Source organism: Chelon labrosus, assembly GCF_963514085.1.
Source record: "Chelon labrosus genome assembly, chromosome: 9".
Classification (NCBI taxonomy): Eukaryota; Metazoa; Chordata; class Actinopteri; order Mugiliformes; family Mugilidae; genus Chelon; species Chelon labrosus.
The window spans coordinates 14,154,620-14,225,768 of record NC_140359.1 but is presented as its reverse complement, the minus strand read 5'-3'; the positions used below and the strand labels follow the sequence as shown (position 1 = coordinate 14,225,768).

Here is a 71,149-nt window from a genome sequence, read left to right as displayed (position 1 = left end):
GTCATCAGTTTCTTCAGTGGCAAGCTCAGAAACAGTGTCACCTGGCTTTTCCTCTGTCCTTTCCTCGACTGTTGGAGACAAAGACATCAGTAGTCAGTCTTCAACAGCACAATCGATTTCTTCCATCAGCACATCGACTATGGAACCCAGAACAACAACACTTTTCATTTCTACTGAGACAGAGAGCTCTGGAGACCAAACTGTGGACTTTACTCTCGATTCATTGATTGCATCAACCACTGTCTCTTCACACACCGGAAAAGAGACTACAGCCATGACCATGTCACAGGAAACTGAAACAGGGGACACCTCAAAGACGGCTGTGACCACAGCCTCGTCACTTTACAGTACTGAGAAACCAACATCAGTGTCAGCTGAACCACAAGAGACTGTTACCACGAGTAAGTCAGAAGATGCTTCGGTAACTCCTCAAGAAAGTTCCAGTTTCCAAACAACAGAGGAAGAGAGCTCAGGTGAACCTACAACTGATATCTCCAGTAAACATCCAACAGTTTCTACAGCTTCCTCATTATTCAGCACAGAGACACCGACACCACGTCCAGATCAGGAACGAGACAGTGCTCACACAGATCAGACAGAGATGTCCTCTGTTACTGCTGTTACGGAAAAGACAGACAAATCTCCTGTCACGACTCCAGTAGATGAAGAGACTTCAGGTGGCCAAACCCCAGACATGTTTACCCCAACGTCTTCTGTCAGTCTCACATCTTCATCTCTGTACAGTACTGAGGCACCAACAACAGTGTCATCAGGAACAACTGGAAGCCTTGAAACAGATGAGACAAAACTACCATCAGTCACAGATGAGTCATCAGTTTCTTCAGTGGCAAGCTCAGAAACAGTGTCACCTGGCTTTTCCTCTGTCCTTTCCTCGACTGTTGGAGACAAAGACATCAGTAGTCAGTCTTCAACAGCACAATCGATTTCTTCCATCAGCACATCGACTATGGAACCCAGAACAACAACACTTTTCATTTCTACTGAGACAGAGAGCTCTGGAGACCAAACTGTGGACTTTACTCTCGATTCATTGATTGCATCAACCACTGTCTCTTCACACACCGGAAAAGAGACTAATGCCATGACCATGTCACAGGAAACTGAAACAGGGGACACCTCAAAGACGGCTGTGACCACAGCCTCGTCACTTTACAGTACTGAGAAACCAACATCAGTGTCAGCTGAACCACAAGAGACTGTCACCACAAGTAAGTCAGAAGATGCTTCGGTAACTCCTCAAGAAAGTTCCAGTTTCCAAACAACAGAGGAAGAGAGCTCAGGTGAACCTACAACTGATATCTCCAGTAAACATCCAACAGTTTCTACAGCTTCCTCATTATTCAGCACAGAGACACCGACACCACGTCCAGATCAGGAACGAGACAGTGCTCACACAGATCAGACAGAGATGTCCTCTGTTACTGCTGTTACGGAAAAGACAGACAAATCTCCTGTCACGACTCCAGTAAATGAAGAGACTTCAGGTGGCCAAACCCCAGACATGTTTACCCCAACGTCTTCTGTCAGTCTCACATCTTCATCTCTGTACAGTACTGAGGCACCAACAACAGTGTCATCTGGAACAACTGGAAGCCTTGAAACAGATGAGACAAAACTACCATCAGTCACAGATGAGTCATCAGTTTCTTCAGTGGCAAGCTCAGAAACAGTGTCACCTCGCTTTTCCTCTGTCCTTTCCTCGACTGTTGGAGACAAAGACATCAGTAGTCAGTCTTCAACAGCACAATCGAGTTCTTCCATAAGCACATCGACTATGGAACCCAGAACAACAACACTTTTCATTTCTACTGAGACAGAGAGCTCTGGAGACCAAACTGTGGACTTTACTCTCGATTCATTGATTGCATCAACCACTGTCTCTTCACACACCGGAAAAGAGACTGCAGCCATGACCGTGTCACAGGAAACTGAAACAGGGGACACCTCAAAGACGGCTGTGACCACAGCCTCATCACTTTACAGTACTGAGAAACCAACATCAGTGTCAGCTGAACCACAAGAGACTGTTACCACGAGTAAGTCAGAAGATGCTTCGGTAACTCCTCAAGAAAGTTCCAGTTTCCAAACAACAGAGGAAGAGAGCTCAGGTGAACCTACAACTGATATCTCCAGTAAACATCCAACAGTTTCTACAGCTTCCTCATTATTCAGCACAGAGACACCGACACCACGTCCAGATCAGGAACGAGACAGTGCTCACACAGATCAGACAGAGATGTCCTCTGTTACTGCTGTTACGGAAAAGACAGACAAATCTCCTGTCACGACTCCAGTAGATGAAGAGACTTCAGGTGGCCAAACCCCAGACATGTTTACCCCAACGTCTTCTGTCAAATCTTCATCTCTGTACAGTACTGAGGCACCAACAACAGTGTCATCAGGAACAACTGGAAGCCTTGAAACAGATGAGACAAAACTACCATCAGTCACAGATGAGTCATCAGTTTCTTCAGTGGCAAGCTCAGAAACAGTGTCACCTCGCTTTTCCTCTGTCCTTTCCTCGACTGTTGGAGACAAAGACATCAGTAGTCAGTCTTCAACAGCACAATCGATTTCTTCCATCAGCACATCGACTATGGAACCCAGAACAACAACACTTTTCATTTCTACTGAGACAGAGAGCTCTGGAGACCAAACTGTGGACTTTACTCTCGATTCATTGATTGCATCAACCACTGTCTCTTCACACACCGGAAAAGAGACTAATGCCATGACCATGTCACAGGAAACTGAAACAGGGGACACCTCAAAGACGGCTGTGACCACAGCCTCGTCACTTTACAGTACTGAGAAACCAACATCAGTGTCAGCTGAACCACAAGAGACTGTCACCACAAGTAAGTCAGAAGATGCTTCGGTAACTCCTCAAGAAAGTTCCAGTTTCCAAACAACAGAGGAAGAGAGCTCAGGTGAACCTACAACTGATATCTCCAGTAAACATCCAACAGTTTCTACAGCTTCCTCATTATTCAGCACAGAGACACCGACACCACGTCCAGATCAGGAACGAGACAGTGCTCACACAGATCAGACAGAGATGTCCTCTGTTACTGCTGTTACGGAAAAGACAGACAAATCTCCTGTCACGACTCCAGTAAATGAAGAGACTTCAGGTGGCCAAACCCCAGACATGTTTACCCCAACGTCTTCTGTCAGTCTCACATCTTCATCTCTGTACAGTACTGAGGCACCAACAACAGTGTCATCTGGAACAACTGGAAGCCTTGAAACAGATGAGACAAAACTACCATCAGTCACAGATGAGTCATCAGTTTCTTCAGTGGCAAGCTCAGAAACAGTGTCACCTCGCTTTTCCTCTGTCCTTTCCTCGACTGTTGGAGACAAAGACATCAGTAGTCAGTCTTCAACAGCAGAATCGAGTTCTTCCATAAGCACATCGACTATGGAACCCAGAACAACAACACTTTTCATTTCTACTGAGACAGAGAGCTCTGGAGACCAAACTGTGGACTTTACTCTCGATTCATTGATTGCATCAACCACTGTCTCTTCACACACCGGAAAAGAGACTGCAGCCATGACCGTGTCACAGGAAACTGAAACAGGGGACACCTCAAAGACGGCTGTGACCACAGCCTCGTCACTTTACAGTACTGAGAAACCAACATCAGTGTCAGCTGAACCACAAGAGACTGTTACCACGAGTAAGTCAGAAGATGCTTCGGTAACTCCTCAAGAAAGTTCCAGTTTCCAAACAACAGAGGAAGAGAGCTCAGGTGAACCTACAACTGATATCTCCAGTAAACATCCAACAGTTTCTACAGCTTCCTCATTATTCAGCACAGAGACACCGACACCACGTCCAGATCAGGAACGAGACAGTGCTCACACAGATCAGACAGAGATGTCCTCTGTTACTGCTGTTACGGAAAAGACAGACAAATCTCCTGTCACGACTCCAGTAGATGAAGAGACTTCAGGTGGCCAAACCCCAGACATGTTTACCCCAACGTCTTCTGTCAAATCTTCATCTCTGTACAGTACTGAGGCACCAACAACAGTGTCATCAGGAACAACTGGAAGCCTTGAAACAGATGAGACAAAACTACCATCAGTCACAGATGAGTCATCAGTTTCTTCAGTGGCAAGCTCAGAAACAGTGTCACCTGGCTTTTCCTCTGTCCTTTCCTCGACTGTTGGAGACAAAGACATCAGTAGTCAGTCTTCAACAGCACAATCGATTTCTTCCATCAGCACATCGACTATGGAACCCAGAACAACAACACTTTTCATTTCTACTGAGACAGAGAGCTCTGGAGACCAAACTGTGGACTTTACTCTCGATTCATTGATTGCATCAACCACTGTCTCTTCACACACCGGAAAAGAGACTGCAGCCATGACCATGTCACAGGAAACTGAAACAGGGGACACCTCAAAGACGGCTGTGACCACAGCCTCGTCACTTTACAGTACTGAGAAACCAACATCAGTGTCAGCTGAACCACAAGAGACTGTCACCACAAGTAAGTCAGAAGATGCTTCGGTAACTCCTCAAGAAAGTTCCAGTTTCCAAACAACAGAGGAAGAGAGCTCAGGTGAACCTACAACTGATATCTCCAGTAAACATCCAACAGTTTCTACAGCTTCCTCATTATTCAGCACAGAGACACCGACACCACGTCCAGATCAGGAACGAGACAGTGCTCACACAGATCAGACAGAGATGTCCTCTGTTACTGCTGTTACGGAAAAGACAGACAAATCTCCTGTCACGACTCCAGTAAATGAAGAGACTTCAGGTGGCCAAACCCCAGACATGTTTACCCCAACGTCTTCTGTCAGTCTCACATCTTCATCTCGGTACAGTACTGAGGCACCAACAACAGTGTCATCTGGAACAACTGGAAGCCTTGAAACAGATGAGACAAAACTACCATCAGTCACAGATGAGTCATCAGTTTCTTCAGTGGCAAGCTCAGAAACAGTGTCACCTGGCTTTTCCTCTGTCCTTTCCTCGACTGTTGGAGACAAAGACATCAGTAGTCAGTCTTCAACAGCAGAATCGAGTTCTTCCATAAGCACATCGCCTATGGGACCCAGAACAACAACACTTTTCATTTCTACTGAGACAGAGAGCTCTGGAGACCAAACTGTGGACTTTACTCTCGATTCACTGATTGCATCAACCACTATCTCTTCACACACCGGAAAGGAGACTAATGCCATGACCATGTCACAGGAAACTGAAACAGGGGACACCTCAAAGACGGCTGTGACCACAGCCTCGTCACTTTACAGTACTGAGAAACCAACATCAGTGTCAGCTGAACCACAAGAGACTGTCACCACAAGTAAGTCAGAAGATGCGTCGGTAACTCCTCAAGAAAGTTCCAGTTTCCAAACAACAGAGGAAGAGAGCTCAGGTGAACCTACAACTGATATCTCCAGTAAACATCCAACAGTTTCTACAGCTTCCTCATTATTCAGCACAGAGACACCGACACCACGTCCAGATCAGGAACGAGACAGTGCTCACACAGATCAGACAGAGATGTCCTCTGTTACTGCTGTTACGGAAAAGACAGACAAATCTCCTGTCACGACTCCAGTAGATGAAGAGACTTCAGGTGGCCAAACCCCAGACATGTTTACCCCAACGTCTTCTGTCAAATCTTCATCTCTGTACAGTACTGAGGCACCAACAACAGTGTCATCAGGAACAACTGGAAGCCTTGAAACAGATGAGACAAAACTACCATCAGTCACAGATGAGTCATCAGTTTCTTCAGTGGCAAGCTCAGAAACAGTGTCACCTCGCTTTTCCTCTGTCCTTTCCTCGACTGTTGGAGACAAAGACATCAGTAGTCAGTCTTCAACAGCACAATCGATTTCTTCCATCAGCACATCGACTATGGAACCCAGAACAACAACACTTTTCATTTCTACTGAGACAGAGAGCTCTGGAGACCAAACTGTGGACTTTACTCTCGATTCATTGATTGCATCAACCACTGTCTCTTCACACACCGGAAAAGAGACTGCAGCCATGACCATGTCACAGGAAACTGAAACAGGGGACACCTCAAAGACGGCTGTGACCACAGCCTCGTCACTTTACAGTACTGAGAAACCAACATCAGTGTCAGCTGAACCACAAGAGACTGTCACCACAAGTAAGTCAGAAGATGCTTCGGTAACTCCTCAAGAAAGTTCCAGTTTCCAAACAACAGAGGAAGAGAGCTCAGGTGAACCTACAACTGATATCTCCAGTAAACATCCAACAGTTTCTACAGCTTCCTCATTATTCAGCACAGAGACACCGACACCACGTCCAGATCAGGAACGAGACAGTGCTCACACAGATCAAACAGAGATGTCCTCTGTTACTGCTGTTACGGAAAAGACAGACAAATCTCCTGTCACGACTCCAGTAAATGAAGAGACTTCAGGTGGCCAAACCCCAGACATGTTTACCCCAACGTCTTCTGTCAGTCTCACATCTTCATCTCGGTACAGTACTGAGGCACCAACAACAGTGTCATCTGGAACAACTGGAAGCCTTGAAACAGATGAGACAAAACTACCATCAGTCACAGATGAGTCATCAGTTTCTTCAGTGGCAAGCTCAGAAACAGTGTCACCTGGCTTTTCCTCTGTCCTTTCCTCGACTGTTGGAGACAAAGACGTCAGTAGTCAGTCTTCAACAGCAGAATCGAGTTCTTCCATAAGCACATCGCCTATGGGACCCAGAACAACAACACTTTTCATTTCTACTGAGACAGAGAGCTCTGGAGACCAAACTGTGGACTTTACTCTCGATTCATTGATTGCATCAACCACTGTCTCTTCACACACCGGAAAGGAGACTAATGCCATGACCATGTCACAGGAAACTGAAACAGGGGACACCTCAAAGACGGCTGTGACCACAGCCTCGTCACTTTACAGTACTGAGAAACCAACATCAGTGTCAGCTGAACCACAAGAGACTGTCACCACAAGTAAGTCAGAAGATGCGTCGGTAACTCCTCAAGAAAGTTCCAGTTTCCAAACAACAGAGGAAGAGAGCTCAGGTGAACCTACAACTGATATCTCCAGTAAACATCCAACAGTTTCTACAGCTTCCTCATTATTCAGCACAGAGACACCGACACCACGTCCAGATCAGGAACGAGACAGTGCTCACACAGATCAGACAGAGATGTCCTCTGTTACTGCTGTTACGGAAAAGACAGACAAATCTCCTGTCACGACTCCAGTAGATGAAGAGACTTCAGGTGGCCAAACCCCAGACATGTTTACCCCAACGTCTTCTGTCAGTCTCACATCTTCATCTCTGTACAGTACTGAGGCACCAACAACAGTGTCATCTGGAACAACTGGAAGCCTTGAAACAGATGAGACAAAACTACCATCAGTCACAGATGAGTCATCAGTTTCTTCAGTGGCAAGCTCAGAAACAGTGTCACCTCGCTTGTCCTCTGTCCTTTCCTCGACTGTTGGAGACAAAGACATCAGTAGTCAGTCTTCAACAGCAGAATCAAGTTCTTCCATAAGCACATCGACTATGGAACCCAGAACAACAACACTTTTCATTTCTACTGAGACAGAGAGCTCTGGAGACCAAACTGTGGACTTTACTCTCGATTCATTGATTGCATCAACCACTGTCTCTTCACACACCGGAAAAGAGACTGCAGCCATGACCATGTCACAGGAAACTGAAACAGGGGACACCTCAAAGACGGCTGTGACCACAGCCTCGTCACTTTACAGTACTGAGAAACCAACATCAGTGTCAGCTGAACCACAAGAGACTGTCACCACAAGTAAGTCAGAAGATGCTTCGGTAACTCCTCAAGAAAGTTCCAGTTTCCAAACAACAGAGGAAGAGAGCTCAGGTGAACCTACAACTGATATCTCCAGTAAACATCCAACAGTTTCTACAGCTTCCTCATTATTCAGCACAGAGACACCGACACCACGTCCAGATCAGGAACGAGACAGTGCTTACACAGATCAGACAGAGATGTCCTCTGTTACTGCTGTTACGGAAAAGACAGACAAATCTCCTGTCACGACTCCAGTAGATGAAGAGACTTCAGGTGGCCAAACCCCAGACATGTTTACCCCAACGTCTTCTGTCACATCTTCATCTCTGTACAGTACTGAGGCACCAACAACAGTGTCATCAGGAACAACTGGAAGCCTTGAAACAGATGAGACAAAACTACCATCAGTCACAGATGAGTCATCAGTTTCTTCAGTGGCAAGCTCAGAAACAGTGTCACCTGGCTTTTCCTCTGTCCTTTCCTCGACTGTTGGAGACAAAGACATCAGTAGTCAGTCTTCAACAGCAGAATCGATTTCTTCCATCAGCACATCGGCTATGGAACCCAGAACAACAACACTTTTCATTTCTACTGAGACAGAGAGCTCTGGAGACCAAACTGTGGACTTTACTCTCGATTCATTGATTGCATCAACCACTGTCTCTTCACACACCGGAAAAGAGACTACAGCCATGACCATGTCACAGGAAACTGAAACAGGGGACACCTCAAAGACGGCTGTGACCACAGCCTCGTCACTTTACAGTACTGAGAAACCAACATCAGTGTCAGCTGAACCACAAGAGACTGTCACCACAAGTAAGTCAGAAGATGCTTCGGTAACTCCTCAAGAAAGTTCCAGTTTCCAAACAACAGAGGAAGAGAGCTCAGGTGAACCTACAACTGATATCTCCAGTAAACATCCAACAGTTTCTACAGCTTCCTCATTATTCAGCACAGAGACACCGACACCACGTCCAGATCAGGAACGAGACAGTGCTCACACAGATCAGACAGAGATGTCCTCTGTTACTGCTGTTACGGAAAAGACAGACAAATCTCCTGTCACGACTCCAGTAGATGAAGAGACTTCAGGTGGCCAAACCCCAGACATGTTTACCCCAACGTCTTCTGTCAGTCTCACATCTTCATCTCTGTACAGTACTGAGGCACCAACAACAGTGTCATCTGGAACAACTGGAAGCCTTGAAACAGATGAGACAAAACTACCATCAGTCACAGATGAGTCATCAGTTTCTTCAGTGGCAAGCTCAGAAACAGTGTCACCTGGCTTTTCCTCTGTCCTTTCCTCGACTGTTGGAGACAAAGACATCAGTAGTCAGTCTTCAACAGCAGAATCGAGTTCTTCCATAAGCACATCGCCTATGGGACCCAGAACAACAACACTTTTCATTTCTACTGAGACAGAGAGCTCTGGAGACCAAACTGTGGACTTTACTCTCGATTCATTGATTGCATCAACCACTGTCTCTTCACACACCGGAAAAGAGACTACAGCCATGACCATGTCACAGGAAACTGAAACAGGGGACACCTCAAAGACGGCTGTGACCACAGCCTCGTCACTTTACAGTACTGAGAAACCAACATCAGTGTCAGCTGAACCACAAGAGACTGTCACCACAAGTAAGTCAGAAGATGCTTCGGTAACTCCTCAAGAAAGTTCCAGTTTCCAAACAACAGAGGAAGAGAGCTCAGGTGAACCTACAACTGATATCTCCAGTAAACATCCAACAGTTTCTACAGCTTCCTCATTATTCAGCACAGAGACACCGACACCACGTCCAGATCAGGAACGAGACAGTGCTCACACAGATCAGACAGAGATGTCCTCTGTTACTGCTGTTACGGAAAAGACAGACAAATCTCCTGTCACGACTCCAGTAGATGAAGAGACTTCAGGTGGCCAAACCCCAGACATGTTTACCCCAACGTCTTCTGTCAGTCTCACATCTTCATCTCTGTACAGTACTGAGGCACCAACAACAGTGTCATCTGGAACAACTGGAAGCCTTGAAACAGATGAGACAAAACTACCATCAGTCACAGATGAGTCATCAGTTTCTTCAGTGGCAAGCTCAGAAACAGTGTCACCTGGCTTTTCCTCTGTCCTTTCCTCGACTGTTGGAGACAAAGACATCAGTAGTCAGTCTTCAACAGCAGAATCGAGTTCTTCCATAAGCACATCGCCTATGGGACCCAGAACAACAACACTTTTCATTTCTACTGAGACAGAGAGCTCTGGAGACCAAACTGTGGACTTTACTCTCGATTCATTGATTGCATCAACCACTGTCTCTTCACACACCGGAAAAGAGACTACAGCCATGACCATGTCACAGGAAACTGAAACAGGGGACACCTCAAAGACGGCTGTGACCACAGCCTCGTCACTTTACAGTACTGAGAAACCAACATCAGTGTCAGCTGAACCACAAGAGACTGTCACCACAAGTAAGTCAGAAGATGCTTCGGTAACTCCTCAAGAAAGTTCCAGTTTCCAAACAACAGAGGAAGAGAGCTCAGGTGAACCTACAACTGATATCTCCAGTAAACATCCAACAGTTTCTACAGCTTCCTCATTATTCAGCACAGAGACACCGACACCACGTCCAGATCAGGAACGAGACAGTGCTCAAACAGATCAGACAGAGATGTCCTCTGTTACTGCTGTTACGGAAAAGACAGACAAATCTCCTGTCACGACTCCAGTTGATGAAGAGACTTCAGGTGGCCAAACCCCAGACATGTTTACCCCAACGTCTTCTGTCAGTCTCACATCTTCATTTCTGTACAGTACTGAGGCACCAACAACAGTGTCATCTGGAACAACTGGAAGCCTCGAAACAGATGAGACAAAACTACCATCAGTCACAGATGAGTCATCAGTTTCTTCAGTGGCAAGCTCAGAAACAGTGTCACCTCGCTTTTCCTCTGTCCTTTCCTCGACTGTTGGAGACAAAGACATCAGTAGTCAGTCTTCAACAGCAGAATCGAGTTCTTCGATAAGCACATCGACTATGGAACCCAGAACAACAACACTTTTCATTTCTACTGAGACAGAGAGCTCTGGAGACCAAACTGTGGACTTTACTCTCGATTCATTGATTGCATCAACCACTGTCTCTTCACACACCGGAAAAGAGACTACAGCCATGACCATGTCACAGGAAACTGAAACAGGGGACACCTCAAAGACGGCTGTGACCACAGCCTCGTCACTTTACAGTACTGAGAAACCAACATCAGTGTCAGCTGAAACACAAGAGACTGTTACCACAAGTAAGTCAGAAGATGCTTCGGTAACTCCTCAAGAAAGTTCCAGTTTCCAAACAACAGAGGAAGAGAGCTCAGGTGAACCTACAACTGATATCTCCAGTAAACATCCAACAGTTTCTACAGCTTCCTCATTATTCAGCACAGAGACACCGACACCACGTCCAGATCAGGAACGAGACAGTGCTCACACAGATCAGACAGAGATGTCCTCTGTTACTGCTGTTACGGAAAAGACAGACAAATCTCCTGTCACGACTCCAGTAGATGAAGAGACTTCAGGTGGCCAAACCCCAGACATGTTTACCCCAACGTCTTCTGTCAGTCTCACATCTTCATCTCTGTACAGTACTGAGGCACCAACAACAGTGTCATCAGGAACAACTGGAAGCCTTGAAACAGATGAGACAAAACTACCATCAGTCACAGATGAGTCATCAGTTTCTTCAGTGGCAAGCTCAGAAACAGTGTCACCTGGCTTTTCCTCTGTCCTTTCCTCGACTGTTGGAGACAAAGACATCAGTAGTCAGTCTTCAACAGCACAATCGATTTCTTCCATCAGCACATCGACTATGGAACCCAGAACAACAACACTTTTCATTTCTACTGAGACAGAGAGCTCTGGAGACCAAACTGTGGACTTTACTCTCGATTCATTGATTGCATCAACCACTGTCTCTTCACACACCGGAAAAGAGACTACAGCCATGACCATGTCACAGGAAACTGAAACAGGGGACACCTCAAAGACGGCTGTGACCACAGCCTCGTCACTTTACAGTACTGAGAAACCAACATCAGTGTCAGCTGAACCACAAGAGACTGTTACCACAAGTAAGTCAGAAGATGCTTCGGTAACTCCTCAAGAAAGTTCCAGTTTCCAAACAACAGAGGAAGAGAGCTCAGGTGAACCTACAACTGATATCTCCAGTAAACATCCAACAGTTTCTACAGCTTCCTCATTATTCAGCACAGAGACACCGACACCACGTCCAGATCAGGAACGAGACAGTGCTCACACAGATCAGACAGAGATGTCCTCTGTTACTGCTGTTACGGAAAAGACAGACAAATCTCCTGTCACGACTCCAGTAGATGAAGAGACTTCAGGTGGCCAAACCCCAGACATGTTTACCCCAACGTCTTCTGTCAGTCTCACATCTTCATCTCTGTACAGTACTGAGGCACCAACAACAGTGTCATCAGGAACAACTGGAAGCCTTGAAACAGATGAGACAAAACTACCATCAGTCACAGATGAGTCATCAGTTTCTTCAGTGGCAAGCTCAGAAACAGTGTCACCTGGCTTTTCCTCTGTCCTTTCCTCGACTGTTGGAGACAAAGACATCAGTAGTCAGTCTTCAACAGCACAATCGATTTCTTCCATCAGCACATCGACTATGGAACCCAGAACAACAACACTTTTCATTTCTACTGAGACAGAGAGCTCTGGAGACCAAACTGTGGACTTTACTCTCGATTCATTGATTGCATCAACCACTGTCTCTTCACACACCGGAAAAGAGACTACAGCCATGACCATGTCACAGGAAACTGAAACAGGGGACACCTCAAAGACGGCTGTGACCACAGCCTCGTCACTTTACAGTACTGAGAAACCAACATCAGTGTCAGCTGAACCACAAGAGACTGTTACCACAAGTAAGTCAGAAGATGCTTCGGTAACTCCTCAAGAAAGTTCCAGTTTCCAAACAACAGAGGAAGAGAGCTCAGGTGAACCTACAACTGATATCTCCAGTAAACATCCAACAGTTTCTACAGCTTCCTCATTATTCAGCACAGAGACACCGACACCACGTCCAGATCAGGAACGAGACAGTGCTCACACAGATCAAACAGAGATGTCCTCTGTTACTGCTGTTACGGAAAAGACAGACAAATCTCCTGTCACGACTCCAGTTGATGAAGAGACTTCAGGTGGCCAAACCCCAGACATGTTTACCCCAACGTCTTCTGTCAGTCTCACATCTTCATCTCTGTACAGTACTGAGGCACCAACAACAGTGTCATCAGGAACAACTGGAAGCCTTGAAACAGATGAGACAAAACTACCATCAGTCACAGATGAGTCATCAGTTTCTTCAGTGGCAAGCTCAGAAACAGTGTCACCTGGCTTTTCCTCTGTCCTTTCCTCGACTGTTGGAGACAAAGACATCAGTAGTCAGTCTTCAACAGCACAATCGATTTCTTCCATCAGCACATCGACTATGGAACCCAGAACAACAACACTTTTCATTTCTACTGAGACAGAGAGCTCTGGAGACCAAACTGTGGACTTTACTCTCGATTCATGGATTGCATCAACCACTGTCTCTTCACACACGGGAAAAGAGACTACAGCCATGACCATGTCACAGGAAACTGAAACAGGGGACACCTCAAAAACGGCTGTGACCACAGCCTCGTCACTTTACAGTACTGAGAAACCAACATCAGTGTCAGCTGAACCACAAGAGACTGTTACCACAAGTAAGTCAGAAGATGCTTCGGTAACTCCTCAAGAAAGTTCCAGTTTCCAAACAACAGAGGAAGAGAGCTCAGGTGAACCTACAACTGATATCTCCAGTAAACATCCAACAGTTTCTACAGCTTCCTCATTATTCAGCACAGAGACACCGACACCACGTCCAGATCAGGAACGAGACAGTGCTCACACAGATCAGACAGAGATGTCCTCTGTTACTGCTGTTACGGAAAAGACAGACAAATCTCCTGTCACGACTCCAGTAGATGAAGAGACTTCAGGTGGCCAAACCCCAGACATGTTTACCCCAACGTCTTCTGTCAGTCTCACATCTTCATCTCTGTACAGTACTGAGGCACCAACAACAGTGTCATCAGGAACAACTGGAAGCCTTGAAACAGATGAGACAAAACTACCATCAGTCACAGATGAGTCATCAGTTTCTTCAGTGGCAAGCTCAGAAACAGTGTCACCTGGCTTTTCCTCTGTCCTTTCCTCGACTGTTGGAGACAAAGACATCAGTAGTCAGTCTTCAACAGCACAATCGATTTCTTCCATCAGCACATCGACTATGGAACCCAGAACAACAACACTTTTCATTTCTACTGAGACAGAGAGCTCTGGAGACCAAACTGTGGACTTTACTCTCGATTCATTGATTGCATCAACCACTGTCTCTTCACACACCGGAAAAGAGACTACAGCCATGACCATGTCACAGGAAACTGAAACAGGGGACACCTCAAAGACGGCTGTGACCACAGCCTCGTCACTTTACAGTACTGAGAAACCAACATCAGTGTCAGCTGAACCACAAGAGACTGTCACCACAAGTAAGTCAGAAGATGCTTCGGTAACTCCTCAAGAAAGTTCCAGTTTCCAAACAACAGAGGAAGAGAGCTCAGGTGAACCTACAACTGATATCTCCAGTAAACATCCAACAGTTTCTACAGCTTCCTCATTATTCAGCACAGAGACACCGACACCACGTCCAGATCAGGAACGAGACAGTGCTCACACAGATCAGACAGAGATGTCCTCTGTTACTGCTGTTACGGAAAAGACAGACAAATCTCCTGTCACGACTCCAGTAGATGAAGAGACTTCAGGTGGCCAAACCCCAGACATGTTTACCCCAACGTCTTCTGTCAGTCTCACATCTTCATCTCTGTACAGTACTGAGGCACCAACAACAGTGTCATCAGGAACAACTGGAAGCCTTGAAACAGATGAGACAAAACTACCATCAGTCACAGATGAGTCATCAGTTTCTTCAGTGGCAAGCTCAGAAACAGTGTCACCTGGCTTTTCCTCTGTCCTTTCCTCGACTGTTGGAGACAAAGACATCAGTAGTCAGTCTTCAACAGCACAATCGATTTCTTCCATCAGCACATCGACTATGGAACCCAGAACAACAACACTTTTCATTTCTACTGAGACAGAGAGCTCTGGAGACCAAACTGTGGACTTTACTCTCGATTCATTGATTGCATCAACCACTGTCTCTTCACACACCGGAAAAGAGACTACAGCCATGACCATGTCACAGGAAACTGAAACAGGGGACACCTCAAAGACGGCTGTGACCACAGCCTCGTCACTTTACAGTACTGAGAAACCAACATCAGTGTCAGCTGAACCACAAGAGACTGTTACCACAAGTAAGTCAGAAGATGCTTCGGTAACTCCTCAAGAAAGTTCCAGTTTCCAAACAACAGAGGAAGAGAGCTCAGGTGAACCTACAACTGATATCTCCAGTAAACATCCAACAGTTTCTACAGCTTCCTCATTATTCAGCACAGAGACACCGACACCACGTCCAGATCAGGAACGAGACAGTGCTCACACAGATCAAACAGAGATGTCCTCTGTTACTGCTGTTACGGAAAAGACAGACAAATCTCCTGTCACGACTCCAGTTGATGAAGAGACTTCAGGTGGCCAAACCCCAGACATGTTTACCCCAACGTCTTCTGTCAGTCTCACATCTTCATCTCTGTACAGTACTGAGGCACCAACAACAGTGTCATCAGGAACAACTGGAAGCCTTGAAACAGATGAGACAAAACTACCATCAGTCACAGATGAGTCATCAGTTTCTTCAGTGGCAAGCTCAGAAACAGTGTCACCTGGCTTTTCCTCTGTCCTTTCCTCGACTGTTGGAGACAAAGACATCAGTAGTCAGTCTTCAACAGCACAATCGATTTCTTCCATCAGCACATCGACTATGGAACCCAGAACAACAACACTTTTCATTTCTACTGAGACAGAGAGCTCTGGAGACCAAACTGTGGACTTTACTCTCGATTCATGGATTGCATCAACCACTGTCTCTTCACACACGGGAAAAGAGACTACAGCCATGACCATGTCACAGGAAACTGAAACAGGGGACACCTCAAAAACGGCTGTGACCACAGCCTCGTCACTTTACAGTACTGAGAAACCAACATCAGTGTCAGCTGAACCACAAGAGACTGTTACCACAAGTAAGTCAGAAGATGCTTCGGTAACTCCTCAAGAAAGTTCCAGTTTCCAAACAACAGAGGAAGAGAGCTCAGGTGAACCTACAACTGATATCTCCAGTAAACATCCAACAGTTTCTACAGCTTCCTCATTATTCAGCACAGAGACACCGACACCACGTCCAGATCAGGAACGAGACAGTGCTCAAACAGATCAGACAGAGATGTCCTCTGTTACTGCTGTTACGGAAAAGACAGACAAATCTCCTGTCACGACTCCAGTAGATGAAGAGACTTCAGGTGGCCAAACCCCAGACATGTTTACCCCAACGTCTTCTGTCAGTCTCACATCTTCATCTCTGTACAGTACTGAGGCACCAACAACAGTGTCATCAGGAACAACTGGAAGCCTTGAAACAGATGAGACAAAACTACCATCAGTCACAGATGAGTCATCAGTTTCTTCAGTGGCAAGCTCAGAAACAGTGTCACCTGGCTTTTCCTCTGTCCTTTCCTCGACTGTTGGAGACAAAGACATCAGTAGTCAGTCTTCAACAGCACAATCGATTTCTTCCATCAGCACATCGACTATGGAACCCAGAACAACAACACTTTTCATTTCTACTGAGACAGAGAGCTCTGGAGACCAAACTGTGGACTTTACTCTCGATTCATTGATTGCATCAACCACTGTCTCTTCACACACCCGAAAAGAGACTACAGCCATGACCATGTCACAGGAAACTGAAACAGGGGACACCTCAAAGACGGCTGTGACCACAGCCTCGTCACTTTACAGTACTGAGAAACCAACATCAGTGTCAGCTGAACCACAAGAGACTGTCACCACAAGTAAGTCAGAAGATGCTTCGGTAACTCCTCAAGAAAGTTCCAGTTTCCAAACAACAGAGGAAGAGAGCTCAGGTGAACCTACAACTGATATCTCCAGTAAACATCCAACAGTTTCTACAGCTTCCTCATTATTCAGCACAGAGACACCGACACCACGTCCAGATCAGGAACGAGACAGTGCTCACACAGATCAAACAGAGATGTCCTCTGTTACTGCTGTTACGGAAAAGACAGACAAATCTCCTGTCACGACTCCAGTTGATGAAGAGACTTCAGGTGGCCAAACCCCAGACATGTTTACCCCAACGTCTTCTGTCAGTCTCACATCTTCATCTCTGTACAGTACTGAGGCACCAACAACAGTGTCATCAGGAACAACTGGAAGCCTTGAAACAGATGAGACAAAACTACCATCAGTCACAGATGAGTCATCAGTTTCTTCAGTGGCAAGCTCAGAAACAGTGTCACCTGGCTTTTCCTCTGTCCTTTCCTCGACTGTTGGAGACAAAGACATCAGTAGTCAGTCTTCAACAGCACAATCGATTTCTTCCATCAGCACATCGACTATGGAACCCAGAACAACAACACTTTTCATTTCTACTGAGACAGAGAGCTCTGGAGACCAAACTGTGGACTTTACTCTCGATTCATGGATTGCATCAACCACTGTCTCTTCACACACGGGAAAAGAGACTACAGCCATGACCATGTCACAGGAAACTGAAACAGGGGACACCTCAAAAACGGCTGTGACCACAGCCTCGTCACTTTACAGTACTGAGAAACCAACATCAGTGTCAGCTGAACCACAAGAGACTGTTACCACAAGTAAGTCAGAAGATGCTTCGGTAACTCCTCAAGAAAGTTCCAGTTTCCAAACAACAGAGGAAGAGAGCTCAGGTGAACCTACAACTGATATCTCCAGTAAACATCCAGCAGTTTCTACAGCTTCCTCATTATTCAGCACAGAGACACCGACACCACGTCCAGATCAGGAACGAGACAGTGCTCACACAGATCAGACAGAGATGTCCTCTGTTACTGCTGTTACGGAAAAGACAGACAAATCTCCTGTCACGACTCCAGTAGATGAAGAGACTTCAGGTGGCCAAACCCCAGACATGTTTACCCCAACGTCTTCTGTCAGTCTCACATCTTCATCTCTGTACAGTACTGAGGCACCAACAACAGTGTCATCTGGAACAACTGGAAGCCTCGAAACAGATGAGACAAAACTATCATCAGTCACAGATGGGCCGTCTCAATTTAGCACAGAAAAACCTTCAATTACCACAACATCATATAAAGCTATGTCTGAACAAAGCATATCAACAAGTATTGTGACTATAGTTACAGAAGGCTCAGTTTCACTGTCATCGTCTGTGTTTTCATCTTCTATCTCAGATTTTTCCAGTGCCATATCATCTGTTCAACCAAGTGAGGATTTTGATCAGAGCGTGTCAACAAAATCTGCATATGTTGAATCTTTTGCATCCACACTAACAGCAGTTGGAGACCATGACACAATTACAGTCCCCTCTTCTACAATAAGTGAAAGTTCAGGAGATGAGGTTACCAACATTACAAGTGGTGGAATAGTTTACACGACAGGAACCCTGCTGTCCACCACTCTTCACCCGCTGTCATCTACGGAGTTGCTCACTGATGGCTCCAGTGAGACCACAATGCCAGGAACCATCACTACCATACCTCTGCAGTCAACATCAATTACACAACTTCCTGAACAGTTACTAAGCACGGAAAAAACATCAGCCATCCCATTCATTGATGAACTTGAAACTACTTCTGCAATCACTTCGACAGGAAATGACAGCTCAACTGGAAAAACAACAGAAATTTTAACAGAGGAATCATCTGCCATGTCTTTGTTGCCAACTACAGACCAAACCCTGGACCCTAGCAGCCACTTTGCAGCAGTGATTGGAACTTCACAGGAAATGGCTTCAATATCTCCAAGTTCCACAGGGCCATCCATTCCTATAATTACTGACACTGAGTTTATTGAACAAAGCCCCGATTTCACCATCAAAGAGGCAGAGAAGACATCAGTTACTATCTCTTCAGTATTTAGCACAGAAAAACCAGAAGTAACGACAACATCATTTGCTGGAACCAATGACAGCTCAGATTCTACTGTCATTACAGCTTCTCCTCTGTACATTTCTGAGATATCAACTTCACCTGACATAGAAAAAAGTGCTGTAACTCTTAAAACAGACACAATGGTCACGGCTGCTGAAAGAAGTCAAAGTCCGGATGTGGGTGCTCCTTCCACTGATATCACAACATCCTCTGTATCCAGCACAGAGAAACCATCTGTGTACAGTACTGAAATGCCTTCATCAGTCTTTGCTAGCACAATGCCTGAAGAGGGTTTAGGGGACCAAACCCCCGACATGCTTACTCAGACCTCTTCTGTGGCGTTTTCTTCTGTTGTCAGTGCTGAGTCCTCAGTGGAACCACTGGACGATGTGGACTACAGCTCCAAGTTTGTCGAATCCTTGCCTGTAATCATAAAAACCACTGTCAAGCCTCCTAGTGCTGCCACATCACAGCCCAGTGTTGAATCATCAACCCAGTCCTCATCTGCCTACATTACCGGGGATTCTGCCACAATTCAGGAAGTCTCATCATCTGTGTCGGTGTCAGAAAGTGGTGATTTTACTGAAGTAGAGTACTCTAGATATGATGCATCTGCATACACTGATAAAACTCCTCTAGAAACACAAACAGCCCCTGAGCGATCCTCTGTGGAATTGAATCGAGCAACAACTACATTTAGACCATCACTCACATCTGCATTTGTTGAGAAAGAAAGTTCAAGTTACAAAGCATTTACAACTACCACACAAAGTCCCCTTACACTTGTGACCTCCCAACCCATGGCAATTCCCAGTGTCGCTGTGTTTACTACAAAGGAAAGCCCTGCTTACATTGACACAGAGAGCTCTAGTGGCTTACCAGAAGATGAAGATTCTGGGTCAACTCAGGATGGATCTGGTGCAGAGGTACCCACTGAGACCACCACAAAAGCCCAGGATAAATTTAATGGGTCTGCATTTACAGATGAGAATGAAACAGATGAAACTGAGAGCAAATCTGACACGTTCAGCGTTGTGTCGTCGACTCACTCCAGTACACAACTTTCCAAAGATTTCATGTCATCAACACAATCTCCACACATGATCAGCACTGAGATCTACATTAGTGGGCAGGGAAGTGGATCCATCACAGATGATTCTGCTGATTCTGAGAGTTCAGGTGCTGACATGAATGGGTCAACTACATTTATATCAGTCACACGTCTTCCTGTTATGTCCAGTACCACAGCACCTACAAAAGCAATGCAATTCAGCACAGACAAACCTAAAACAACAACATTAGTGCGTGAAAGTGGGACATCTGATATTCCAGAATCTACTACAAAATCAACGGCACCTTCTTCCCTCTACAGCACTGAAAAGCCATACGTAACAACAGCCTATACCCATTCAGCTAATACACCTCTGTTGACAACTGATAACACAGCATCAGACCCCGGTGTCACTGTGACTGAGAGAAGGAGTTTAAGTGACCAAACTAGTGAAATGTTAAGCTCAAAGCCAACAGTGATGGAGAGTGTCACCTTTTTGGAAGCAACAGGTGAAACGAATACCCTTGTTTCAGTCGCATCAACCCGTGATGCCCGAGTTTTCTTAGTGAGTGAAATTACTCTAGCTACAGAAAGCCCTGTCACTTCTGAATCAACAGAGCATCTTTTTTCAAGTAGTGGGAAAGCTGATGATATGTTGCATTCCTCTTACACAACTATGTCCTCCCACACAACTGAAGTTTCAGTTAGTGATCAGACTATTGGTGACTTATCCCCAGTAAGCGCCATCAGTGAGCCTAAGCAAGATGAATTAATGCCGATGTCCACCCCAATTCCTAGCATTGTTTATCATAGCATTACTGACCAGCAGGTTGAAATCATTACTCCCAGTAGCAGCCAAGTCAAGACTGACCTAACTGAACAGACACCTACCATGGTCCTGCATGTCTCTAAACCATTAGCAGGCACTTCCATCATATTCACGGAGAATACAAAAGATGAAGATAATCTGTTCTCTGCAGTAACAGACAATATGAGGGAAGGCAGCCCCATTCCAGAGCTTATTAACAAAGATAATACAATCATTGACGCAGATAATATCTCTATAGTTCCGGCTTCTTCATTTTATCCAAAAATCCAGACAGAGGAAGCTGGAGGCATCACTGCAATTGCAATGATTCAAAAAATGGAGGTAACAGAAGAAGTAGAAGGTTCAGGGACTGTTAGTGGCACCCTCTTTACTCCTACACCAGTAACTGTACATGCAACCTCAGCCAGACAATCTTCTGAATCTTCACTGCCCACTTCAAAATCATCATCTGTGGAAGGTGTTTTTACAGTGGAAACATCCAGTGAAGAGGAATCATCACCCCAGGCCATCGCAGCTACTACTGAGTTCACAAAGTCAAACTCTGAAGAAATAAATGATTTAGCTACACCACATTCATTACCCATTGATGTCTTTTCTAACACTGATAATGTCAATGTGATTTCCACCTCCTCCTCCTCTTTGGCTATTCAGACCTTACCTGAAAACCCAGACACTAGTGCTGTCACTCATGTGTCCTTGGTTGCAACAACTGCAGCATCCTTTGTGGATGAACTGACGGCATCAGCATTGACAGGGTCTTCACTGTTTAGTACTGAGAAGCCAACTGTCACGTCCTCTCCAGATGAACAAATGTTGTCTGTGATAACAGTGGCATCTTACTCCCAGACTGATAAATTGTCGGTTTCAAGCAGCACAGATATTGCTGGTGTGCAAGGCTCTGGGGTTTCCGATACCACAGTTGTACCATCAAAGAAAGTGACATCGGAGAGTGAAAAGACTTTAAATATGCCAGATTTCATTATGTTCAGCACAGAGAAACCCAGCACAGACCCTCACAAGGAAAGTAAAACCACAGGAAGCCAAATAACCACAAACGGAGCAAAAGAATCATTTTTTTCTACCACTGTACCACACGAACAGCTCATCTCTGTATCTTCAAAAGAGCCCACTTCCTCTCTACAAAGTACACCAGAGCCCAATGTCAGGGTTCAGTTTGACACCACTTTTGTCCCAAAACCAGAAACAACACAACCAGAGTTGTCCTTCCAACAGCTGAGATCTGAGATCATGTTCACTCATCTACCCGACATTGACTCCTCTGAGAAAACTGTTTTGGCCACAACTAGTCCAATGCTACCAAGTAAAGAGACAAGTGAGGGCACTGACTCTAGTGCTAACACTCCCCAGATGGAAGTTACAGACACATCACTGGAAATTCAAACAGCTGAAGCACCAAGGCGAGCATCGTTAACTGAAGAAGTTTCAACTGATGCTGAAGGAATTTCAGCCAAAGACAGTGGTGCTCAGGAAGCATCTACTTTTACTGGGACAGATGCAGAGCTGTTAGTTGAATCTACAACTCTAAAACTGGTAACTGACAGATTTACTAAACTAGCTGCTGAGACGACATCTTCTACATTGTCCAGCTCAGTGGAATCATCTGCTGAGAGTCTGAGTGAACAAACTCCAGAGGAAACATCTTCACTTTCAGTGCAAACAACAAAGACTCCATCCCCAACTGTGTCTATTAGCACCGAGACTGCAAGAGTGGCTTCTACTTCTGATGTTTCTGATCAAAAAGAGACATCATCCAAAATGATAACAGAAAGTGACGAGACACAAGATGCAGGCCTAACAAGCACACATAGGCCCACTACCCCAATACCAGCTGAACTTATTTCCCTTGAACAGACGACAAATGTCCTCTCAGCATCAACACCATCACAGCCTGATGTCACAGTCCAATTTCAAACAACTGTTTTTCCTGCACAGCTATTGACAGCTTCCCAGGAGTCAGTTAAACAAGTTAAGTCAGATATTACGCTAACACAGACACATATTAATTTTTCATCTCAGGATGTGTCACCTACGACAACTCACCCCATTTTTGCAAATCTTGAAACAAGCCAGACTACGGAATCAACACCTTTGCCTGCTTTGCTGGATAGATCTGCTGAATCTGGGACAGTTGAACCTCCCTTCAGTGCAGCATCAATCTCTAGTTCTGAGAGCGGTTCAGAAAGCAGCTCAGAAGAAAGCATGGTCACAGAAAGCACTGTTAATCTGGATGATGATAAGGTTGAGAGCATCACCTCTGAACTTCCATCTGCCATGCCTTCCATCCTTAGCACTGGAGCTGCAAGTGGGTCTGTCACTTCTGAGAGTTTGTTAAGTTCGGATAGCGAAGTGATGACTACAAAGGTACCAAAGATTGACAGTATGAAACAACAACCTCTGTCCCCAGATGATATCCAGGTGATATTCAAGGAACATACAACTGAAGCTTCAACTACTCAGTCAGTTGTTAGCGTTGATGGCACCTCTGGGAAAGAAGAAGATGCAACAGATGTCTCTTCTCACACTGAAGTAGACACAAATACCCAGTCGGAATCCACAGCAGTGTCACCAACCCAAGCGCCAAGCCAGCCTGTTGCACCTGCAACCACCACATCAACATTTAATTATGAATATGAGGACTTTACTGCACCTCAATCATTTGTAGGAGGACCACCAATAAAGGCAGAAGAAATGTCTACCAAGCCCAATACAAGACTTGATTTGGGGCACACCGTTGTTGGCGAGACTGTAGAAATTCCTGGTATGTTTCTACAAATGCCTTTACTGAACTGAATTACTGCAAAATGTTTAAGCTCAGATGGATTTTTTTGCTTATCTTTTATTTTGCTCTCTTAACAGGAATTAACTCATGTACGGAGAACATTTGTCAGAATGGAGGATCTTGCTACAAGACTGGCAGCGTCCATACATGTAGCTGTACCCCAGGGTACACTGGTGATCAGTGCGAAAGAGGTAGGATATTTGTCTTTCACAAAAGATTCATTAAATCATGACTAAAGTTATTTAATGTTGACGCGTCATCCCCATTTCCTGTTACTTATATATTTTTCTGTTCCTATGAAGATATTGATGAGTGTCAGTCAAATCCTTGCCGCAATGGAGGTACATGTGTTGATGGGCTGGCTTCATTTACATGTGTGTGCCTTCCAAGCTACACTGGGCTGTACTGTGAGGAAGGTAGGTTAATGGTTTCTCTCCCTAACTTCCTTCTCAGCGTTCTGTTTCATTCAGTGGTATTGGAATCAATTCCATTCATCTATCTCGACAGATTATTCATTATATGAGACACTTTAGCACAATGCCCTATTTCATTTGATATTGTATTTAGACACTTGATGTAATCACTCCCCTGAGTCTCATATTAGTCACTCATATTGTAGACACATCACAGAAATATAATCAAACTATCTGCATATAACTGAACATCGTGTTAGGTTTCTCTCAGGCATTTGCTGAGTCATAAACACCATCTTTATGTCATCATCACGATCGCATTTTCCGGTCTCTTTTCATTGTTGCCTGAAGGTCCATCATATCTGGTAGTACTTGGAATACTTTAAGCTTCCACTAGTTTTAGACTGTTGTCGGCCCTCCCTATTTCAGACATTCAATTCTTAGTGTCAAGTGAGAGTCACTGGAGGTAAGCAAGTCAGTCGATTGAGATTTCCATCTAGGACAACAGAATCAGAGCACATATAATACTGAAGTTCCCAATAACTTGATGGGTAACCAAGCATATGTAGTGTGCACAAGGCATCTCTGGAATACAGAACAGTATTTGTCTATTTTCTTTAGCTTCCCAGTTACATGCTTCTTACAATATGGGTTGAACCCAGGGTATCATACGCCTTGACTTATTTCTCGTGACCAGTGTCCACACCCTCATTTTTTTCAGGATCACTCATCAGTGAATCCCACCCAGATTGTGTACTCAGAGACAGCTGCTGTCTGAAAGTTTGCCAAAACAAAGGGAGAAAAACCCAGAGAGGGACAACCCAGCACAAATTTTACTACATGTTTTTGTCTGTCTGTCTTTTTAGGCTAAATTGAGTTGTAGACAGAGGTACAAACAGGCAGCATTCTCATTTTTTGTATGCGACAGTAAATTTAGACACAAACTATCTGTGGGGTAACTATATGGGTGGTATCAAGGTACTAAGGCTATTCAACTGAAATTATACGAATGCCCATTTTACACCTCAGTTTGACCTGTTTACTGACTGGTTAGCCCCATGATTGTAATTTCTAATCATAAAAAGTTTGCAAATATGAATGCTCAGATAATAATCACAAATATGGCATACAGTATTAGTCAAACCATACACTAGTAAGTGGTATTTAATCTGATTCCTTCTTCTTACATTCTTATAGTGCAAGTGATAGAGTCTATATGAACTAATCCATCATATTGTTCCTCTCTCATCTTATTTAGGATCAGTTGTCAGAGATAATAACAGGCCTGAAGGGTTGTTGAGTACTGTAACCTCAGCAGATTAAAATGGCAGTATGTATGCTAAAGTGGTACTTAAATTGGTTTTGGAGATGTGTTTGTTTCCTATATAACTCATTCCCTTTCACTCATTCCCTCTTTTCTATTAGACACAGAAACATGTGACTATGGCTGGCATAAGTTTCAGGGGCACTGCTACAGGTACTTCCCCCAGAGGAGAAACTGGGACACAGCGGAGAGAGAGTGTCGCATGCAGAGGGCTCATCTCGCCAGCATCCTGTCCGATGAGGAGCAACTGTTTGTCAACCGTAAGTTAAAGTTAGACATGATGAAAAAATGTACAGGAACATGCCCAGATCCTATGTTATGAACCTATTGCTCTTGATAAGACTGAATCACTGTTAAAAGACAATGAAAAATGCCATCTCTATTGCTGTCTTTCTCTACAAGGCTTGTTGCTGACTACTCATATGTATATATCTGTACAGCTCTATTTTTATTTTATTTTTATTTTATTCTTATAGTGCTTATTTTATTGTTTTTATATTGCACAATTTAAGCCTGGACCTACCGCCCAAAGTTTCGTTATGTTCTCACATAACGACAATAAAGCATTCTTGATTCTTGATTCAACTAAACAGTCCTTAAAAGGACATATGGCAAAAGCTTAATCTGTTGTGTGTCACTCTGCCCTGCGTGGCAGGTCTTGGACAGGACTACCAGTGGATCGGCCTGAATGATAAGATGTTTGACAACGACTTCCGCTGGACTGATGGCAGCCCTATGGTAAGATTACTTGCTTTCTCTCAAATTTGTCTCAACAAACATGGCACAGTGACAGTGTAAATATTTGGTAGTGATGCAGAAAACAGATACCATCAGCTAGGGAGAGCCGCTGTTTTCAGGGAGCTGTGGTCACTTTCTCATGACGTAGTTTCCCCAGCCTGATAGTGCTACACCCCTGTGACTACTCAAATGATAAAAAAATAAAATGGTGTAGAACATGCTGTAAGGCAGCACTGTATCCTTCTAGTGACCATGGAAGAAGAAGGAAGACAAATGCACACTCTTTGTAAATGCTTTGTTCATAAAACACATATGCCTGTTACTGTAGTGGCTGTAGCTGCTTAAGATCCTGTCCACTAGACAGAAAAGTGGCTAATTACTATGTGCATCCATGTTGTACAGACTGATGTCCACACTTCAAAGATTATCCTCCAGGACCAGAGATAGGGAGGAAGCATAAAGACAGCCTGGAGGATAAAAGATAAGCACAGGCCTCCTGTGGAGAGCCCTGCTCAGCTGAGAGATTGAGGGGTGATGTGGGTGTGAGTGACGCTGTGTAGATGGGAGTTCGGCAGGCGTAGACAGGTATGGTCCTTCTCCATCCCCCACACTCATGGGAAGGCCTAGCCAGCAGGCAGCCACCCGGGGGAAGGGCCACCAAACAGGCAGACACACAGATGGACAGCACCTGTGCTCAGCTGCAGACAGAGAAAAATAAAAGAAACTGGCAGCCCAGGGGGTCTGGGTGGGTGGTCACCTCGAGTGGATTTAAATGTAATAAATACGGCTGCCTTTAAACAATAGTGAACTATTTACAGAAAATAAGAATGAAGAAAATAGATTAATATAATGGATGGACAGTTAACACACAAGCTGAAATATATTTGTGCGTGTGAGTTTAGGTGGGTGATCAAAGTTTGTTTGATTATTTGGAAGAGGATGCGGGCCTGCTGAGCAGTTGATGGGTTACCCATTTGTTAACGTGAAGGAAGCAGAGCAGGAAGTCAGTGTATGTTTGTCAACCATAATGACAGAGTAGCAGAGCCTCGAGGCATGATCGGAGGAGTGAGGGGGTCACAGCTTTGAAGAAACTGTTTGAACCTGGGGTGCGCTGAAAGACTGCAGGTAGCATCAGCTTGAATGCCCCACAGCACCACAGCTGTGTGTATACTGTAAATGTGTAAATCTACATCTGTGTGTGTGTGTACGGTTTAGTAGTCGTACCTGTAGTCACAGATGTAATTCTAGACATGCAAACTGCGTGGTGAAATGTGATCACAAACACACAGTTGTCTGTTATCACAAAGCCCTTCAGTCTTAAACACACAGTCCTTGAATCATGGATACCAATCACGCTGTTAGTTTGTAGAGATTTGTAGCTCAGTAATGTATCTGACTATACCCTAAACATGTTTTATAAAGCAGTTTTAGAAACATTTTTTTCTGTGCCTGGTGTTAGTCATGCAGAGTCTGAAAGTGGCTGCCAGACGAGTTCAAGTTTCTGACTACTAGAAAGATACCTTTACTCCCTCTTGTGGACTTTATTTAAAATGACAGCAATGAGAGACTGCTGCCCAAACAGCACACTATCTCGGTTTTGGGGGGGTTACTTTTGTAGAGCAGTGCCCGCCTTACCTCACTGCTGTCTTCTCTGCTCCTGTTTCAGCAATATGAAAACTGGAGGCCCAACCAGCCTGACAGCTTCTTCTCTTCTGGCGAAGACTGTGTGGTGATGATATGGCACGAGGATGGCCAGTGGAACGATGTTCCTTGCAACTACCACCTCACCTTCACCTGCAAGAAGGGGACAGGTAAAAAAAAAAAAAAAAAAAAGACCAAATTAGCACAAACCACCTCTTAAGTTTGGGATGAGATCAGTTATTTTAAGGTGAAAATGCTAATCTTTTGTTACTATGTAAGCCAGGATTTTTTGGTTTGCGAACTACTTTTACAGTGACCATGTCAAAATTTGATCAGCCTTGATTAAAAATGCTATACATACATATTTTTACTAGGGGTGGGAACACGTTAAGCACAGAATCCGTGCTTAACCGCCAGAGCTGTTAGCGTTAGCAGTCCCGGTCCGAGTACGGACAAGACGTGTCGGCAACCCAAACATTTTTTTTTTTTATTTTTTTTTACCATTTAAAGTCAATACTGTTCTGAAAAAGGACTTAAGGTACTTACAGTGGCACTTTAACTTTAGGTATGTTCAGTTTTGGCCAGGGATATTTTCTTTCTTTTTCTACTGTTTTGAATTGAAATGCAATTAAATGTATTTTTTTTAAAAAAGAGCTTGAGTTTACAATATTCATGTCTGTGTCTATTATTTGATTCAGTCGTCCACTATAATCCATTTAAATTAGAAAGTGTTGCTTTTTGGGGCAAATATTGTTATACGATTAAAATGTGATTAATCGAGATTAATTAATCACAAAGCCTCTAATCAATTAATTATTTATTATTATTTTTTTTTTAAACGAGTCCCACCCCTAATTTTTACACCTTGCATAACTGCACGAACATGAACCCTTTGGGCACAACACAGTACATTCAGTACTTTTATTCTCACATTCCTTGGCAAGTTTTTGGTTTCTTTCTTGGTCTAGTTCGCCCACTCATTTTTCTACCCCTTCATTAGTTGAAATAAACTGGTAGGATAACTACTTAGCCTGCTTGCCACTTAAGCAGTTAGCTTTACTTAGTAGTCGTGATCTACCGCTCCATTGCGATACACGTATTGGGCCCCCCTGCTGTAAGCCCTCCATGGTTGAGGTGCCTTGAGCGAGAACCTAATCAGCCCTAAATTGCTCCTCAATTCACCTGCCATGGCTGTCCACTGCTCTAAGTTAAATGCAGAGACCCAATTCCATTTTTTTTATTTTTTTTATTTGCTTATTATTGTTTTTTCTGTTTGTCAGTGTCCTGCAGTCAGCCCCCTTTGGTAGAGAATGCACGCACCTTTGGGAAGCAGCGCGAGAGGTACGAGATTAACTCACTGGTGAGATACCAGTGTCGGACAGGCTTCATTCAGAGGCATGTCCCAACCATCCGTTGTCGTGGGGATGGACGTTGGGATATCCCTAAAATCACCTGCATGAACCGTAAGTAGAATAAATACTACACCTCACATACTCTATTAACTCTGCTGTTGTCTTAGAGCTAATATATACATTTTTTTCCCTGACAGCTTCAAACTATCAGAGGACTTTTATCAGAAGACATCAACACAATAGTCTCTACAGCATCAACAACTTAAAAAAATGGCAAGATGAGTCCTTCCGCTTTCACCACCAGCGCTACCGGGGAAGGAGAGACAGAACTGAACATAAGCGAAAGAGGCAGTGATCGCAGAGTAACGCGGCACAGCGTCCCAGAGACGAGAACACAAGCCCGACGCTTGGGTGAAAAGAGCAAAAAGGGGAAAAGCACAACAGGAAACTCATCAACGAAACCAAGAGGATAACCTGCAGTTTTCTTGCATTTTGGACGACGATGGAATCTTATGAAGTGCCTTTTAAAGAGATGTTGATACATGACTTTACTTATCAGTGGGCACTGTTTTCTAACATTGCCAATGTGGATTTAAAAAAAAAAAACAAACAAAAAAAAAACTTTCAGCTGGCTACTGGAAAAAGCAAAAAAGTGCTCTCATCATACCTTTTTTTTTTCCACCGCAAATGTTTCCTCTATGTCTTTCGCTTATCAAAAAAAACTAACTTTCAATACTGTTTTCTAATACCTTTGTACACCAACTGTGCATTTAAAACCAAGTGCGCCTTACTCATAGAAAAAAAGCTGTTGTGAAATTATAGCGCTTATGTAAAGGATTTGATTATGTTGTTCTGTTGTAAGCTGGACTTCCTATCAATGAGCATTGCATATGCACGGATAATGAAGTCGTCAGTTTTTTTTAAACCGAGTTTATTCCGCATCATGAAATCCAAGCCTGGATTCTCAGAACATAAATGGAGGTAATCAAAGGCCTCCTACGGTAGTTAGCTAAATATTGTATTACATAACCACAGACCTTTCTTTCCATGTTTCTTTCTCCGGTCTTTAAATCTAATCAGCCGGGGCGCAAATCAGACTCTGTTCATCCAAGTCTGGAGAAGTTTCTTCAGATCGCCCTGTTATCAGCTGGAGACCTTCTTTGTGGTGGCAGCTTTCAAAGTACCAAACTACCATACTCTCATACCGCACTCCTCTGAGCTCATCGGATGTTATCAGTCTCAAGTTAAATGTTTAAAGAGAGATTTCTATAGAGAGTACCTTTAAAATATTACAGATGTTTTCTTCTTGTATGATGCAATATCACATGAAAGATTGCTCTCTTAAGTATCGACAAAGCCTTTATCCACGGATGGAAATTGATGCCCGTCAGCATTTTTAAAACGAAAGAAGGGAAGCGTGGCTCGTGTAGCCTGTATTTTCTGCTACGATCAGCCGCTACAGCGTGTTTACAACAACTGCGGAGCTGTTCATACTCACACACCAAAAAGTGTCCTGTCCTCACCTGTCGCTGTTTCGCTTTTCAGAACTGCTGCTTTCCTTCACTGATCTTTTCCGTTTTTGTGGTCAATAGAAATCAGCCATTAGAATGTATTTTGTGAAACACTCAAAAAGACTTGAACGTAACAGCTGTTTAGGCGGAGATGCATATAATTTATTTTCAAGCTGCTCTTGATCTCCTTACATATACTGACAGGTGAAATATGATGCAGTCACTCAGCCTGGCAGTGCTCTTCATATGTTTTTTTTTTATTATTGTATGTTCAACAGGAGACCAGCCACATTCAGACTGTCTAAATGGGATGCGTTGAAGGTGAAACGTACTTATCAGTATGAGCGGTTTTTATGTCTTTTTTTTTTTTTTTTATGCCAGCGGTGGACCAAAGAACATGGGGGGGCCACATCAGCAATAACCTGCAATAATTTTGTCCTGTAACATTAACAAAATGTTTGTACATGTGGATGGTTAAATGTGTTTCTCTGACATCTTTTTTTTTTGAAATGGAGAAATGTTACGTTGTGTCTGCCTGTGAATGTCTGTGTATGTTTTAACCTTAATGTGCACATAATATCGGTTATATTTATAACTTTTTTTATTATTATTTTACAATGTGAATGTCTTGTATGTTTGTGATTTTTATTTTTTTTTTCTGCTTTAAAATCACCAAAGAAATAAATATATGGATACTATATACCTATAACATTTCATTCGGGTTTATATGGTGTTAGCGTTTTTCCCCAGGTGTTGGCGGTTCCTCACAGATTTCAAATCTTTGGTGGTACAATGCAGTGGAACTTTTAACCATTTTTCAGTGTTTTTCTTTTAGGTTTTATTGTTGCACCACTTAGAATTGTATCGGGCATGTAAAGGTGTTGAATCAGTGAGAATGAAGGGTTCTTTTACACTGAGATTAATGTATGGGAGTAAGCACTGTGGTGGATTCACCAGCAGGTAGTGCTATCAGACTAGACCATAAACCTGATCCTGCCTGTGGTATTTTCTTTCCTATAGCACCAGAACATCTCATGCAAACAAAACACACGGTGGAGAATTTAAACTTCATTTGATTAGCACTATTTGGTGTAAAACATCAAACTAATGCCTCGGTAACAAAGTAGTCCTGTGTTTTGCACACTTATAAAGGTGTATCCTACAGTGGCAGTGTGAACTGAGCAAACATGTGGAGTAAAAACTGGATTAGGGAAAAGTGACTCTTAAGCTGAAATGGCTGATGCTGCAAAACTATGGAACCCAACAGCATGACTGAAAGTGCTCTTCATGAATGTCAAACACTCCTTGGTTGTGCACAAAGGAAGCAGATCAACTCCCTCGCAGGAAAAAACAGAAGCTCGCCCTTCAGCACTACTCCCACAGTGCCCGCTTATGCAGCAGTCAATCAGAGATGACACTGACGTTACCTAATAGCACGAAGCACCATCACTTGGGTAATAAGATCACATTGGCTGGTGTAATCTTTGTGTGAGCTGAGGTTGCTGTGGTTTTCACTGTGACCGGCCGCTCTGTCATTAGAGGGGACTTGACTTGTGATTAAAGGCCGCTCTCGGATGCCCAGCGAGAGTAAAACCTGCAATCTTGCCTGATGAAAAGCAGATGTCTTGTGGCTGATCAGTGGCAAACGCTGGCCCTCTCGGGCCGGAGAACAAACATGCATTCTGTGTGTGTGTGTGTGTGTGTGTGTGTGTGTGTGTGTGTTTAAGAAGGAAATGCACCCCGACTCTTGTAGACTTAACACGCCCCAGACTTCGAGTCTGTCGCTCACTCATTACCCTGCTCCACTCCTACCATGCAGTTTATCTGGATACCTGAGTGACAAGCGTTGGGCGCGTAACATTATCAGGCTTGCTGAAAGTCTGCGCAACAGTTGACTGGCTGAAACTACAGCAGTAAACAAAATAAATGGTCATCATTACTCCTGCAAAATCAGTCCACATTGAGCCGGGGATTGTGCACAACAGCAGCTACGAAGCAGTTTAAATGTCTGGAGCAATCCCAGACACAAAATGAGGCTCACTTTATACCAAGGGTGAGCATTTTGTGTATTTTCTGCAAGCATCTAATATTGTAGTTGTTAAGGATTTTGAGAATAACATTTAAATGACTATTAACATTAATTTCTATGCTGAATACAGGACACAGTTGCTTTCACCTGTTGTGTCCACAGAAAATAAAGAGTGGCAAACACAAACCTTTCACCATCACAAACATTCACATTACCCACCTAATTCTGACCCCATTCCCGTGGATTCTCACCGCCGTCCTTGTCCCTTTGTGGACTGGCACGAAATATAAAAATGGCAAAAAAAAGAAAAAAAAAGAAAAGAAAACTAAAGGCTAAATGTGAGGTGATTAAAGTCTAATCTCAAGTCTTCTCAGTGACGTAGGCGTATGTCACATGCACGGGCCCTGATCTGACGGCCGTAACTCTCTACTTAATGATGATCAATGATGATTCGTTCTTGTGGTAATAAAAAAAAAAAATCTGTTGAAAAAGAAACTCAAAATTTTGATTAAAAAAACTTTATTTCAAACTGGTTTGTTGAAAGAGGTGCGTGGTGATAGGATAGAAAATACTTTCATCTCTCATGCACAGGTGTGTACAAATACATTTTTATTTCTTTTTAGCTTTGCTTTTACAAACAATGCATCATCATATTACCACATGTAATCTGCAGCAAGTACCATCATGTCAGTGCCCATGGTTAGAGAAAGTAACAAGAAATAATGTAGTAAAAACACTAATTTTCTAATTATTTTTTGCAACTGGCAGCTATAAACTGTGCTACAGTCACTACAGCACGACTATCAATGCAACGCCACTGATTATCAGAAGTAATCAGACCTTTAAAAGAATAGACTGACAGTGGAACTTTACAGCTCACAACCACCGTAAAAACAAAACAAAAAAAAAATAAATCAAATTGTCTCTGCAGTGGATTTCTGTCCTTACATGTGATAATTGCCTGTCTTCGGGGATTGCAATTGCTGTTACAATCAATGGTGTGTTTTGCTTCAGGACAAAGGGGTAATATCTGTGTTTAGCTGAAATCCTGCAAGTAAAGAAGCTATCGTTTGTCCAAAGAAACGCATTTCACAAAAATGTCTGCAAGTACAAGGCAGAAGCTGTAACTCGGCAAAAGTTTGTGTCATTACAAGGTAAACATTTTGTTAGAATAACAAATAAGGTTATAATGCTAAAACTAAATTCTGATTGTAATGTGGAGATGATTTAATAGGAACTTTTGATGCGGAAAAGTCACAGACCGAGACACCTTTATTCATTTTCTTAGCAATAAATTTGATCTTTCTGCAGTTTCAGAATTACATTAAGTGGTAGCTTACTGCAGTATAAGATGTGTACAGCAAATCCATAGCTCAAGCAGTGATGGCAGAGTTATGTACATGACTTTGTAATCGATTTAAGTTCTTTCGTGGTGTTTTAGCATACATCATCTGGACATGAGCGTAATTGCTCCAAATCTTGAGATTCACACATCTAATCATTTTGCGGAAGACAAACCAAACATAGACGAGATTGACTATTAAGTTCTTGTTTTTGTCACGCTAAATCCCTTCTAACAACAGGTCTGTGTAAAATCAATGAAAGCACAGCTTGATAGACTTGATAGACTTAATAGCTACACAACATTTTGTCACTCATTGCATATAAGATGTACAGTTTTCATTTAAGGGTTATCACAGCTTCAGAAAGATATTGAGTTCATGCTAGTTTAATCCAAAGCTTATCTGCTTTATTGTTGACTTTACTGGTTGTGGTTGTTGCTGCTCTTTGGTGGTTATGGCTTCCCTACGCCCGTCTACCCCCTCACTGCTCGGCTTTGAAGCAGTACACGCCGTAGGATTTTAGCGTCTTCTTGGGGAATCCAACTAAGCGCACCGCAGCTTCAGTGGGGCTGCAGTTCTTCCGGGGCCTTGAGATGGGGTAGCGGATGCTTCCATCGGCCAACCAGCCAGCATCGCAACGATCGTAGCCCTCAAGCTTCCACGCGGCGTACATGTGGCCCACCTTGGCAATCTCTGCACCATCATCTAAGCATGCCTGCACAGCCTCGTCATAGGTCAGCCTCTCTGGCTGGACCAGCCAGTAGAAACGTCCTGAAAGCAGAAAGCGCACAACAGCTGGTCAGGAGATGAACGTGTGTTCTTCTTGACAGCGTTCAAGTGGTTTCAAGGACATTAAGTCTTTGTGTTTCCAGGTTTTAGGCCACCACAAGAACAACTTGAGTAAAAAGCCTTTAAAAACTCACCCTTGAGTGCAGATGCGTAGCAGAATACATCATAGCGGCTCTTCTGCTTGTCTCTGCGTCCATAGTTTCTGATGCCAGGAGTGCTGTTGGAGCCACCGCAAGGCGCTCTGGGTTGGGTGATGGGATACTGCACTGTGCCATCACTCAGCCAGCCAGCATTGCACCAGTCCAGACCACTCTTCCAGGCCTCCAACAGCTGATCATAGGTGGCAACAACTGCATTCTGGTCTGCACAGGCCTGCTCCGCGTCACTGAAGTTGAGGTTGTAGCGCCCCAGGCGAGGAGAGTATGGGAATACAACACCTGATTGAGGCAGAAAAGATGAAAATGCTGTGATAATATGTCAACCTATTAGCCTGAATAAAGATAATTATTAGTATTAGTCCATAGATATGTCACAGTGTCTGTTCGAAAAGTATATAAACTAATGGGTTAAGATATCAATAAAAGTTATAGCAACTAGTATCCAGGAGTTTCTAGAAGGTCTCTCCGAAGACTTGACAACTCAAAAATAGTTAATAGCTGCATAATCCTGGAAGGGTTAAAAAATAATGAAGTTTAGAAATTGATCAGGCCACAGTTGTCCATGACATGATTTAGTACTGGGGCTACTCTCCCTAGAAGAAGGCTGCAAGTTAAGATAACTCCAACATAGGATCTCTGTGCTCTGTTAGAATGAATGGTCCAAAATTCTTCCTGAAAGTCGTGCAGGTCTGATCCACAGCTGCTGATCCAACAGCAGTGTAAATTTTTAATGGGTGTGTTCAGTGAAGACAGAGACATTTTGTCTGTTTACTCGTAAAATCGCATACTGTTTACTGGTTTTGTCAAAAAATTCTATATGAAAATTAGCAAGAGAAGGTGAGTGAACGCTGGCTTTTGGTCCTAAAGTGTTCTGACACTCTGCAATAATATAATGTATCACTATGTCAGACTTCAGACATCTGCTGAACATATGTATAAGCACGTAAATAACCTTGTCTGCATGATGAGAGGTTGGTCCTTCTTTGCCACAGAAAATTATCATAGTGAATATAAAATCAGATGTAAGTCAGATGTTTGAGTACAGGGAAGAGAGCACATGGAAAATATGTTTCTGTTTACTGAAGTTGAGGAGATTCAAATGAAACCATGACCGAATCAAGGCAGCAGTTGGGATAAATTAAAACAAGCCTTTTTGCCAGAAATGACAAGACGCTTGCTTATACTTCAAGACTTCAATCCTTAAAATTAAAGTTCAAGACGGACAAAACAGGACTTACCATCAGCGAGACCACCTACAACCTCCAAGAGGAACTCTTGCAGGGTTTCTTCCATCCCGTTGACGATCTCGCAGCGGTATCTTCCCATGTCATCCATGGAGACATTGGTGATTATTAAGGTGCCATCTTCAGTATCGGGGTTGAGCAAAAAGGCACGATCCTCGAAGTTCCCATAGGTCCTGTCGTGGGCCCCCATTGAAAACAGCACATCCTCATTGTGTGCTTCATCATCTGCCACCTTGGTCCATGTGATACGGTAACCCACGTCACCAAATGAGTCTGTGGAATGCAATCTGCAGGGCAAGGAGACGTTGCTACCTATGTCGGCAATAATCTTGACTGGAAGAAAAAGGAAAACATGATATAAACGTACTGTCTCTTGGCAATGAATTAGGTTTATGATACCTGGAATTGGAGAACATTATATAAAGATTAAATGTACGAGCTTTGAATGAAAAAGTACCGAAATAATGTCTTTGTATGTAATGGTTTTACTGCATGTTTTGGCGTGTGCATACTGCATGTATTATTGTAATATGCATATCCATATACATACGCAGTTAAGGTCAAAAACATTTTTGTCACACAAAACGATCAAAGAATCCGGAGATATCCTGTTTAGCTGATTAAATCTAGTATTGGGCACCAGCCAGTCCTACAGGTCTGGAGTCAATCGTTCTATTTCCTGCCGTTGTCACTGGCACTTATACGCCTTTTCTTCCTCGGCATTAACCCTCAAAATAAAGTACTCATCTTTCACCCCTTCCATCTGACATGTGTTAAATACGCCAGGCACCAAATGAACAATAGATAATAACGTCAACCAAACACAGAACATAGCTGTCGTCATATATGTTCCGTACACTTATATCCTCTGTGCACTCACTTTCTAACCGGCTTGTCCGAGCCAGGCCACTCTTTAAGTCAAAATGGCAAGTCATCTGTGTCCCACCGTGGGGCCCATCATCTCCCTGACCTCCAAGTTTAGACCTCACAAGATTTGCTTACTTAAGAAGACCCTGGCCAGCAAGGGGTGGTCTGTGCCGGGCAATAATAACAATGAGATGTACAGGACCTCTGACCCCACTGCACACCAGTCACCGCACCCCACACACAAACACAGCAGAGGTTAAACCTTAAACAGCGTACATTGTAAATGGAAACAAGATGATGTGACTGGCTTTTCAAGCTACGGTGGCTTGAGACGTAACTACTAGTAGATTAGAAAACGTTGAGCAGAACCTGAATCCAGGTCCAGTGATTAAACATTGTCCCTTCAGTGTCTGGTATCCACCCTGACCTGCTGTGAGTTTGATTTATTTTCTTCCCGTTTACTCAGTATGGATGACCTGCGTCTACATAAGCCTGACGGAGGATACCATTTATGCTGAGACGCCACACCAGAGCAAGGACTGGAATACTGTGTCACTGGCTCCTCGACGGGGAAAACGTTTCCCACATGGATAATACATGAAATAAAAGGAGCTACTGGCCTGTTGCCTTCTGCTCTGATCAACCCATACACTTCCCCCACTCACATACACACACAGGGAGAGGGAAAGAGAGGAGACTGAACTGACTTCTAATCAAACCCATGCCTAAACTGTCCCAGTCCTCCAATCTAACCACACACAGTAGACACGTGTCTGGACTTCGTTCACTGGTGCTCAGATCATTAGTATTGAGCACTCCAGCATAAGGATTTAATTAGCAGGAGCTCTGCTGACAGACTCAATCTACCCTTCAGTCCTACCTTACACCACTTGATACTCCATGGCTGTTACTACATCTATTACCAAACCACCGCACCCAGTAGCCTCATGCACCACTTGAGTGGTCAGCAACATGCCAGGTATTTTATGAGCGGGGAAAACACCCTCCTGTCGCAGCTAATAACTAATGCCGTTGAAAGCAGCGAAGAGTTTGAAAGCGGGCCGGCTGTTTAGTCAGTGAGAAATGACTCACGGCTTCTCATAAATTCTCTGCATGGGTAGTGGTTGCATGAAGTGTGAGGGAAAGCTGAGGGATCCAGGATGACTAATCTGCTCATCAAAATCTCTGGCACAGGTAAAGGAGTCGGTGATGGCAGCTCACCGGATGCGATGCCGTCAAGAATTAATGCATAAACATTTCCAAATGTCCAATTCTCGCTCTTAAATCGGAGAATAAAGGGGTTCATTGTACTGTCTTATGGACACACTGTCCCGTCTGGAGATGAGAACCAGACACTGGATGTGGTTTGTACTAATCCTGAAATGTGAGATGGGAGTCAGCTTACTGTTTACATACCAACATAATACTTTATAGAACACTAAATGAAAGCATATTAAAAAACTTGTCCTCTGAGGCATTTAAATTCTAGAGCAGCTTTGAAGATAATAATGTCTGAGAGACAGTAGCAGCAGACAGACACGCTGAAAGTAATTCCAAACTCTTTCCTGCTCCTGCCAGCAAACATTTGCCCCACAGGAGAATGTGGCCCCAACCATGCGGGGCACGCTACACTCATAAAGCAACAACCCGTTGTGTGTACTTAGCCTTTCGGGAATAGAAGGAAGCCCTTCTTTTCTTTGACACTCCTCTAACCACATGCGAGTCTCTGAGGTCGAAGGTGGTGCGACAAATTGTCGCGTTTCATATAGATTCTATCTGAACGTTTTGCGGAATTAAAACACAGCACAAAACCTCAACAATCACATGCATGTAACAATAAAAAAGCTCAGCAGCTGCAGCCAAGACCTGCTGGCATTTTATGAGCAAGCACAATTCCCTCTCACTTTGTAAAAGGTGGCATTAGCAAGTGATTGGAACCATCTGCTCCTTTGCAACACCGAACTGTAAATTAACGACAACTTTACGGTGATCCAGGTCTACTCATTGCTCTATATACTCTGAAACTACAAGTCTAATGGTGCTTTTAAACTCTTAAGCATAATGTCCACTGAAAAAAAACAACAAAAAAAACAACAGGGTCAAATCCCTTGCCTGAGAAAGGATGGAAATCTGCATAGTGCATGTTTATACCAGTGTGTATACAACGTGCCACACCCTCTGTCAGAGCGGCACAGCAGGAGATGCTTTACAACACCTCACAGCTTTCCTCTCTTCTGCTGCTGGCCTGCTTGTGTCAATATGGAGAAAGAATTAACAAGCACAGCTGGGACAAACGCAACAGGCCAACTCCTACATGCTAATAAACACTTTCCTGTGTTCTGTCATGCAGAACCAGCACAAACACAAAATGGGTGCGTGCGTGCGTGCACACTCACGTGGGTACGACGATTAGCCCACATGCACAATAGCCCGTGCAGAGGCAGCAAACGTGGCTCCATCAGCGTCTCATCTCCTAGCCTAAACACATTTCCCCACTCAGCCCCCAGCCTCAGCCCATTTCCAGCCAAGCCCCTTTCCCCACCCAGCCCTAGCAACTAGGCCAGGCCTCAGTAACCAACAACCACAGCAAGCATTAGACTTAACAGACTATTACCTCACAGGAAAAGACGGAGTCATTTGGCAGCTGTTCAGCATGGGGCTCTATACATTTGGCTGTGGGTCATTAATCTTAACTTCGCTCTTGTCAGGCTGCCTGTTACGCTGGCTGGTTTCCAAAAGCTCCCTGTGCCAGAGTGAGTCAGTACGTATAAGGACAGGCAACGCCCCATGAGCAGACAGAATACACGGCTCCAGTGGCTAATAAAATATACTGTATGGAACAATGACAGCTGGCCTGAGCAGGGCAAACGCTTGAACGTAATACAGTCAGTGAGGTCATTTATACACAGCACATTAATGTACTGTTTAGACGCACACATGCACACACACACATGTGACATCACTGCAGAATTTTTAAAGTTTGGATAAAAAAGAATAATCTGCTCCCGGAGTGAAACTGCTCTCTCCACAGACAAGCCATTTCCTCTGCTCTCGTAAGGGAGGAAGCTGAGACATCCCTAATTTGACATTCTACTGAGTCAGCTTACAGGGCTGCTGAAGGCACATTAAATATCACTCAATCCATATAACATGAGTGCTTCAAGGTAGCCCCCCCTTTTTTTTTTAATTCACTGCAGCAGTAGGTCTGTTCTCGCAATTCATAGCTGGGAGTTGCAGCAGCCATCTCCCAGTGTCACCCCGCTGGCAGGTGTGAATTTGAAATTAGAACAGCCTTGTGATGGAGTGCAGGGCAGGTGCTCTCTGATAAGATGTCTTTTGAGGTTTTCATTTTCCGTCCCAGTCAAAAAATTTCCCTGTGGCAAATTCTTGGCGGTTTTTAAAAAGAATTTACATACAAAAAGGGACAATCTCTTCTTGGCAAGTTTTACCCACTGAGGTACCAGTGACCCATTTTAAGAGTGCAGCCGGTGGTATCAGCAGCGCGGTCATCATTCAGGAGAGAGGGCGGTAAGCCCCTGTGACTGACACGGTAATTTATTCACCAGCCAGTCCATGCTGTGGAGGGCTGTATGCAGCAAGTCAATGAGTCAATGGTGAGTCACACTGTGTCAGTGTGTGTGTTACCCCAGAGACGACTCTGTTACCTACTGCTACAATGACCCTGTTGTTACACAAGCCTGTGCTGTGGCAACGCTACACTCAATTCCCCCATGCAGCTCATCCTCCTGCTCTTCTGCATGCATGGTCACACACGTACAGAATCACACAATTACCCACATATTGAATTTCAAAATGACATAATTTGAATCTTACCTTGTAGCACTGGAGGGGTCGTCACTTGGCTGAACACACTGCCAACCAGGGTCAGGGGGATTATTGTGATGCACAGCAGACTCAGCATTTTCTCTCTTTTCTTTTCTTTTTTTTTTTCTGGTTGTTTGACACAAAGGGCCCTTCAAACTTAATATAAAATTTTAGGAATAAAAAAATGTTGCCTAAACTGTAAATTAAGAAAAATAATAATAATGTTAGCTTGCACTCTTAATTTTTATTCATCTATAGCTGTCCCTCTTTCCCTCTTTTGTCTTTGTGCAGCAGCCGCCTGTGGTGCTACTGGAAAGTTTGGGCTCCTCGGAGGTCCATACAAGTGCCTTTTATTGTAGCCTTGCATGGTTGAGACCACTCCTCCTCTCCTCAGCCCATCACCATGCATAGCTCCACACCGGCTCCCCTTTTGCCACTTCGTTATGAAAAACTCCCCTTTCTCCCTTGATGATCAACCAGAGTAATGTGTGTATTAAATGGAAGCAGAACTGTGATGATTCCTGTGCGAAATGCAATACAGTAACATTTGTACAACTTTACTCATATCAATTTACCCTAAAGAGGGAGTTAGTGGAACATGATCTCAAAATATAACTTGCAATCTATGCAGGTTCTCACCCCATTAACCTTGACTCGTTATAATTTCGTCCCATTTATATTATTCTTGTTTTTCAGTTTCTTTATTTGGCTTCAGTTAAACACAAGTTAACTGTGTGTAGGTTAAATATAACATTGTCACGCATAACTCGTACACACAGAGATGAAAACACACGCATATACTATAAATTGGAAGCTTACATGTACATTTGATGCAAGCCCATTAGCTGCAAAAGGGTCATAAAAATGATGCATACAAAAAAGTCTGCCTGCTCGCTCGCTTTTTTATTTGCCCTATAGCATTTATTCTTCTTTTGTTACAAACATCTGCTGCTGAAAAGGTAAAAGACCCCGCCAGCTGAAACCCACCCCTCACCAAAGTTACTGTAAACTGTAGAGCAGAGACAGCTGTAGCTCAGAACAGGCAGAGTGGCTCTGGGGAGGTAGGATGTGGACTTGCGACCAGCCAGGAGCGAAGTGGTCTGTGTGGTCTCCCCTGAATGTTTTCTGAGGTGTTCTGATGGTCTTTGAAAGATGACAAGGCTGGGAATGGGGGACCACGCTGCAGTTGCTTTGCTGCTGGACCACTCCATCACTGGAGTTATTACAGCTGGGAAAATCCAAACAGTTTTCTTTTCTGTCTCTTTCTTTCTCTCCTCTGTCCCATTCATCAGCCCTTTAAACCCAGAGGTAATGGCAACAGAGTGCAGGGTGGGCCTCTGCTGTATATTCCAATAATCTATAAATCCAAGTTTAGATTCAATTACCCAGCCTATTGCATAATTGTAACATGTGCGGCGTTGTCTTAGGATTTCAAATCCTGTCTGTATCTGTTTAACTGTTGATGGCTAAATAGCTGCATAAGTGAGTACTTCCTTCCCTCCCAGCCACTGACCATTTGTGAGGACACGATAGTCTGGCAAACAGGTGTCTGGAAGAACTGATGTTTGTGTTACAATATTCCAATTCAGTCCGGCTTCTCAAAAAGCATTAGGAGGAATGAGTTCCAGCAGCAGCGGCAGTGTGTGTGCATGGTGGTGATGTAAAAGAAACCAAAATCAGCAAGAAGTGTTACTCGGCTTTATGTGGGTTGCCGATCTTTCAGCAGTCATCTAAGACACGCTATGAAACTGTAGATGTTTGAGAGCTCAACATAATTGAATTTGAAGGGGTTGGGAAGTTCAGCTGAGGACTACAATGTGGATCCAGGTTTGGAGACGCTCCATGGCTTGCAGTCATTGCGGGACTTCTGATCTGCATAAAACTCCTCTGTTCTCTTTTGATTAAATGTAAGTGATGAAACGTTACATAATTTTGATAGAGGCACGGACGGGCAGACAGAAACACAGAGCTAGCCTATTTTTTAATTTTTTAAAAATGTTTTGGAGGCACCGACGGCTTTCTTCTCCATGTTGTGCTCATTTTCTGGTGCCAAGTGAAAGATCTTTTACAGACACATGTCCTTGACTTCATTTCTGATCACTTGTCCAGAAGGAAACCTGGCCATTGAACTCCGACTATGAACCTGACAAGACCAGAGGAAAACGTATTTGACATTCAGTGCTGCAAAATGTAGGTATTTCATCAACACAGAGGTCTAGGTCTTTATACAGATGTACATGTACACTTTGGGAATTAGTGAGGGGATTTGGAGTCCCGCCTGGACGCTGCTGTGTCAGAGCCAAGTCACAGGGCCATGAGCACATTCACAGCTGGCTCCCCGCAGCCTGAGCTTGCAGCCTTCAGAACCAGGTGGTAGAATTGTTGTTAAGAAATTGCCGCCCTTTGGGTGCTGGTCATTGAATGCACTGGAGGGCAGGGTGACATGTAAACCCTTCAGGACCCTGAAGAGCATTGTATTTAGAACCTCTCCATCATGCTGGACAGGAAAAGGTCAGAGCTGAACAAGCTTAAATTCTCCCACGTTAGACATGTTCACATTAGCCACCGCCAAACACGTGTTCCTCATCATCTTTACCAGATGATTAGACTTGGAATCATTTCTGAAGATGACAAGGGAATAATGCTCACTCCTGGTAATGAAACAATGAAGTGAAAGACTGGGACTTTAAAAAGGGTCTGGGTGGGATGAGAAAGCAAACGTGTTGAGCTTACGTGAGTAGACAAGCTTTGACGCCACACAGCTGGTGTGTCGCAGTCCCATCCCCTCCATATCAGATCAGGGAGGAACAAAAAGAGCATGCGTCATTTTCTGGTTCGGTAATGGATATTCGCTGTCAACAGATCCTGATCAGAGATAGTTCCATATGTGGTGGCCTTCAAATGGCTTCTCTGGTGTGCAACCTGTGCAATGGTTGAAGTGTGGCTATAAGATGGCAGAAGCAGAGGTATAGTTTAAGTCTTTTTTGGTGCTCGGAAGTATCATCCGGCACAGCTTTGGCAGAAACAGAAACCATGATGCAGAAATCAAGCAACAGCCAAGGGACTATAAAGATATCAAAGACCGCTGAAATGTAACTCCGACTTACAACTGAGGTGCCTTAACATTATATTATATTTTTTTGTGATTTGGTAGGGTTCATGTGCCTTAAGGTTGTAGCAACGTGCATCCTTACAACCGAGATGAGTTCTATTTGGTTCCTCCAAGCATGCAAAGAACATGTCGATAGCTTTTTTGTCAAATATTTGCTTGACCACAAAGGCCAAAGGAAACTAGGTCATGATTTATAACAAATTTAAATAATTTTCTGATGCAACCGCTTGTCCTGTGAAGGGTCAAAGGGGGCTGGAGCCTATCCCGGCTGTCAGAGGCGGGGTACACCCTGGACCGGTCACCAGTCTATCGCAGACACAGGGAGAACATGCAAACTCCACAAAGAAAGGCCCCAGTCGGCCTGGATTCGAACCCAGAAACGTCTTGCCACCATGCCGCCCCAGTGATGCAAGGGGTTTGTGAATGATGGACATGCAGCTTTCAAGTGACAAAACTGTGATCAGTGCCAAATTTGGGTTAGAGTTACTCACACCTGCCATGTTTCAACACAACATATTGCATACATTGTATGATTGTTCTTACCTCACATAAAGCGCAATAAATGGATGTTCCGTAAATGGATGTTTTATCCCAATAAATCAATTATACATTACATTAAAAAGCTATAGTAATGAATTTGAACAATCATCTTTAATTGTTCAGTTTTTCTAAAACAGGCATTTGTTTCTGCATCCCTATGTAACCCTATGTTTTTTCCTGTCTCCAGCTGATGGTTGGCCTTGTTCATGCACTTGCCTGCCAAGGTCTTACCAGGGGGCACGTGGGTGTGTGACTCCATCTTAGCCACAGCTGCAAAAGGCTGTGGGAGAGTCGCCACGGTAACACAACTTGAGCAATCATTCCACTTATGACAGCTAACGTTATTAAATCATGCAGTCAAGGGAGCTTGTACACCATTGGGTCCATGAATATTGGCAGATTTTACAGTCAGCATCACCAATTAGGGTTTTTGACAGGGATGATAAAAGCCATGGTGTCAGTGCGGATCAACATGCAAAACACATGTGATGGTTTTCATAAGTTACACCACTGACGTAAGGAGCCACAGATATTTATCACTTACATTTCTTACAGTCGTGTTTCTTAGACTGGTAAACGTGCAGAAGGCTTGCAATGGAAAGAGTTAGTCTTAACTTTTCTTTAAAGCGTCATCTGTTGTAAAAACTTAAGTGAAAGTGTGCGGGAGAGCTAGAAGTCTGTCACGCGGGTTCTTGACGCACACATGTTACCTTGTAAGACGTGACTCAGAAGAGCATATATGTGAGTCATGCCGGCTCATGGTCTGAATGCACAGTGAGGACTAATTGGAAACAAATGAATTCATTTGACCTATGCTTGAAAGTGAGGTAACGGAGTCCGGGCAGCCATAACACAGTGAGTAAGACATGAGGTAAAGAAAATCAAAGTGGGACAGTTAATGCAGTGAATGTTTAATCATGCACTTCATGCAGCCGCCACTCCTCAGCATTCAAACATATCTGTGTGTTCCTCTAATTATTTAATGAACTGACAGAACACAAGTCAAAACTATTTTAATTAATAATCTGTTTATATAGGCCACTCTTTTATCTTATATAGGCCATAGTCTCAAACACTGATAAGCGCCAAACTGAAACAAAATCTATTTTTAAATGAGCCAACAGAAAATTGCTGTTGTTCTTTATGAAGGACTAGTTATCTCACGCAAGTTCTGTTTGTGTAGATTTTCATCCTAATGGAGCACGGTGAGCAATGGGAATGTCAGAAAGGCCCCATTACACTAAGTTTCTAATAAAATGTTAGCAGCAACCTTCGGTGAGATGTATTGTAAGGACCTTAATGGTCCTTTAAGATAATGGGACAATGGCCCTTTAAATATTCTGAATGGAAAGCTGTAAACTCCCCTCTGATGGAGCTGTGTTAAGATACACAAAAGGGAGCCATGGAAACCTAGATGTTATTACTGTATGTTGTCGAAGCCCACACATCACTCTTTACGTTCTCTGGGATGCACTGACAAACCACACTGCCGCACTACGGGAATTTACAGTTGCCTTGAGTAATGCCTACGTTAAGGAGACATAATTTATGGGAAGCTAATTAGCATTCAGTCTTCTGGTAAACGTGCAAAAACTTTTAGCACTAGGAGTCTGACCTGTGACGTGTCGTCATCTAGATGTTTACTTTCTTGTCTGTTAACAAGCACCTGCAGGCTAGTTTGTTCATCATGACTCATCTGTACAGTCTCCATGAAATATAGTTTAGACCTGCTGAAATATCTTAAAGTACTGCATTTCTCCTGCACAGTCAATAAGGGGAATATTGTATGCTACAAAGACAAAAACATAATATTCTTTTATTGCTGAACAGTCATTATCACCCGGTTTATTGGATTCAAGAGGATTTACAGTTAGAGTTGAAATAAAAGAGACTGGCAAGATTTGAAAATGCCTTGTTCAGCCACAGCGAGGTGGGACGCCAGAATGTGGTTGAAGAAATGGGAACCGAACTGGGAGAAAAAATATCAGCATCGAATGACAATTGAGATATTGAGATTTTGGGAATAGGGTTTGTGGTGAATTGTTGCACCCTTTGTAATTTAATGAATAACCAAGAAGCCAGCACTGCAGCCACATGTGCTTTCCATAGTTGATTGATTTAAGGAGCCATAAAAAGTCATACTATCCACACAGACTTCAGGGTCCCAACCAGAGCTTCAGCCAAGGACACAGGGCGGGGTACCTTGTCCGCATAACATATTGAATAAAAGAAAAACCAGTTCCCATCACATCTCTGTCAGGGTGTTTATGTAAAATTTGCCTTGAAACCGAGCAGTATTATCACATTTCTCTGTGAAAGAGAACAAGCTAGGACACCATGGAGTTTTGTGGACCTGTCTGTTTCCAATCGAGACAATAAAGAGCTTTTGCCATCTATTTGCAGATTGGAAACAGATGCTGTCCAAATTCAATGCAAAAACGAGCAGCCCAAAAAAATGAGACACAAGCCGGTGGCTATGTATTATTCTAAAACGTCACAAGTACTCCGGCTTGAGAGAACCACACACACTCGACATACGGTATAATGACGTGAAAATTGTCAGTTAACCTGTAGATCTTACACAGCACAGCTGGACATGCAAGTAAGACCTCAAGTGGAGTGATGTAGATCTTGCCCCAGCTGGTTGTATGGTAAAGTTATAGATACCATATGTCGTCGGAGGCTGAAGGTACGTAAACCGCTAAGCAAAGATTTCCCCCAGGTGAAAAACTGCAGAAACAATCAAACTAAACATCTTCAGCACAAACTGCGTGCTTTGTTTCTAGGCCGGCGTTCAACAAAGACCGGGAATCGCTCCAGTTCCTCCATTTACAACTGATTAAACATAAAACCCATTAAGTGAGTCAAACACAGGGGAAAATCTGATCAGTGCAGGCCACCAGTTCTCCGATGAAGACCGCCTCTGCAAACGTTTCAAAAAGGCTCTTGATTATTAGCACTTCTGTAAAGCTTGAGTCAACCAGAATAAAAGCCAGGGTACAAAGATCACCAGTGGTCAGAAGGAAAATCACTACAAAGAAATTCCACGCAAATATTTAATCAACTTTTTCTTTTTGGCAGAACTGATGTACTTCAATCAACTGGCATCCGCTATAAAACGTCAGTGTACTGGATTGAACAGCTGCTGCACACAGGTAGATGCATGTGCAGAGAACAAGTTCAAATGATAATGTATCTGATCAAATCAAGTCAGTTTTCACCTTTGCACCCAGACATCTGTGGGTGAAAACCGCAACTTCCCCATGAAAACTCATTCAATAAGCACTTTTCGAGGTGCCGATGTAAAACTCGACAGTCCCTGTTGTATATTAATGCCACATGCATACATGTGGAAGTGCAGCACCTTTAAAATGCTCCAAAATTTGCAGATTCTCAGGTTTGTTTTGTAACAGGAAATCAATATGCATGCAGCGTCTGTGCAGCCCTCACAGGTTCTTAGTTTCATTTGTGGAAAAAAAAGAAATGTTTTTAATTCTTGTATTTTATCCATGGATTCAGATTCATTTTGTTAAAAATCCGAGAATTAAATCCGATTGTTTGGCAAACTGAAAACTGTGCTCATTTGTAAGTTGCTACATGTAAATCAAGTTTAGTCTGTTATGTTAGAGTCGACTAGTTTGCTTAAGTGTTACTTGAATCCTTTGAAGGACGGCTATCAAGCTGCATATAATTAACAAGTAACAGATGTATGTGCTCTTTATTTTTTTGTGCTTGTAGTTTTACCAATTAAAGTTCATTAAAACCAGTGAGTATGGTGCCCACTCTGTTGTGTTTAACTGCGCAGAATGATGCCTCTGCATCATAGTAGAATAGTTATTGATAAATTGCATGTTTAGCCAGCAGTGCACGGATCCAACTCCCACCATCCGCCCCCGTAACACACCATCTCCTCTCACAGAGGATCCTTTGTGTAAAGGGGAAGCGGTGTGAAAAAAAAAAAAAAAGAGAAGAAATGGGAGAGGAATGAATTTGTTCCATCCTCTTCTCTTCTCGGCGCTGCTAAACAGACCCCTTGTTTGACAGGAAATAATCCGTGGATGGGGTGATGGTTGTAAACCCACTTAATCCTCCGTTTTTCACTCAGGAGTAAATGATCAGCCCAGTTGTCTGTTGATTTGCATTCCCATGCGGGGCGGCCTAATTCACATGCTGTGACCTGCTTTGCTCAAAAGCGCTTCACACCTTTGTGTTTCTAGGAACAAGGTGCTGCTGAGAAACTGAAAATAAGAATTGTGAATCACGTAAAACGACAAAAAAAAAACAACAACATAAAAATGTGTTTTGAAAAAACGAAAGAGACCCATAAAACCCAAGATTATTACTTTGAAAACCCTCCAATGTTTACTTCAAACTAACTTTACCTCATTACTGCTTTTATAGCAATACTTAGGAGTCACATGGCCTGCAGGGTTGTTCTTGCTGAAAATCTGGGTGGGTATGATCACACTCAAAGGTTAAGTATGAGGATTTCGGGTCAGTGATTCATTGAAATGTTGACGTACTTTGTTCAAGATAACAGACTACAAAGTGTTCATAAACATCCCTTCAGAGTTAACGCCCAATAAAAGAACATTTTTTAAAATTTCTTTATTTTTTATTTTTTTTTTACATTAACACACCACACCCATCCATCCATCCACCCGTCCACCCAAATGAATGAATGAGCAAGTGAGCTGCTAAACAGCTTTTGGGAATGACTGTTTCTCACGGGTGTCAATCCATACATTTCATTAGGGTTTTGGGTTTAAGTGAAAACCGTCCACCTCTGTGTGGACAATATAAACACAAAGTGCATTTAAGCAGTCCCAGTGCTGGGAACCGGGTTGAGCTAGGAGAACTGAGGTTTCAGGACCACCCCACATTTGTAAAGCACTCGACATGAAGGCCACCCCCCAACACCCCAAATAGGGTTCTGGGACAGAGTTGTTGTAAAATGCCCAGCTGCTCCTGTTTTCCTCTGAGTTCCCTCAAGGCTTGAACCGAAGCAACACATGGGTTTAATGGAGACTTTTAAATGGGTCACTTTTATCTGCTCTCCCGTGTTCAGCAAAACCTACTCCACATTGTCCCTTCGTTTGTTTGCAGAATGCGACAAATTAAAAGTGCATTTTGTACTTTACTGGTGACCAACGTGAGGCCGAGAGATGTTTGCCTCTCTTCAAAGTTAAAGATATTCCTTCTTTCTGACAAGAAAGGAGGGGTTTCTCAAGTGTATTGAATTATAAAGCTCAGCCCCGATCCAGAATTTGTCCCGCAATGTAATCCAAGAAAGTTCAGATTTCAGCATTAGCTGCCCAGCATTAGTGTGCTCTGGGCACAGTAACAGCTCTCTTTTATTACGGTGTGTAATGCTCTATTCATGCCCATTCCCTTTCATTCTCCTCACGGTCTGTTTCCCGTCTGCCCTTGCCCCTTTACACCTCCTTTCTTCTATACCACTAAGCACAACACTTTCCCTTACACTACTCACTCCTCCTTTCGCCTGTTACATTAATATTACTGCACAAAATAGTGTCATTTCAGGGGGAAAAAAATGCTATTATGTCTCACCAGGCCTTTCAACTTGCTCTTGAAACCATTTTACTTCTTCTTCTTTTGCTTCTTCTGGTGTAGGCTATATCAGTTCCTAATCAGCCATGCTGCCGTTTTAACAGTGATGTGCAGCTGCCTCTAGCTGCTTCCCTGACCTGTGTCCTGCACAGCAACATGAGAATTGGTTCCACATGTCCTCTACAAAATACAGATATGAGAACAATGAATGGGTCAAGAGAGAGACGGAGTAAAATGGTCTAGAATCTTCATTTGGGCCCTGATTATAGTATGGGTTTTATAATATACTAAGTGCAAAGGGCACCCTCAAAGGAGATTGAAGAAACTTTTTAGTCCAGTAGACTAAAAAAAACCTTATTTGATGTTGGGTGTCCTGGTGGATGTTTAACATGCTGAACATTAACTGCAATGTCCAAGGCTTAAGTCTCTCCCATCTTCCTTTCCCCTAGTTTCCTTTCATCTCTATAATGACGTCCCTCTAATAGAAGTGAAATTCACCACCTAAAAACATGAAAGAGAACAGAGGTTGAAGTCAGCTTGAATTCATGTCCGTTAGAGGGAAACCGTATCCGCTGTAGTCTCCTTCAAATCTGCTCCTGCAACATAATCCACCTCTTTTCCGTCCAATTGCACACGTACCATGTTCCAAATAGCCATGTGTTAAAACATGGCCAAATGCACTGCAGCAAATGGAAGCAAATGGGGGAAACTCCTCATCCGGGATAATTATTCAGTTGAAAGAAAAACACGGTATTATCGTTAAATGTGATCACAGTGGGCCACCACCGTTGCATTTTGCTTTGGATACGAGTTGAACTTCTGCAAGATATATGAGAGCACGGAAAGCATCTATCTAAATTTCAAATGTGCAATTTCAATGAAAAATATCTGGTCAGTACTTGACACTGGTACTGTGCAATTTATGCCCATAAAAAAATATCTACCGCACTTACACACCCACACACACACATATCTACTCTCTCAATCCAGCTGTTTTCTCAATCCAGCTGTACAACAAACTGACCTTTCTGTAATAGATAACTCCATGTTATTAAAGTTAATGCACAATATTGCACCTTATTAATCCTGCCTGTGTATATTATATATATTTACTTCTGTCTCTCTTTCTTGTACATGTTAATTTGCAAATTCTGTGCATTTTTGCTTATACTATTTTATCTTATTTTTACTTATATTTTATTTTACTAGCTTTCATGTGCAACTGAGCTACTGTTACCAAACAATTTCCCTTGTGGATAAAACTGTCAGAAACCTCAAACATCTCAATAAACATTGTGTATATCTCATTATTAACTCCATTATTAACCACTTCAATCGATATTTAGTGCAATCTCTTACATATCGTGGCTCAATGAGGGTAAGTCAACTGTTTTTCATAAAAAAACGCATGCTTTTTTTCAACTCTCGTTGTACTGCGTGCGAGGACAAAAAAAAGGCCTTCTGATTCTAAATGCAGACTAACGCCATACATGTGACCTTACTTACTGTTTGCATGGGACAGAGATAGAGTAACCAGTCAAAAACATGAAAAGCCCATATGTGGTTCACTTCAAAGAACCACTGTAAAACCATAACGGATTGTGCGTTCCTATTAACAGCCTTTCATCTGTCTTAGATAGTAAATCGTGTCGTAGCCGTAGAAAACAAGGCTATAGGGTGACGTTATCTCACGGAATTTATTAAGATGTCCCCCGTGAACAATAGTAGCGCTGGCTTCAGAGAGAACGTAAAACCTTCAATGTTAGTATAATTATACTCCTCTATGGGGGTCTGCACTTTACAGATCACTGTTCTGCTGAACTGGACCACGTGCATGCTGTGTCCCCTGCTGGGAAATAAAAATCACAGGCTACTGAACATTGACTTGTTTCCAATCTATTCCTCTGCCTTTCCCACCAGCAGTCGGTGTTGTGACAAGAATACATAGTCCTGGAGACTCTGCGCCGCTTCTGTGTTTAATTTATTATTGATGATGTTGTATAGGTGGAAAGGCTTGAGAGACAAAAAGGGAAAGTCAAGATATCAGCATCTGGTATTGTCATCTCTGTGGTTTATGGTAACAGGGTGAGTTTGTAGCAGCGCAGAGGTGATATTTCTTTCAGAGCCATCTGACGCAATGTGGAAACTCTGAATGGGCCTTTTTGGTTACTGTCAATATTTGAGTGGATCAAAAAAATAAAAAATCTTATTTGACTGAAAGGCTGAAATCCTTAGAGGTTCCTTTTGTCCAGTTTGGGCTCTTTTAATGTAGAAAATTTAATTTCCTATTCTTTAAGGATGTCAAAACTTTGGCAGTGCATAGTTTTTCCACGCTCTGCAATTCAGCAGTTTTCATTTCAGTGCATGACGTTGAGCGTGCAACCACAGCAGTGGCTCCATGTGACACGGTAATGGAAGGATGCAATTATGAAACATCAGCAGCAATTTCCTGTTTTATTTACAGCATATGTAATTGTGCGGTCTAATTTATTCATCTTGGATTCTGCTTTAGGTTAAGTGTTTGTAATGCTGTTAAAGGATTTGAACGGATCATAGTATTTGTCGCTGTCTTCCTCCGTTCCATCACTCAAACAACGAGAACTCGATTTGGGAATTCATAATTCTTCTCCAGTGACACTTAATGGAAGGCAGCCAGTCACAATGTCGGCTGCTCTCTGATCTCAAATCATTTCTCCATACTGAACACCCACACCCACAAATGTAAAGAAACAGCACGTCGGCTCAAGTTAAAACTAAAACTCTACACATTGACCAAGTAGACTGTTATATGATTGATTTGACATCTACTACAATGAGAGAAAAGAGACCTGTTTTCATCAGGGTTGAGGCAGAACCTGGATCATGGTGTCCAGACTGTGGCATTAAGCTGATTCAGCAGACTCTGAGGTCATAGCTGTGTTAGTCTCAGCTTGAGTGATCTTCACTTTGAGGGAGGCCCAGATTCATGTTCAGTAACAAGCAGATCCAGGAGGTCTCAGTGGGATTATGTAAACTGTTACTCCTGCCATCACCTACATCTTCAGGGCTTTAATGCTAAGCTCTTGTGTCTAGTTGGGAGGAAAAGCAGAACATATGGATGAAATAAAGAGTATACTTTACAGTGTGCTGGCAGCTGATAATGTAATATCATATTAAATATGCTGGGCAGAAACAGAGACTGTCTAGCAGCCTTAAGGCTGATGCTGCATTCATTTATAGTTTTGGGGGGAAAGAAAATCAGTAATATAATTAAATTAAATCTATGCAGCACAATAATCATTTATTTTCCGCGTATGTTTTCAATTGACTTGAAAGCCCATTGACAGCAACGTGATGGACAAGGCTTTTCAAGCTCTGAGATTGGTTGGCTTCGATTGTAGCTCTGGAAACAAGCGCCACTCTGCTCGCGCTCCTGCAAATGATTCAGCTCAACACTGACCCATTGTTGCAAAAAATCAAGGAGAAAAAAAACATTTGGTAACACTTATTTTAGAGGAGTTCCATATGTTTCCTGGAGCAGCTGAAGCTCCAGTGAGGGAGATTATAATTCTGATAATGTTCTGTGGGGGGGATGTTTATCTGATAGAACAGAACACAGTGAGGAAGCACAAACAGCTCCTTCGTACCAATTCATTCTCATGTCTGAAGTGTAAATAGTCTCCAGAGGTACTTGGATGTTCTTGCAAATTAAATCTCACAATTCAGCAACAGCTCTTGATAGCTCATTTCCCCTCAATGTCCACTTTAACGTAAGTACACACTGCTGGAGTGCAATGCAGATTGAGGGCAGCCTGGCTGTTTTTAATTATTGTGGATGCTCACACACTGTGTATTCTCTCCCTTTCGGAGCTTCCCGAACGAACTCACGCGTCTGACTTGACCCATGCTGGAAACGACTGCATAACTAGTGGTGGTATTAATGAACATGGAAAATTCCTGTCACGCTCACTTCAGTGATGTTGCTGACATAAGATAAAATTTGCATGCGAAACAACAGAAAACTTGAACTCGGCACTCCACAGCAGGGACACCTAGCACTGACGGCGAGAGCTACTGTTTCGTGATTCATTCGTCGATAGGAAACTCATAATGCTCATTTAATGACAGCCTGCAGACAATTTGCTTCAGAGCTGCTTGAATAGCAGTCACCGGCGTAGTTGCCAGATATTTCTCATTTAGCTTTCTCTCGTGATGTCACAGATTTGTCTTGATTAAATAGTGGAAATACAATAAATATATTATCTGAGCCCACTCATCCTGTGCTGGAGCTTCTCCCAGCTCATTTTGGTCAAGAGGCAGGACACAACCCACAGTATAGACGGAAAACCATATGATATCACAAGCAGACATTTTAATTTAGACTATGAGATGAAAACAAAAGCACCAGGAGTATCTTCATGCAGATAAGAGAGCAGAGAAACTCCCAGCGAACAGTGGATTAAAACCATATTCTTGTTATGTGACAGTGCCAAAGAATACACCAACTATGATTAATTACGCAAAAGAAACGTGTGGGGAAATAAAGACAAGCTTACTATAAATAAAGTTCACTGCCTAACGTGGGACGCCAATTAAAACTGTAATGACAGGATAATAAATAACAGTAATCACCGAATTGAAGTGAATCCCTCAGAATACTTCCTCTCAGCACAGGCAAAAACTATTAATGTGCCCTGGCCTCTGCTGGCCTCATAGGTGCACAGCATTTAATTAGCTAATCACATCATCAGCAGACAACTCCATAAATTATCATTATTGTGACTGATGGCTCAGCAGTTGCACTGGCACAGCTCCGGCTTTGGGCTTTTGCTATTTAGAGTGTGTCCTACTTAACGATCCCGCAGCATTAACAGCGTGTTCCCTGATTTAAAACAATCAAGTCCAGTGTTTCTTTTCCCATGACCTGCAGCTCATTATTGAGTAAGGCTGAGATATGACTATTCTGTAGGTTTTCAGATGCACATAAAACTTGAAGGTGGCGCAAGAGAAGCTGCGTTAAATAGAAAGTAAACCAATTTCTCAAATAGCTTGCCACTTGGGCACATTGTTTTTTACACTAGACTCAGGGGTTTTCTCAAGATAAAAGTTAGCTGTATAGCTTCTATAAAGCTAATACATTATGAAATCAAGGAGTGTTTCCACTGAGAGCACAATTATTTGATTGTATTGATTCTAAATGTGAACTTACTAAACAAACAAAACTCTGCCCACACTATGTATAAAGTATACCCACATGTATACAATATATGGAGAATAAAGGTTTGTTTGCTTCGCTTTGCTTTGAGACTTTGTGTGACATATCCATATTAAATACCAAATGTTGCCCCGAGGAAGTGACATGATAATTGGAAGTCAACTTCCAAGCAAATGCACCGAGTTCGAAACAGAGACCTCCCCTGCTTCCCCCTGAGGATGAATCATATAGTTTTGGTGCGCTGTGTCATAATCAGCTATACAAGATGATGGGTTTTGTTTTATTAATAATTGTTTCTTGACAAGTCACTGAAACAAGAAACGAAGTATTTAATTTAAAATGAATTATAATTAGCAACACAAACAAAAGGCTGTTCTAACTTTACTGTTCTTTAGCGCGGGGCTGCAGTTATATATTTTCCTGAGTGATGTGCAGCAATGCAGCCACAAAATGGTCCTTTTTAAAAATCTGTTGTAATTCCTTCAAATAGCCTCTCTCGGGGGTTGTCCTCATACATATTCCACAGCCCCTGTTGGGTAATTTCCGAGTGAATTATTTATTTCATGGCACTAATGTATATACTGCTGTTCTTTGAATGCCCCACACGCTGCTGAGCAGACAGGTCAACTTGGGTGTCACAGCCCCTGACGTTGTTCGAGCTTTGAAACACTTCGGCTAGTGCTCGCTGACAGAAAGTGGTGGAAGGAGTACTCAGATGCTTTGCTTGAAGTTTTTTGCACAGTTTTATATTGAGTGACAGCAGATAAATCTGAGGGGTTATGAGAGGAATAACTGGAGAGAAAAGACAGAAAAAAAAAATAGTTCTGATACACAAATCTGTTTTGAGTTTTTTGGACTTTTTCTCTAATCTTTCATTGGATCAAATGAACATTGATTGAAATGAAACCATATGGGAATTTTAAGGGGGAGTGAAATAAAAAAAGTCACTGTTTGGTGGCGTGGTTATGAACCCAGACGTCCGAAATATGACCCCAACTACACATGCTTTTTGTAAGTGTAATCCATTGTGTCAAATAGGCTTAGTAGAGTATAAAGTGCGGTATCTCCTTCTGAAATGAGAAGTAAAAAAATAATAAATAATAATAAAGTACTTATAATAAATACTCAAAACTGTACAGTACTTGAGTATTTGTAATCAAGTTTGCACCACTACTAAGAGAGCAGATCTGACCAAGGCTTTGCATTAGTATTATTTTGCTATCATTATGTTAACTTAATGGCTATCTCGACACAATTAACTCGGTTTGTTCAAGTGCTTCTAATGACTGCATGAAGCGGCGTAATGGTGACTCATGTCATTAAACTAACATCGTGCAACAGCCCATACTGCGTCGGGCTGATGAAGGACCATAATGATATGATACTGCAAATTCCTGACCCAATGCAGCTGCAATCGATGTAATGTAATGCAAGAGCAGCACGTGACTACTTACCAAACGTCAATTATAATTAGGAAAAAAAAGACTGAAACCGGAAAGAAATGTGCAGCACATAATGTTCGTGGTCAGAGGTCCCTCGGTTTGTCCTGTCATATATGCATAACTCTGCAGAACATGTGCATCATAGCTGGCGGTTACACGCATCCAGCTGCACACTTTACCAAGGTCTTATTTATTCCATATCATCGTGTATTCGTGCCAACAGCATCTGGCATTTTTTTGCGAATGAATGAGTGAAAGTGGAAGAAATAAGTGAAAGGATTTATAAAGAACTAAAATGTCATCCTGCTGCATAAAGGGGAGATTTAGGTTTATTACCTTTGCATGGTGATACATCTGCGTTGCGTTTCTGAGGAGGGGAGCTTACAGTACATGAAACATCAAGCTTCTTGAACTCTTGGAGTAAAAAGTCATGTTAAACATATACAGCAGAGCACTGACTCTGAAGGAGAAACTATTGTTATATAGCAAGTTCTTCTGGCGATGTGCTGGTTATGTCACTGCCTCTGTGCATTTGGAATTAAGACGAAGAGAACATCTATGGACGGGTTTTTGATCTCCCTGACAACCCACCAAACTGCACATTCTGACAAACTTCTTGTTAGTAAGGAGACTCGCTCGTGTCTTTCACCATAAAATACATTTCCGGTAGGCAGCGTTGGTTAACTATATTGAAAGTTCTTTCCCAACAAAGAGGCAGCATTCAAAAAATATTGCATGGTCATTGTGTTTCTCAAATGAAATATGGCAGTTTTGAATTTTCTTCCGAATGTCAGATTCCGGCTTGAACCACCCCAGTTAGATTCCTAGCTTGTGGCAAATCAGCAGCTGGGCGAGGAGACAAGATGGATCGCTGGAGTGACAGCCAGTGAAACACCCACAGAAAGCTCGGCAAGGCTCCACGGCTGCACAGTCAGGCTGCACAGAAAGAAAAAAAACAAAAACAACAAACAGAGACACAAAGCCAGTGACAGACTCGTGCACGGATTTTATCGTGTGTACCTTTGAAGCATTCAGACATGCTGGGTTAGTAATAAGGCATGGATGCTGGTGTAATGCACGGGGATATTTCCTGACCTTGAGTGAAGTTAAATTTAACTAAATAATCTAGATTTCAAAACAAACTCACTCTTTTGCCTCAATCCCTTTGACTGCTGGTTTCTCTCCCGTGTTCTCCCGGCATTCTCACAGATTTTTCAGTCGTGGACATGTACACACAGTATTTATTACACTAATAGAAACATGCCTAATAGTTTTTTGGCACACTTACACGCACAAGTGAGCGGTGACGTAAGCAGAGCCCGTAAAAAATATGTTGATACAGCTGTGTGCCAACTCAAGGCAGAAAACCTCCAGTGCAGTTTTATTAGTGATGAGAGAATTTGACCTACTGGTAACAGCCCACCATACAGAGATCAGCCCAGTTCTGAGTTCAATTCTGGTTTAATTATTTTCCAGAAATAATTAACATGGACCCTTTGTTAGAATATGTTTAAAGTGGGTATTGATGTATAGAAATGTGTTCTGAGTTGCTAAAAGCGGAACATATGCAGAACACATTCACATGGGACGGACAAATGAGCACCAGCTTTGAGAGTGCGTGTGACACGTTCACATTAAATACCAAATGTTACCCCGAGGAAGTGACTTAGTCATGATAATTGGAAGCAAACTTCAAAACAAATGCGTGGAGTTCAAAAAGAGACCCTCCTCTGCTTCCTCTGAGGATGTAATGACTCTCCTTCACACTCCTCGGGCACAATGTGACATTCATACCGATCAGATTCAGAGTCTGCCACGAACACATTTGCGCTGCCTAACTTTCCTTTTCGCCATTTTCCACTTTTATTTTGTTTTATTTCAGGGTTTCTCGAAAGAAGGCTTATGGTAATAAGGCGCGCACGAAGGAACGGGTGAAAAGAGCCAAGTCACTGTAAAAGTATATGTAGCTGAGAGAGCTATTTTCTGATACTGCTAAATTGTTAATGGAACTAAAGGCAATGAGTGTGGAAAACAATCCCACAGGCTTCATCAGTGTTTCTCAGCATGACAAGAAAAAAACAGCATCAGGAACAAGAGTTTAGAGTGCATCACAAAAAAAAAAAAGAGGACATCTCAGTAAGCTGGGCCCGTCCTGTGCAGCAGAGTCATGACAAATGAGGGGACATTGAATGGAATCCAGGTGACATCCTTTGGCTGACTGCCTTTTCTCTGCCCACCCAGGGGAGTAATTTCACACTGTTGAGAGGCTTCTGCACACATTTTTCAAAGAGAGGAAGGAAGCAGGTGAATGGATGGCAGAATTTGATTTCCCGTGTGTGTACCTGACGATAGGTCCGGTTTCGGGGACTTTCATGGATTATAGAACTCTGGAGTTTCCAGAACAAAGAGTTTCGAGAGGTGAAATGAACTCTTTGGGAAAAGGGAAGGGAAGGCAAGGCGGCACATCAGGTACTGTATGTTGGTTTCAAAAATGAATCTCAAAAGCACTTTTTTCTGTTTGTTTTTGCCCTTTGGTTTTGCTTTTACATTTTTCTCCTCCGACGATGTGGGAAGGTGGGGTGGTGGTGGTGGTGGTGGTGGAGGGGAGTCGACAGAATGCACAGCAGCAGCAGTCTCTGATGCAGGGACAACGGCAGCCCTATCTATTTTCTGGGTGAATTCTCATAAGGATTATCTACGGTTATGCTTCTATTTTTTGACAGGTCGATTGAACAGCACCAGCTTGTTTTCTCTCCAAAGATAGGACCCAGAGCAATAGAAACTACTTTGTCTGCTATCATCAAAGGCCACAATAATCCCCCGTGTGGAAATATATAGACCCACTGACATAAGAAAGCAAAGGAAGCACAGGAAAAACAAGCGAACATGAGAGGAATAAAAGAACAAGAACTGTATACACGACGAATTATCCACAAGCTTTGCCATATGATCAAAGCTCAGCCATTATGCAACAATAAAATAATTCTGCTGAGTGGAGAGAACTGCAGTTTGTAGACTGTAAAGCGGTCGCCTCAGAGCCTCTTTGGATAATCTGCTCTCATCTTAAATAGGAGAATGCGGCGAGCAAAGAAGCTGCTGAAAATGGGCGGAATACTTTAAACATTGGCTTTATGGTTTTTTTGGCTCCTTGGCTAATATTTGCTTTCACACACGTCAGCGTTTGAGGAGAAACACCAGGTCGTGGGACAAGTTCAGAGAAAGAAACCATTCTGTTCCTATTTGCCCAGGGTCAAAAGTCAAACGCAAACATTTTGAACTTGCATGCAGCAAAAACAATCTAAGTTAATTGGCGGGAAATTGGTCTCAGTTATTCTTTATAAAGAGATCATTTTAAGAATCCTGATGCTGCAGAGGAGAAATAAAGTAAATGTCATGTTTGCATTAGTCATTTTAATAAAAATCTGTTGTTTCTTTACACAACTGTTTAAAAGAAAGACGATAAACAACACTTGGCGACTGCAGCGTATTCTCAGCCTACATGTTTCCTTTTATTCACAAAATAATGTTCAAGCATAAAAGTAGAATTGCATTGCACATTCACACACAATGTTTTAACCAGTCGCTGTCTACACATAAAACATAGTTCAGTCGCTCCACCGGCCCAGTCACGTACAGGGACGGGCACAGCGGCCGAGAAAGTCAAATTCCACAGAAATCAGAGTTTGTGACCATTCAAACAAAGTGTAAGGCAGGTCAAAGGTCAAAGACAATCAGTATCATTCAGTGAAGGTGAAAAGGCAGCAGTCTGGGATCAATATTGACTTTCTCTGTGTACCTACATTCTTCCTACTGGGAGACCCGAGGCAGACAATACAAGGAGAGCAGATTTCTCCGGACCTTTCATCTTCCCTCACACACATTAATGAAAGGACGATGGACTCAGATGACTTTTGAGGTGACGGAAACTTCAGCCAAACTTCGCGAAGGTTTGCAGAAAAGAAAGGAAGGGCAATAAAACTGAAATGCTTGTCACTTGCTGCGAAATTACTGTGAGTAGGTTGTCGCCGTGCAAGCTCCTCACAGCAAACGTCGGGTCGTGATGGGAGTGTTTGAACAGGCAAACGACAAGCGCGAGGAAATCACTGACATCCTGAGTTGCATGTCACATAACAGCAGGAAGCAGACAGCCGCTTCATCCCTCCCTCCGCTGATCCGCTGTGGGCATTAGATTCCTGCAGATAAGGGTCGTCAGGTGCGACGGTGACACCATTTTCAGGTCCAAACACGAGAATAACCACAGTGAAATTAAACCGTTACGCCCAGACAGCAGCGCTTTTTCACCCACGCAGCAACAGGCCTGAGACATTCCCGCTTAGTGTGGACCTTATTGAGCTATGATTGGCTGGTCACATTGACCTCAGCACATCATCAATCATTGCCGCCTCCAGGTGCCCCAGTTTTTTCTCCCCTTATTAGTCTCTGAAGGGCCAGTGCTGTGATGGATATCACCACAGGGATAATGTCTCTTCTGGGGCTGGTAATGGGGTGGGACCGCCCCCTCATTTCAGAGACTAAAACATGAGAGAGAATTTAAAAAAAAAAACAAGAGAAGAAGAAGAAGGGGAGGAAGAGGGGTTAAACAATAGAGCATTTAGGGTGTATGTGTTATTATACATCAGCTGCACTCCGCTGAGTAAGATGTTTTTCAGTTCAGCCCACTCACAAAGGAGCCTGCTACTCTATGCTGAGGATTACTGCTTTATCGCCTTCCAAAAAACAAACAATAAAAAAAAACATTTAAAGACCCTGGAAGGAAGATGGATGCAGTAGATTCATGCAAGACAGAACATCTATTCTAACCCATTTCACATTCAACACGCGACTTCTAAATAAGGTCTAAACAGCAGGTGGAGCTGTCTGTACAGTTAATGAACCCAGAACCCAGAAACAGATTATGTAGACTGCTATCAGAACTTATTGCATCTCAGTGGAAAGTCACACTTTTGTGGAAGTTAGGAAACAAAAACAACACAGTTTTAGTTCATTATACAGTTTAACACTGGGATATTTTATGAACAATAGACAAATTCAGATCAAACCTCAGATTAAAGGTGAAATTAAAAAAAATCCAGCATCTTTGTAATAATATATTTTGTGGGCATATTCTTGTCTCCCTTTCCCCTTCCATGGATTTAAACCCTAAAACGTAATATGTCCCGAGGTGCAGTGTGATCCAGTGAACAGCAGATAGCACCATTGGACACATCATGCCCCATTTATGCTTCCCCCTCTCTCTCTGCGAATGTGCTCGAGCACAGAGGCGGGTTGAAAGGGGTGGGTGGATGCAATCACTGCTCTCTGGATGCTCATGATGTGCATGTACGAGGCTCTCTCTCCTGGCCTTTTACACCTTCACATCACATTTTCTATTTAAAATTGCCACAAAAATAGTCGTGCAATATTTAGATCGTAAACAGCTCCTTTGATACCTGCAGTTCACGTCTGTTCTCACAGGAATGAAATTTAAAGTGCGTCAAAAGAAGCATGAAAACAAAAGAGGGCTTGCTGAGGAGGCGAGGGGGGGCTGTACCAATCAGCGTCTGACCCAGTGTACCGAAAAAAAACATCTACAATGGGGCGCACTGCATAACATTACACTGGGGGGAGTCATTACATTGATGTATGCGTGCTGTAACAGTGCTGCAAGAAAGTCGGCGGATGATGGCATACGCTGAAGATGCAAACCAACAGATCCTCAGATGTTTTTTTTATTGGCCGGGTTCAGCGGAGGCTCAGTCTTTTGAAAGCCTGAGACTCAGAAATGCAGATTTTTGTTTTTCTGCTTTGCACAGACACACACAGCATTTTCTGACAAGCTCAATATGCAAGCGGTGATGGAAAGTAACGAGGCAAATGGCTCTTAAGCACAGTTTTTGGGGTTGCATTTTGTGCTCCTTTTAAGCCGCTTCTCCAAAAACTACGATATGATAACTGACAGGGGCTTTTTTTTTTTCTTTTTAGAAAATAAACAGAATAAAGTTTTGCTCGTATATACAGTCCACCTGGAACATGTGGATGTCCAGAGTTTGATTGACAGCTGCTGTAGGCTGGAGGAGGAGAGACAATGCAAACAAACACATGCTGCAGATTACAAGCCACGGACAAAGCACAAGTCCTTAACAAGAAGAGGAAGGAGCCTGAACAGCTGACCACCTAACAGGCTTTCTACCCTGGAAAAGGTAGTTAGCATTGTACTTTCCCCTGGTGACAGATTGTTGTTGGTTATTTGTTCAAGCTAAGGTGCAGGACAAGATGTACAGTATGTCTGTAGGTAGAAGGCTGCTGCCTGACTGCTATTCTGTTATTATTTGCACAGATGTGATTGGCTGCATGGGAACATAAAGTAGATAGAGATACAACCATAAAAACATTAGGAAACCAACCCTTTTAGTTGCAGATACACGTAGCTATCATGCAAGGCACAACATGTAATGCAGTTAAATTACGTATATGAACACATTGAATAGAAACCTTCTTTTTTAAAACGCTACAGATTTGATGAATAAAATCATCGACAGATAAAGCCTTTTACGTTAATTCATTTCGCTACCGTCATGGAAAGAGTAGTCGGACCTTCAAAGTCAGTGCTTGTCTGAATCGTTTGTCTTCTGACGTAGATTGCTGCTGAACTGTGACTGTCAAACGTGTGCGACTGAAGTTCTCTTTTCATTTCTCTTCCATTTGATAATTTTGGATGTTCTTTGGGGAGACTCTGCGACACACTTGGGAGTGAAATGTTGTGTTGTTCAGTCTGCAGTGGTGAAAGTGCTACAGGGGCCGTCTGGAACTATATTCCTGCTTTTGTGTCCTCGCTCAAGAGACTGCTCCACAAAAGATACAGTTAATGAGTTTATTTGAAAAGGGGAAAAAAAGTACGTTGAATGGAAATGGACTTAATAATGGAAGACGGATGAATAGGCAAAGGGTCTTGAATAGAGGCTTTAGGTAGAAGTCATCTGTGTTTGAAAGTAAATGGAGCTTTAAGTCGAACGCTGGACAGACTACAGATTTAAACATTTGAAGTCGTTTATGCTCTCATGCGATAGATCCAGTGGGAGAAGGTATTTGTTGAGCTGAGGGAGCAGAGGTGTCGCATTTTCTCCTGAACTGGCCATTTTATTCATGAAAAAAAAAAAACAACAGCACCACATCAAATGTCACAATGTCTCTTTTACAAACAGAAAAACAAAAAAAAACACACCACTGTGATTAAAATGTGTCCCAAAGAGGCACTGCCTCCTGCTATGGCATTAAAACCAGGTGATTATAAATTCCATTAGCGGATCTTCCGCTGTGAAAATCCTCCATAATGGCAGTGATTAGGCCCAGTGGGTCTTTGGTCAGTTTGGATAGCATCAGGCTATGCCGAAGTGTTATGATTCCTTCCACCGGTCCCCCTGCTGCTCAGTCCAGCTGCAAGATCAGTGAGCTCCAGCTAAAACCTCATATGGCCTGGCAAGAGGAAATTACTTTTTTTCCCCTTGACCCTGATGTTAAATGTTGATGGTTGGTTTGGTTTTAATGACATCCTTTCAGACTCTCTCCAATGTACAGAGATGACACATGGGAGGAAATATATTTTTGGTGATTTAAGCAAACATATTTTTTTTGTTGATTTCCCCCAATACTCAGATATCAAGGCCTCCTCCTGTGTTGTCTTTTGTCTTGAGATCTCATTTTTTCTTCCAAATTGCTTTGCCTTTGCTCTCCGTACTGGAAGAAGAGTGAAATATTATTGAGAAACATTCTTAACTCACCCCGACTCCTCCATCGCTGCCTCCTATCCCTGCATTATTGAACACACTGCAGCACGACCAGAGGGCTGCACACCAGGTCAGAGTCTGTGAATCAACATCAGTTGTAGTGGACAAGCTCTATGTAAATCAAGGTCAGGGCCTGCTCTGAGACAAGCACTACCATTTGTTAATAATCTTTCAATGGATCCTGTCTGCCTTTTAACATCATTGATGTTGAGTTCAGGGGCCCTAATCCCTATCAACAAGATTAATGGGGGGGAAAAAAAACAAATTTGAATCTCAAATGCGGACAATGAAAAAAAATAAATAAACAAATGCCAACGTGGATTTGCTAAAATCTGCAGTTCCTTGAATACCACCTTGAGCCTGGCTCCAAAAAGAATTCAATCCTCATAGTCAGAGCCGGCTGTAGGCACAGGCAATACAGGTGGTCACCTTGGGCACCAAAATAGCTAGAGCTGACTCTGCTCATAGATCCCTATGTTCCCCAATCATGACAACTGTACATGAGTGAAATCACCTATTTTAACTGTACGAAGACTGCCTCACTGCAAGAAGGTTCTGGGTCCGAATCCATCGGCTGACTGGGCCTTTCTGTGTGGAGTTTGTATGTTCTCCCTGTGTCTGCGTGGGTTCTCTCCGGGTGCTCCGGCTTTCTTCCACCGTGCTCATTAGGTTAATTAGTGATTCTAAATTGGCTGTAGGTGTGAGTGTGAATGGTTGTCTGTCTCTTTGTGTTAGCCTCTCGCCCAATGACAGCTGGGATAGGTTCCAGTCCCCCCCACCCTCCAGAGGACAGGTGGCTACAGAAAATGAATGAATGAATAATAGAGAGTGGAGGCTTGAAGTGACAGATCTTTCCAGCTCTACTCATACTCCTCTTTCCTGATGCTCTTTGAATTAGCTGCAAATTAGTCAGCCCCTGCCAAGATGGCGACGGCTGGAGCCACCACAATGAGCTTCAAAAACGGACTCTACGAATTTGGGACATCTCTATATTCTGAGTTTGTTTCTTTACTAACAAATAATTTTAATGATTCTATTGATTTCAGACTTATGTCTGAAACGCTTGAACCCACAAAAAACTACAATGCTTTGTCAGTGCTGCTGTCAACCTAAGGTATAGGCTTACAAGATGTGGATCATCAAACATTTCCTCCTAGAGCCCCCAGAGGTACCCTATGCTTCCTTTCACACATGAGTTAGCAAACCATCCAATATCCTGCGAGGGGCAGAATTCTTCACTGAAGTTCGGTATCTGCACTGCGCAGGTCAACAAATGTCACACTGTACATTTCCTCGCGTCTAATTTCTCGGCTCTTTCTTCTCTCTGGGTGTTTCATTCTGAGGTTTCAATCTTTCCAGGCCGTGCCTTTTTCTGTCAGGTATGTGATGCCCATACATAAAAAAGGTGGAGGAAGGATCGGCAGGAATGCCAAGGCAATTAAACCTGCGACCTGTACGAGGTCACAGGGAGACTTACATGGGCAGAATTTTATCACTTCAAAGGAAAATGGGCCAGAACTGAAATAGTACATGAAAAAAATACGAGGACTTTAATCAACACCGTTTTTTTTCGTCCACTGGCTGCCATGCTTTTCCACTAGTTTGTAACTTAATTTCTCAAAATAATGCAAATGAAAACCTCCTGTGACAGAACAGTTCCTTTAGAATTGTACACCATTTGTGGAATAATTATGTGGCATCTGCAGAGCTAGTCTCACTGGCCTGTGCTCAAGAACACACGAATATAGTTTGTATTGTGTTTCATCGTCCTGGAAATTGTAGCTCTGAAAAGACAGCATACTAACTTCTGCACCAGAGTATGAAAAAAAAAAAACCCATCTGCCTAAATATTCAAGTATTTACATATGAGTCATTATTCAATCACTGCCACACACCAATGCACTGGATGATGAGGGGTTTAGCGCTGAGCGTGATAAGTGAGCGGGTGTGTTTCTGTGCGCAATGATACCAGCAGCCGTTCAGTATGACTGCGAGACCAGATGGAACCAGAGCTGAGATTGGGTGTTTGATTCCCTCCCCTCCTTTTCCCTCCTCCAGGTGTTTTAACAGCATCCATGTGCACACTTCGACTCAAGATAGTCATCCAGCTGCACGGTCTGGTTTGCATTTGCTGCCTCTGCTAAATGATAAGGAAAGAGTTTGAAACCAAGCCACTGTATTTAAAAGAAATCTCACAAACACACATTTTGTCTTTGTGACTCAGTCGCATACTGAGTAAGTGGCTGGATGATGATTCGAGCACACATTTTGTTGTTTAAAGAAAGAGTTTTGACAAGAAGCCCTTTGCCTTTACAAGAGTTTTTCTAGTGCATTATAGAAGGAGAATTACAATGTAAATAAACCATAAAATAACAGATGTGGAACAACTGGACGCATGTTTTCACACAACCAGAAACTGAGAGCCCTGCTAAGACTCTGCATCTTCACAGTCTAATTTAGTGACATACAGAATACATGACTGCAGGCTGTGAGATTTTACCAATTATCTGTGTGTGCCATAGAGCAACGCTGTTTGACTTGGATGCAATGCGCACGTTTGGCTCCACAGCACAAGCTGAAAAGGAACTCAAACAGTGAAGCCAGCTCCGCGGCTAGCAGGGAACCAGCCATTAAAAGCAGTGTGTGTACGATGAACTGGCAGTGCCGCCCACCTTCACTAAAAAGCCTAATATTAATGATGTCTGGCATGTGCGGTGCATTGGAAATTACGATTATATCCGTCCAAAAATACGATAAACAGCATTCTTCTTTTTGTACTCTAATGTGGGTAGCTGCTAGGCTGCACAATAAATAGCTGCAACTGATTTTGTTTTACAAACTCATAAACAGTGGAGGCACTGCCAAAAAGCTTCATGGAAATGGTTGTGAAAAAACAAAAATCTGCAATATCTTTTCACATATTAAGAGCAGATGCTGTAGAGTTAACCATGGCTAAAATTTGAGGAGGAAGATGTTCGTGTGGCATTGGTACAACTGAATGGGCGTCCAGTGCACAGTTAAGCATGCTTATGACCAAGTCACAGTTAACTTTAAGTCTGCAGAGTCTTTAGTAATAAAATGACAGAAAAAGCAATCCCATAATGAGATAACATATTGCATGATGTTATAACATCATGCTTCTATAGAAGACGTTTTCTAAAGCGTCTATACGAAGAGTGTAAAGAGCAAAATGTAAATATAGAAGATGTTCAAAGAGGAAAAACTTGCTCACAGTAATTATTGCAGCACGGATATGTAACCATAGTCTATATTTACTCTTTGACATCTGTCATGACAACTTTTAACATAGTTTTGAAACAAATTATACATAACTTTAAGCCAGTTCACTTGTCATAAATGAGAAAAATATAGTTGTTTTTTTGTACCAGACTGCACTGGACTACAGGCATACTTATCTCCGACTTGCTTTCAGAGCGAGCCTCAAGAGGCCGTTCTGTCGGGTTCATTTTCAGCTCCAGAAGTTGCTGCTTGGTTGGCGTGTATAAATAAATAAATAAAATAAATCTTTTAAAAATACATTTAAGAAGGGGAAAAATGAAATTGCTCTATAATGAACGATCTAATGAATGATCTGATTCTGAAACTAACCAAATCTGTGCACACATCGTCATGCCCATCGTGACTGTCACTTGTTTTAGTTGCAGCTGGTACACATTTGGGAGTGAGTGTTGGGTGTACAGTCTTGGTACTACTATATATTACCGAGCGTAAAAGAACTTCAGTCTGAACCAAAAAAAAATAAATAAATAATAAAAAATGTAAAAGAACTAAGAACTACATCTAGCACAGACTGCCTAGAGCTACAGTGAAAATCAGCTGAATCTAAAACAAAAATGGAAATTGCTAGAAAGAAATGGAGGCTGTAGTCATCAAATTATTACTGTGCGGGCATTTGCATGTCTGTGTTTGTGTACTTGTGTGCACCGGTTTTGAAGAGAAGTCCTTCGCAGGTCAGAAATTCCTTTGATGCAAAGAGTTAGTCGCTCAGACAGAGCACAGGTGACAGATATGAATTATTCACGAGACAGGAAGGCAAGGCTGGATATAAAAAGAAACACTAAGATATTCACAGTTACAGTTGAACGGAGCCATACTGTATTGTTACTTGCCCAACTTTATTAAATAGACCTAGACAATCACAGAGTGCACTCTCTCTGCACTCTTTCCAACACATTAACATGAGAGAATACATAGCTATGTATACAGCATATGCATATAGGACACATGCATATTTGTGTGAACTTTGTGCATGTGTAAACCACTCACGCTGACTCCCACCACAGCTGACTATGCTCTCTCTCCCTCAGGCTCAGAAGGCAGTCTGAGGCTGCACTTTAGTGGCCAACGGCAGAGAAATGCTTTAAAAGGAAATTCTCAGGTCTCTCCATCTGTTGTTCTGTTCTGGGCCGGGAAACCAGAGCTACAGTCAAATCGCTTCAGTGATCAAAAATTACAAACCTCTTGTCAGCAGCAGCGTGCTACACGTCGCCCGCTTGCAGGTTCGTGTTTGTCCTCCTTTGTTTTTGTGATTGATACTGCACATAGAAAGTGTTAGCGCTCCTCACTTGGTACAGGTGTGGATGGTGCGGATGGTGTCTCTAATTAGCTGCAGAAGATTAATCATGCAGATTAAACGGCAATAGCAATTTGCATGTACTCCTTGGACTCAAGTTAATTTTATGGAAATAAGGGTGATTTGGTCACTCATTCTCTGATAGGCCTTGATGTTTCGAAACTCTAAACCGGTCCAAATGTTTAACTCCATGAGCGCTGAGAACCTCAGAGCTTACTGATAAGGACCTAGAACTACTCAAACAATATTTTTATATTCTTTTTACCAAGTATTTATGTAAAAGGTTAAGTTGGTGTGATGAACCATCCGAAAATTCTCAAGTCTCTGTAGCATATTTTATCATCTTCAGCTCATTGTTTTGATTTGCTGTTAAAGTTAATTCTCACTTTTCTCGTGAACCAAATTCCAGCCACAGCAGGCGGCTGTTTCCAGTGAAAAGCTTTGATAAACTGCCTGTCTGACACTTAACAGCAGAAAGTCATAGCTACTGCATGTCAGCTTCTAAATGGCATACATTTTTTAACCCTGTAAAAAAGAAAACTGAGTTTTGAACACTAGGTGACCTGAAACCCAACCCCAAACTGATGTTAATGTCTCCCCATATCTACCAGATATGTACACTGGCAACCAAACACATTCCCATATCATCTTCATAAGGTGGTAACATGTCAGTGATGTATCTATAGCTTAGTGTGCTGCCGGGAAGGGCTTAAAAACCAATAAACTGTTCAAAAAATAATGAAATATAGAGTATTATCAGGAAGCACATCCACAGCAAGCCTAACTAAAGCAAAGCGCCTTTGAAGCTGGATGGATAGAAACTTATAATGGCACCGGGCTGTCAGCCTCTAATAGATGAGAGGAGCTGAGTTGTTGTGTGAGGCCACGCAAGGTGGAAAGAGCTGACATGTGAAACACATGAAGCTCTGCAAAGACTCTGAAGACTGAACAGAGGACCAAAGAGAAAAGAGGGGATGCAGAGCGCGTGCACACACACAGACAACAAGTGGACATACTCCAGGCAGCCTTTGTGAGATGCCACCTACAGAACAGCACAGAGTGCTTCATAATTAACGTTTCAACAGGGTGGACATTGTTAATCTTAATCTGTCTCTTATCTCTGGTTCCAGACGGGGGAATTAGTGGCCTTTACCCCGCCTCTTGGCTTCACTTCACGCCTTGGCCATTTTTCCTTGTTACAGCATTACAGGACCATGTGGCCCAACGCGATACCACAGTGGACCACAGCTAACTCATTAGCCCTTTTCTTATTTCGGCCGATGAATGATATGTCCCTTCTGCGGAGTTGGCGACTTAGCGACACTGCTTTTGCAACTTGAAAGGTTCTTTAATCATGTAGGAATTGTAACAGAGCTCACAGTGCTCTTCAAGTGCACATGAGCGTTAATGTATTCTCGCTTTCACATACAGTGGGGAGACGAATGCATGCACACAGAGATATACCAAAGGCATATCTGCTTTCACATTCGTCTAAAAATAAAGCACGCCGTGATTTAAAATCCTCCCCCATGTCTTCTAAAGATTGATGTAGGTTTACCTTGGAATCTTAAAAGAAGAAACTTCTACCTTATCATTTACATTTGGTCTGTATACTACTGAGGCTGTATAGAGGCCGATGTTTATCTGCCACTGGTAACCAATTCTTGTAAGCCACCATTCACACAGCCAGCTTTGGGCATTGTAGTAATATCTGTCTGCATCAGGAAGTTACATGGCAACTCATAGTCATTCCATTCACAGCATAGTAATCCCAGAACAGGCAATGCCAAAAACAACAGATAAATAAGTAATGAAATTGTGAGAGGAGAGAAAAACAACAGCAAAAAATGAAGACAATATGAGAACACTGAGTGAAAAAAAGATGAAAGTGCTTGTGCATCTTATCTGTGAAAGGTTTTCTCCCCCTATCTCCTTTCAATTAAAGATATAACCCTAGT

At 42.9% G+C, this 71,149-nt stretch overlaps 3 protein-coding genes across 3 annotated transcripts; 2 read left to right on the top strand and 1 right to left on the bottom strand.

Moving 5' to 3' along the window:
• Positions 1-10,874: 10,874 nt before the first annotated feature.
• LOC311493196 (uncharacterized protein) lies at positions 10,875-17,013 on the top strand (the record flags this gene model as incomplete). Its single annotated transcript, XM_084551757.1, has 2 exons — positions 10,875-16,905; positions 16,995-17,013. Exons 1-2 carry the CDS (start codon positions 10,880-10,882, stop codon positions 17,011-17,013), a joined length of 6,045 nt encoding a protein of 2,014 aa, XP_084407883.1. The 5' UTR covers positions 10,875-10,879.
• Positions 17,014-17,124: 111 nt separating this feature from the next.
• Positions 17,125-31,399, top strand: LOC311493086 (uncharacterized protein). The gene is made up of 8 exons (XM_084551625.1): positions 17,125-23,699; positions 23,798-23,911; positions 24,023-24,136; positions 25,559-25,717; positions 26,113-26,195; positions 27,862-28,006; positions 29,117-29,299; positions 29,386-31,399. The coding sequence occupies exons 1-8, from the start codon at positions 17,138-17,140 to the stop codon at positions 29,541-29,543; spliced, it is 7,518 nt and encodes a 2,505-aa protein (XP_084407751.1). The 5' UTR covers positions 17,125-17,137; the 3' UTR covers positions 29,544-31,399.
• A 2,572-nt stretch (positions 31,400-33,971) lies between these two features.
• On the bottom strand, positions 33,972-36,590 carry hapln1a (hyaluronan and proteoglycan link protein 1a). The gene is made up of 3 exons (XM_084550783.1): positions 36,257-36,590; positions 34,995-35,297; positions 33,972-34,842 (listed from the first exon to the last, which is right to left on the bottom strand). The coding sequence occupies exons 1-3, from the start codon at positions 36,450-36,452 to the stop codon at positions 34,553-34,555; spliced, it is 789 nt and encodes a 262-aa protein (XP_084406909.1). The 5' UTR covers positions 36,453-36,590; the 3' UTR covers positions 33,972-34,552.
• Between the last annotated feature and the right edge of the window lie 34,559 nt (positions 36,591-71,149).

Coding starts and splice junctions, on each gene's coding strand:
- LOC311493086 (XM_084551625.1), top strand. CDS start 17,138: ATGTCCTCTGTTACTGCTGTTACGGAAAAGACAGACAAATCTCCTGTC. Junction 23,700..23,797: donor CGAGACTGTAGAAATTCCTG/GTATGTTTCTAC, acceptor CTCTCTTAACAG/GAATTAACTCATGTACGGAG. Junction 24,137..25,558: donor TGGGCTGTACTGTGAGGAAG/GTAGGTTAATGG, acceptor CTTTTCTATTAG/ACACAGAAACATGTGACTAT.
- hapln1a (XM_084550783.1), bottom strand. CDS start 36,452: ATGGGGGCCCACGACAGGACCTATGGGAACTTCGAGGATCGTGCCTTT. Junction 35,298..36,256: donor TGTAGGTGGTCTCGCTGATG/GTAAGTCCTGTT, acceptor TGCCTCAATCAG/GTGTTGTATTCCCATACTCT. Junction 34,843..34,994: donor CTACGCATCTGCACTCAAGG/GTGAGTTTTTAA, acceptor TTCTGCTTTCAG/GACGTTTCTACTGGCTGGTC.